Source organism: Setaria viridis, chromosome 3 (assembly GCF_005286985.2).
Source record: "Setaria viridis chromosome 3, Setaria_viridis_v4.0, whole genome shotgun sequence".
In the NCBI taxonomy this organism is placed as follows: domain Eukaryota; kingdom Viridiplantae; phylum Streptophyta; class Magnoliopsida; order Poales; family Poaceae; genus Setaria; species Setaria viridis.
Window position 1 is genome coordinate 21,116,920 of NC_048265.2, and position 54,125 is coordinate 21,171,044.

General features: G+C 47.5%; 5 protein-coding genes across 6 annotated transcripts in view; 3 read left to right on the forward strand and 2 right to left on the reverse strand.

Moving 5' to 3' along the window:
• The first annotated feature begins 2,534 nt into the window (after positions 1 to 2,534).
• LOC117850535 (xylan glycosyltransferase MUCI21) lies at positions 2,535 to 11,792 on the forward strand. The gene is made up of 4 exons (XM_034732381.2): positions 2,535 to 3,232; positions 3,355 to 3,480; positions 3,576 to 4,175; positions 10,662 to 11,792. The coding sequence occupies exons 1-4, from the start codon at positions 3,001 to 3,003 to the stop codon at positions 11,342 to 11,344; spliced, it is 1,641 nt and encodes a 546-aa protein (XP_034588272.1). The 5' UTR covers positions 2,535 to 3,000; the 3' UTR covers positions 11,345 to 11,792.
• A 1,077-nt stretch (positions 11,793 to 12,869) lies between these two features.
• On the reverse strand, positions 12,870 to 19,692 carry LOC117850534 (mannosylglycoprotein endo-beta-mannosidase). Of its 2 annotated transcripts, none has more exons than XM_034732379.2 (11): positions 19,259 to 19,692; positions 18,906 to 19,044; positions 17,977 to 18,204; positions 17,099 to 17,157; positions 16,690 to 16,738; positions 16,247 to 16,477; positions 15,475 to 15,644; positions 15,181 to 15,385; positions 14,204 to 14,872; positions 13,881 to 14,108; positions 12,870 to 13,808 (listed from the first exon to the last, which is right to left on the reverse strand). In XM_034732379.2, exons 1-11 carry the CDS (start codon positions 19,417 to 19,419, stop codon positions 13,008 to 13,010), a joined length of 2,940 nt encoding a protein of 979 aa, XP_034588270.1. In that variant the 5' UTR covers positions 19,420 to 19,692; the 3' UTR covers positions 12,870 to 13,007. The 2 variants fall into 2 exon arrangements, with proteins under 2 accessions (XP_034588270.1, XP_034588271.1); XM_034732380.2 differs by having other exon boundaries at positions 17,977 to 18,200; positions 19,259 to 19,418.
• An 8,765-nt stretch (positions 19,693 to 28,457) lies between these two features.
• Positions 28,458 to 32,709, forward strand: LOC117849453 (probable glycosyltransferase STELLO2). The gene is made up of 3 exons (XM_034731014.2): positions 28,458 to 30,186; positions 31,577 to 31,703; positions 31,796 to 32,709. Exons 1-3 carry the CDS (start codon positions 28,460 to 28,462, stop codon positions 32,270 to 32,272), a joined length of 2,331 nt encoding a protein of 776 aa, XP_034586905.1. The 5' UTR covers positions 28,458 to 28,459; the 3' UTR covers positions 32,273 to 32,709.
• An 11,277-nt stretch (positions 32,710 to 43,986) lies between these two features.
• On the forward strand, positions 43,987 to 46,035 carry LOC117850530 (probable membrane-associated kinase regulator 1). The gene has a single exon (XM_034732374.2). It carries the CDS (start codon positions 44,194 to 44,196, stop codon positions 45,331 to 45,333), a length of 1,140 nt encoding a protein of 379 aa, XP_034588265.1. The 5' UTR covers positions 43,987 to 44,193; the 3' UTR covers positions 45,334 to 46,035.
• Positions 46,036 to 52,016: 5,981 nt separating this feature from the next.
• Positions 52,017 to 54,125, reverse strand: part of LOC117849988 (RNA polymerase II C-terminal domain phosphatase-like 4) — a 5,777-nt gene continuing 3,668 nt past the window's right edge. The window contains exons 5-8 of the mRNA XM_034731750.2: positions 53,952 to 54,125; positions 53,403 to 53,591; positions 53,225 to 53,263; positions 52,017 to 52,900 (exon numbers count right to left, since the gene is read on the reverse strand). The exon at positions 53,952 to 54,125 is cut by the window's right edge and continues 116 nt beyond it. Coding sequence (XP_034587641.1) covers positions 52,379 to 52,900; positions 53,225 to 53,263; positions 53,403 to 53,591; positions 53,952 to 54,125 — 924 coding nt within the window. The 3' untranslated portion in view covers positions 52,017 to 52,378. The remainder of the gene's footprint in view (positions 52,901 to 53,224; positions 53,264 to 53,402; positions 53,592 to 53,951) is intronic.

Consider the following 54,125-nt stretch of genomic DNA (forward strand, 5'->3'; position numbering starts at 1 on the left):
ACAAAACTTGATCTAATATATAATATAATAGGAATAATTAAATGGGTTAAGTTTGGAGATGAAGGTATCAAGTTCTTTCATGCTAATACCACTATCTAATGTAGGAAGAATCGTATAACCTCCCTAACTAATGAGGTTGTGGTTAATTTGACAAGCCATGGTGATAAAGCTGGACTTCTTTGTACTGCATATAAGGAGAGATTAGGGCCTACATAGTTTCAGGAGATACAATTTGATTTGGAATCCTCCTGCATAATGCTTCTAATTTGGGTTGTCTTGATGAACCCTTCTCCAAGTAGGAAATTGATGATGTAGTTAAGCAGCTTCCACTAGGCAAATCTCCTAGTCCTAATGGCTTCACCAATGAATTTCTATAATTGTAAAAACATAATAATTGTGAAGCCAATCACAATAAAATTTATATTATTGGAAGCTCAACATAAATAGAGGAAACATAGGGCTAGTGATGCAATTGACGTTCAATCACATGAGACCTTTACCACAACCTTAAAAATATATGATTCGATAAGGGAAAAAGATGTATCTCAAAAAAAATCTTTCTAGAAATATGAAGGAAAGTAATATGTATAAAATGTCAACAAAATATTATGCACAAAACTATAGTAGTCGATAACTTACCCTATTTCGAAAAGAGGAAAAGAGACTCAATCTATATGCTTGCTAAACTAGTGCAACCTAACCAAACAATGTGGACAATTGGATCATATCATCATCAACAAAATTTGCAAATGAAAATTTGCAATATGTGTGGTTGAGACACTTTGGTTGCGAAAAAAGTTATGGCTTCAACACTTTTGGACAAAGTCTTGTTAACAAGAGGAAGATATCTTACACGATGATCATTATGATAATATGAAAGTGAAGAAAATTATTATGCAAAAACAATGAAGCATAAATCTTACATAGAACACATTTCAAAAAAACATATTTATATTGAAAATTGCTGTATTCTAAACCAAGACAACTATATTTAGATATATGTGTGTTTTTGGGCTACCCGAATCGGTCCAACTCGACTTAATGTGTAAATAATGTTTTCATGGTTTATGCATACATCCATAAATATATAAAAGATGCTATAATTAATATGAACAACAACATTATCAAAAAAATTTGAGCAATGGAGTATCCCGTATATCTTTAAATTAGTTGTGGTCGCTACCATTTATTAGACAAAAGAAACTTTATTAAACATAAAGTTCGATACAAAAGAAAATGAAAATGAAGAAAGGAAAAGGTCACCCAATGAGTGCTAAGCAACATAGAATTTCAAACACAACATATGGCTCAAAACTACTTATCATCCTACATTCCATCTATAGAGAAATAGTTTGACGTGGTTGTTGATGTTCTCTTGTATGACGAAATTCCTAAAACTCCGTTGTCCTTCTACAAAAGAAGCTGATGAATAGTGCATCTAAAATATCTCACGTCTTCAAACAACACTGGTTCTCTACCATCGGCAATTCCAAACGATAACTAATGTAAATGACCTAATGATCGGCATTCCCTTCAACAGTATTTGACCTTCTTTCTTCGTCCAAAACTCCATCAAATTGGAGCAATCTTTCTCCTTTTAAATCATGAAAGCACCAATACATTGGGATGAGGCATGAGTTCCTACAAAACAACGCCTTTAGGAAGGGACACGACACCACTGTTGCCTGGTCATCAAAGATAAGTTTTCACCAATAAAAACTCACAGCACAACTATTGGAGGAGGGGGCTGTAAATTGATGCCACTAGGGAGGGATGCGACGCCCACGGGCATGATCGTAGGACCTATAAAGGGCAAAGGTCTTTTCCCAAGCACATCCCAATCCGCCTAAACACACCGTCATTAAGGTAGTCGATAGATTTGCAATGCTGATCCACGCGCACATGTCATTGACCCCGCCTGTGAACACCATGCCACGCTGCAGGAACAACCACCACCGAATGTAGGAAGCAACATATGTCGCCTCCCACGTAGGCCAATCCCAAAGGTAAGGCATCAAGCTGGCCACCCAAGTTCGGACCGGAGAGGTTCGGTTTGCACACACGGCAACCATGCATCTTAAAGATAGCAATAGAAAGAAATATATCCCTTAGATGGAGACGTTATGATTACATATAAATAAGTGAAGAGAAAATAATATAAAAAAATAAAGAAACAAATATTTACTAAAATACATCTTATTAGATACTAAATCTTAAAGACTTTTCTGGATTCTAAAGAAAAACATTATCATGAAAAAGATGTAAATATGTTTTGGTCATGCTGAATTAGTCCAGACGCAAATAATCTTTTGATACATAAAAATGTTAGATAAAGATTTAAATTGAACAATAAAGGCTTAACATTATGTTAAAGGTATGTTTTACGAGGCTCTTAGTCTCAGGCATGGCTTGGCCCTGGTGATAGACTGATAGGGCTTTTTCAGGCCCAGCCCGAAGCCCCGCTCGGCCCGGAGTAGTCTGTGGGTAACCCATTTCTCGCACCATATGGTTTTGACCGGTCGGAATTGCACAGATTAGCTGCAGACAGCGGGGAGGAAGAAGCTGAAGGGGAATTCCAATTAGCACCCGAGGGCGCACATAATCAACGTCATCAAAACACCCTGTTTTCCCCTTGTCCTCCATGTGAGCCCGGTGTTCTGCATCCTTCTTCTTCATTTCCTCCACCACCGCCCACCTCTTCCCCTCCCCACCTCTCCAACTCCACCCCCCATGAATATGATCGTGAGAAGCTGCTAGCATCATCTCCCGCCTCTACTCCGTCACCTCTCCGCCATTTTATCGCGCCAGCTGTATATAGCCCCCCGCCCAATTCGACCCGTGGGGGTGTGAGGTCAGCTGTTTTAGCTCAGAGCTCGCGGCGTGGCAGCGCGGAAAACAAGCAAAGGAGAACGGCGGCGGCGGCGGCGGCGGCGGCGTAGCATGCGGCGTTGAGAGGGAGGGAGGAGGAGCGAAGGGAACCGATAGAGCGAGAGCCGGAGGATGATGCAGCTGCCGCAGCATCACAAGCTCAGCAAGCCATCGGCGCCCTCCTGCTGTTCGTCGTGGATCCGAAGGTCCCCGCCGTCTTCCCCGCCACATAAGAAGCCTGGCGGCGGCGGGAGGAGCCGATATGCTTGCCGCCTCGTGCCCCTGCTCGTGCTCACAATCTACAGCGTCGTCACCGTGCTCCGCATCCCCAGCTCCTCCCTCGTCGTCACCACCGCCGATTCAGGTAACCCCCGGGGCTCCAGGCCCAAATCCTTCCTGCTCTCGCCGCCATGGATTGCTGGGCTGCTCGCTTCCCCCCTTCCTCCTGTTTGCGGCGCGCTGAAATGGCGACTCGGTCCTCTGCAGAGCGCGTGGAGCGGCGGGAGGACTTGGAGGCGCTCAAGACCCATCTGCCGTCGAACCAGAATAGCCTCGAGGCCCGCGAGGAGACGCGGTCCGTCGCCTCCCTCCCCTGCTCCGCCTTCATCAACGGTGAGTCGCTTGGTTGCAATCTGTGTTCGAGGTGCTCTCTCGCTTCTGCTCCAATGGAATCGAAACCGAATCGAATCGAATTGCTGCGCGCGCAGGTGAGGCCGGGTATGGCGAGGAGGGCGTGATGTGCTGCGACCGGAGCCACTACCGCAGCGATGTGTGCTACCTCCGCGGCGACGTGCGCACGGACCCGTCCACCTCGTCGGTGCTCCTGTACAACGCACCCCGCGGGAGCTCCCCGGAGAAGGTCCGGCCGTACACGCGCAAGTTCGAGGACAGCATCATGAGCACCATCGACGAGGTGACCATCCTGCCCGTGGCCGGCGCCTACAACGCGAGCGCCAGCGCGGGCGACGGCGGCACCCTGCGGCGCCGGTGCGACGTGCGCCACCCGCGCGGCGTGCCCGCGGTGGTGTTCTCGACGGGCGGGTACACGGGGAACGTGTACCACGAGTTCAGCGACGGGCTGATCCCGCTCTTCATCACGGCGCAGCGGTTCGCCGGCGAGGTGGTGTTCGTGGTGCTCGAGTACCACTACTGGTGGCTGGGCCGCTACGGCGCCGTCCTGGAGCGGCTCACCAACTATAAGATTGTGGACTTCCGCTACGACCGCCGCGTCCACTGCTTCGACGAGATGATCGTCGGCCTCCGCATCCACGGCGAGCTCGTCGTCGACCCCAAGCTCATGCCCAACGGTACGCCCAACTGCCCCCAAATTCCTCTCGCAATTTGCATCCCCCTGCAATTCTATCTGCCAATTTCACATCACATCAAGACGCTGATTGCATTGCATTCCTTCGCGTTGCGACGTCAATTTGTTAGTTAAATCTCGTTAGGATTTTGGGATCCAATCCACCGGCTAATTACCGGTCAGGAGCTTAGCTTAGCCTGGCTTTGGCTTGTTGGTGAAGAAGGGGAGCGGCAAAAAGGCGTGTGAAAATCCGTGCGCCTCGGTCGAGATCCGTGCCTGCTAACACCGGTCGGGGAGGAGAAATCATTTGCCCCTACACCTCGAGGCGTCGTGCTTAGCCACTACTCCTCCCCAATTAGCGCCATGTCCTAATCATTCTTGCCTCTCAGTCCTCTCCCTATGGTCTCCTTCGTCAGTGGAGCAGTGGTTGGTGGCTTGCAGCGTTGGTAGTGCCGGTTCGTTAGGGTGGTTAGAGGGGAAGGAGCGGTAGATTGCTGCTGACGCATCCGACGCCTTCTGTCCTGGCCAAACTCCAGTCTGCAATGGTCACCCCACCGGCCACCTCTCCTTCCATGATCCGTCACCTTACCTTCTCGCCCTCTGCTTTCCTTCAGTCCTTCGCAAGCGATGGCGACAGGGCCGAACCACTGTTCCGTCATCGCGACACGCCGCACGGGCGCGCCGCGTGCGGCACCGGTCGGGCTGCCCCTTGCCGCTCCGCGCCGTGCCCGGCGCACGTTTCTGACCCGCGCGTTCGGCACCGTCCCTTAACCAAACGGCATGGGGGCCAGGCCCAAGCACGAACAGAGGAGGAGCATTCGCGGCACGGCGAAAAGGGCATCGTAGGGTGAGGGGAAAAGGAGAGGGAACGGATGGAGAGGCGAACGAAGCACGACGGGGTGGGTGCGCGTCGCGCGGGAATCTTTGCGGCGGCCGATCATGAGCGCGGGGATCATTGCGAAAGGGCGGCTTTCGCAAAAGCGTTTTAGTGCGAAAAGCGAGGGGGGGGGGGGGGGGGGGGGGGGGGGGGGGGGGGGGGAGCAAGGGTCCATGCCGACGCTTCGCCGTGGCCGTGGGATCCGGCAGGCAAAACCCCTCCCGGCGTGCTCCTGCTGCCCCTGCCGTTTTCGTGCGTGGACTCGGCGGCATCGGCCACTAGCGTCTAGCCGCCGTAAGGCCAAGGGCAACGGAAACGGCTGTGCGCGTCGTGCGCCACCACTCGGGCAGTACCATTAACAATAACAAGCTCCTTTTCCGGTTCCCTCCTATAGTGCGCCACCAGTAATTCAATAGGGATGCAGGATGCATTGATTGGTTATGGATTAGCATGGGCTACCGGTTCGGATTTTTGAAACCGGCCGTACTAATTCGGTGGAACCCCAGGGATTTAGTAACGGATCCACCGAAACTTAGGTCATGTTTGCACATCGACCAGTTAAGGCAAAGTCTAAGTGAAAATTTCATCAACACATGAGCATTAAATAGCATGCCACATCAGCAATTTTGCTTACGCGGCAGGGTTATTATGAAGAGAGAGGAAAGAGAATTTCATCATATCTGAGAAAAATTTCATCACCATGAAACTCACTGTGCCATGAAATTATGCATTAAGATTGACTTTATGCACTAAGACTGGTCTCGCTAGTTCTCCGTACTTGGTTAGTAAGGAAATGTAAGACGCTAGGGGGGCTCACGGAAGTGTACCCCAGTCGGTTGCGCAATCCAATTTGCTCCGGCCGACCTGATTTATTACAAGGCGTTCACATCCATTTATGGCCCATTTAAGCCCCCCATTGTACTGGCGGTAGCAGTAAACGAGAGACGCCGATGCTGCATTGCTGCTGCTGCTACGGCTCCGGATCTCGGAGAATGATGCCGCTGCACCAGTAGTAGTAAAGTATTGCTCCTCCGACACGGTGGAGCACGCGCCATTGCATTGCAGCACGTTACCCTTGCAGCACGCAGAGCTCTCGGCTAGTATAATAGCCTAGCGGCAGGCCGGGCAGCGAACCGGAGAGCGCGAGCGAGCAGGAGATGCGGTACGTGCGTGGAATTTGTTTTGAAATCGACCGGGCGTGTAGGGGGGTGCGAGGCCGGACGGAGGCCCTGTCTGTCTTGTGCAAAAGAATCCGTCTCACCGCGCTACATGTCGGGGGCAACCGTACTTCAGCATTGCTGAAAATAACAACTGGTGGGCGTCTAAAATAAACTGGGTGTTGCTCTTAAAACACAGCAACATGGGGTACATCGGCAAGGGCATTCGTGATTCGTGATCCGTGCGAGATTTCTCTCTCTTGTTTATAGTTTTTACGGCAGCGTGCACATGCCCTCTTTAGGTAGCTGTCCAGTTTCAGGGCCCAGCAGTGGTTTATGTTTATGCCTGTCCTTGTTGTGGTGAAGTAGAGCTAGCTAGCTGCACGAAGCATGAGCGCGCCCCCGGTACAGCGATGGCCTCTGTCCTTTTTTATCATCTTCATCACCATCTGGAGCTTCCTGGCTGTTTGTGACCAGGACTGTTCTCTAATCCCTCGGCTTCTCAGGCTTGCTGTCGGCACGGTGCTACAGCATCATGGGTACTAGGCTACTGGACTAGTACGTAGTACACCCATTAATCTGGAACATTAATGCATCTTAGTACATTGCCGGAATAGCTAGCGAGAGCGTGAATGGCTGGCAATGTTGCTCCCTGTCTTTTCTTCCCAAGTGCAGTGGTTCTAAGTAGTCGTGATCAACTTTGTGTTTGTGTCTGAATTGATGGATTCGAGCACCATTAGAGGGGTGGGGACACCATGTAGCGAGGCACCAAGCTTTGTCCGCTCCCGGCATTGTTTGTAGCTGTGGAAGATTCTGTAGGAGATATATGTCGAAATGCTGGGTCCTCCCTCCTGAGGACCAAAATATAAAGCCTCCCATGAGGTGATAAGAGGATATCTGTATGTGTGCGGAGCTCGAATAGGACATGTAAGGACCTCGGCGCCGGCCCGGGTAGCTCCTAGTGTGACCTCACTTGCCGAAATAGCTAAGGCTCGCGTCCTAATCATGCCAGTGGATTTGCTGCTGCCTGTTGATGAGATGAGTGGATGCTCGGATGGGCATTGGCGCCAGGCAGCAGCAGGTTGGTGCCACATTACTGTCAAGCTAGCGAGCGGGGCAGCGAAGAGATCTTAATCCGCCTGTGATGGCGCGATGCGTGCGGGAGAGTGGGCGCTCAGGGAGGGTGACCAAACTTTTTCTCGGACCATGCGACTTGGATGCAGGCTGGAAAAACCAACAGATATGGAGAGACAGAGACGGTTAGTTAACAATTCCTGCACACAACGGCTTTTGTGAGCCGCCATCTTTCCTCACCTTCTCCACGGGGATGGGTGGCGCCCTGTGTCTTTTGGCTGACGCTACGATACGCTTCTCGTGTAGTCACGCAGGCGTGATCTGCCTTTTGTAAGGAGTCACTGAGCTGTGGGGGTGACACCCTGAGTACAGTTACCAGTACAAGCGCCAGATAAAACCATGTCCGGAAGTAGAACCATACATGAGTTCTGTTTCTGGATGTACTGCTACAGTGAGGACTGAGAACATGAATGTGACGTTACACAACGTGCTCAGCTGGGTTTAGTACTCTGCTGGCTGCTCTCGGAGTGAAATCTTAGTGTTTGCAATGAATGAATGCACGCACTTGCTTAATCACGTTTTAAGTAAGCGAAGCGTTTGACAACCTGGCCGACCACCACTCTAAAGAAACAAAATGTACAAGCATCAGAAACACGGTGCTTGCTTATGTTGTGCAACTAATGTGACAGTGGAGTTGTTGAATTGACAGAGTTACTCCATACGATCCTAGGGTTAACAAGAATTATCCGACTTTATCCGTGGAGTAACTGTGAGCCCAAATGGACCAAAGTGAATGCTCCAGATTGACCTAACCCTAGATTTCTTTAGCAATGAAAGTGGCTGTGAACTTGTGATTGCCACAGAAAAAGGCCACCAAACTACCCAAAAACGCTCTGCAAAGCCAAACAGTGCTCTCCACAAAAGGTTAAATAGGACAGGAGAGAGGCGAGCGGCTGATAGAGTAATAATGGCCTCAAAACTTCAGTTACGGCCAGTGTGTCGGTGGGCTTGAGTCGGCAGCCAGTTTGGTGGGCGCTGAGCTGACCAATAATACGAGGTAGCTTTTGCAACGTTCATAGATCATTTCTCTTGCATCTTAGTACTACTGATTGACCATCATGTCTAAGAAGGGCCCCTGCTGATCCGACTTTGAGCATTGCGCCATTGCCGGTTACTAGGATTGTTGCTCTACAAAATGCTCTAGAAATCATAGAGTAGTAAATGGTAGAAGAAAGTATACTCTTGCAGCGAATCTGCAAGATGTGGGTGCGACTATTTGCGTGCATTGCTAAACGAGAAATGAGTACGGACCAGGTGAGCAGCTTTTGGGACTTAGGGCACGTTTGGTGGTCTTTTGGGACTTAGGGCGCGTTTGGTAGGATCCAAATTCTTGAAGAAACGTTTCGGATTCAGATTCGCTTTGAAAACGTTTCTCGTATGAATCAGAATCACTTTCGTAGAATCGTTTGGCTAACTGGCTAGATTCTTAAAAGGCAACTAAAATCAATATATTTACATGAAAAAAAATTGAAATTGATATATTTAAAAAAATATTGATTATTTTGAGTGAAGAACATTTAAAATGCGACCCGTTTTAACTTGTTGCGCTTAAAAAGCACCAATAGAAATGTTTATGGATTAAATGGGAGGTAGGACAATAAGAATCCGAATCACGAGAAGCTACCTGGGTGGTGATTCTAATCTATGGTAGAAAAAGCAGAAACACTAGAAACGTTTCTAGCCGGAATCGATCCCTTCTGTGACCGTTTGGCAGCATTTCTAGTGATTCGAAGAAGAATCAGAACTGATTCAGCCAGCCAAACGGGGCTTTAGTCTCGTCATTGACTTAGCTTGGTGGTGAAAACTAGCGTTGACTTTGGGTAATCGTGCTTGTTACCACTGGAACCTTGGACCATCGATGCTTGCCGACGGAGTCATCGCCCGCTCGGGAAACGTTGCCCTCTGCATTTCTTCATTTGGTACGAAGACGAATTCGGGTCATCTGTTTCTCACCAGATGACTCCCCTCCCGTCCTCCACTCCTTGTCAAATCATCACGTTCCGAACAGGGGCCCTCGTTTGGGGACTTTATGAAACAACCGGACCAATCAGGATCAAATCTAGTCTTGCATTGGTTCTGGTTCCATCGGTTGGTGGCAACAGTGGCATGTAGTGATGTACGTACTAGCAGAGGTTGAGCACGGGCCCCGCCGTGTCCGGGTTGCTGGACGGACGGTTGGATCCAGCCATCGTCCCAGGGACTCCGTGGGCGCACCCGGTTTCCGGAGCCGAGCGTGCGCCAAACCCAGGGGGGACGCCTGCGCCGCGCCACCGTTCGTCGCGGCATAGGTCACGGCGCCACGGGCTCACCGACCGTGTGGCCTGGCCTGGCCTCTCGTCGTGCCGGAGCCTAACAGGGCACGCAAAGGCGGAGGGGGGCCTCGGCGACGCGGAGCCTAGCTATCCGTTGTCGGCATCAATCAGATCAATAATACGAAGCAGGTCAATTGGGGAGGGCAGCACGGCGCGCACGGACGACGCGGGGGCCGGTGCGGTGGCGGACCACGGCACGCGCTGCCGGATCGCGGGGTCGTTGTTGCTCGCTGATCTGACTATGCTGCAGTGCTGGGAGCGGTGTCGTGGACCGGTGGTGATTGATGCGGGGGGAGAGGTGACGGGTTCCGGCCCCGATCATCGGCTGCTGCTGGTGGCAATCAGTGCCGGCCGATCTGGTGGCTCCTGGCTTGGGCTTTGGCTCGTGCCTTTGCTGCTGCTGCTGCTGGTTGTTGTGATGACTTGTTGTGAGCCCGGTGTTGTCCGTGAGGTGGCTGGGAAGGGTGCGCGCTGTCGGTGAACACGTTGGCGATCTGGCGCGTTGCTTTCGTTGTGCTGAAGCAAACCTGCAAGCCTTTTCGAGAAGTCCATGTCCAGAACTCGAAGTAGGATGGTCTAGAGATCATGACGGTCCCTGGCGGCAGCAATAGTAGTAGGGTCTCTGGATATGTGTGCCATGGCGTCGCGGAGCACGGCTCTACTCGAAACGGGTATGTGCTGGTGCTGGTTCGTGTTAGATTGCGTCGCTGCTTGCATGGGATTGGAAAGTTGGAACACGACTCTTAGGGAAGGGTGTGTGTCAGGTACTCAGGTCCCAACGGTCGGGACTCCGAACCAGGAATATCCTTTGCCGTTTCTGCTCACGTTGATATGTGAAACTTGTAAACTTGCCAAATTTTTTTTTGCATTTTCTTCTTATTAATTTGTGTGCAAATATACTTGTTGGTGGGATCAATACAAGCACGGTTGATTGTGTGTGCACGTACTGAACGGGAAATGTTTGCTGAAATTGTGCTGTTAAACTAACGCAAAATGTTGATGATACGCAGGCAAGAGCATCAAGGATTTCCAGGCGCTCCTGCACCAGGGCTACAGCCGGGCGTCGTCGTCGTCGGCATCGCCGCCGGTGCCACTCCCTCTGGCGCCGCCGTCCCGGCCGTGCCCGCGCCCGGCCAAGCCCAAGCTGCTCATCTTCATCCGCAAGCAGAACCGGGTGCTGCTCAACCTCCCGCACGTCGTGACGGCATGCCGCCGGGCCGGGTTCGCGCCGCACGTGATGAACCTGCGGCGCCAGACCCCGCTGCCCGTCATCCACGCCGCGCTGGCCTCGGCAGACGCCATGGTTGCCGTGCACGGCGCGGCGGTCACCCACTTCCTCTTCATGCGCCCGGGGTCCGTGCTCCTCCAGATCGTGCCCGTGGGGCTCGACTGGGCGGCCGACGCCTTCTACGGCAAGCCCGCGCAGCAGCTGGGGCTCGAGTATCTCGAGTACAAGGTGGCGCCCGAGGAGAGCTCGCTGGCCGCCGAGTACGGGCTCAACAGCACCGTGGTGCGGGACCCCTCCGTGATCAGCAGCCGCGGGTGGTGGGAGATGAAGAAGGTGTACATGGACAGGCAGAACGTCACCGTCAACATCAAGCGGTTCGGCGAGCTGCTCAAGGCGGCGCGGACGCACCTCAAGAACGCCACGGCGTGCGCCAAGGGCGCCGGCGCCGCCGCGGCACTGAGGTAGAAGAAGATGCTAATTGAGCTTTTTCTTAGGTGTTAATTACGTAGTCACACTTGTCAATTTCTTTTGTGGTTTTTATTTTTCTTTTTGGTTGGGGGAGAGAGAGGGGGGAGGAGGGATATAAAGGAGATGAGATCCTGTAAATATGATTGGGTTGGTTCTTGGTTGAGAGAGGGTGGTAGGGGATCAGTCGCCTCCGTGCATAGTGCATTCGTTGAGTTCGTCGTGGTGTTGTTAGAGAAGAGGAGGAAATAATTTATGGTAGGGGCAGGCTCTCCTGAAACAGCTTCTTGTTCACAGTAGTTCATAGGAGTATCAGTTCTTTTTACTTCTGTTCTTTTCCCTTTTTTAATTCTTTTTTATTTTCTTCTGATTCTTTGGGTGTCCAGATGATGTATAAGGAACAACATTCTGTAACAAAGAGCAATAGAAATCCAGACTCTCTTTTACAGATCGTTGAGTGCCATCTCACCTCCAGCATGGGTGGAGACAACAGAATGTGAATGTCCACATGGAGAAGATGCTTAAACTAATCAAAAGCCACTAAGCCAGCACGAAACTACAGTGCAGCTCTCGTGGACCCTTTTGATGGAAAAGAGAGAAAGGGAAAGTAGATAGGTCCACATGCCATGGGGAAGATGGCCTAAATCCGATTTGTCCACTTGCGTCTTTCACCGTCGTGAACGCCGAGGCGCTCGCGGGCAGCACGTGGTGGCTCCCTGGGCTACTGCTGCCGCTACTCACCTGCCCACTTCAGGCAATCACGTCCGCTCCCCCGCCCCAGTTGGCCAGCCACCTCACTGCTCCGCTCCCTCTCCTCTCTGCGCAGCTGTCCCTCCAAGGGCACACGCGGCAGCCATGCCGTCGACGGGAGAGGCATGGCGCTGGCGCCACGTGCTCCCCGCGCGGGCCCGCCTCGGTGTCCACGACGACGGGTGAAAGGGAAAGAGAGAGCAGTGCAGCGGAGGGCTCGAGGGGAATGGGAAGATTTGACAGCTCTACCGACCGTTGGCGACCGGAGGCCGGGCCTGCCGGCAAGCTTTTTCCGTTCGGTGCCGCGGACCCCGCGGGCGGCTTGACGCTGGGGCGTCGGTGGTGAGTGCCGTCCGATTTGTGCTGGGAGCCTGGGACTCGTATCATCATCGTATCGCGCGTGTATGGTTATGATGGAACACGTGGACAATGTTGGTCAATCTGTATCCGTGAGGCAGATGATGCTCATCAGATCGTCAGGACCGCAAGGATGTCCATATGTGGAATTCGACACTGTTAGATCTACTCCCTCCGCAACAAGTGCTGTTGAGTTGTATTGTATGTTGTCATATTTCATTTTTTATTATAATACTCTTTCCTACAATTATTTTTCCCTCTAAATTTAGAATGGTTTGACTTGTGACAAACTCAACTGAGGGGAACAGTCCTTCCTCTACGGCTCCACCCCAACCCAGTTCTACATGAACCCGTTCACAGGCCACGTTGCCGACCACGGGAATCATTCAACGCCACCGGCACCATCCAACCCGACACATAGGAACCTCAAATTATCTGTGCTACCATAGCAGTTACACGGGCACGATCTCGTGTCTGTGCTTTATTCGGCACGCACTTATTTTACACGGATCTTCGCTTATGAATCATGATCACAACTCAACAGACGAAATCCGTCTCAGATCATCACGGCATGGTCCAGATGATGGTTCCAGCCTCGGAGAACGACCCTGGGACTGGACCCCGGGGGAGCCTCGAACGAGATGTCAATGGCCGTCTTCTCCCCCGGCGTCAGCGAAAAGTAGTTGTCTGAGTAGTGGACAGGGAGGATCCTTGTGTCGTTGTATTTCTCCTTAGCTGTGGACGATCCAGAACTGTGCACCGAGAAATGGAGGAAGAATGCGACGCCCGAATCGGTCCCGTTCACCTCAAGTGTTCTTAGGTTGTCACTTGATCTTGGGATACTGAGGCCGCTGCGTATTTTCCTCCACGAGCCGCCGCTCTCATTTCTCTGCTGAGTAGTTTCTTTGCTAGCGTTGTGGGAACCACTTGCATCACCTAGATCAATTGTTGATACTGAGGATGTGTTTTCTGCTACTGACTTATTCGACTTGTTTTCCACGGTCATTCTTACTTTGTGCCTGGAGCCGGAGACTGAAACCTCAGTATAAATTTTTAGTGGAATGTTTTTCTGCTGGTACTGCTCTAATAATTTGTAGTCTTTCCCATGAAGATGTAACCAGTAGAAGTTTCTGGAGAGTATTCCATTGTCTGACAGCCTGAAAAGTTTGAGTAGCAGAAAATACACAGGCTTGGCATCCTTCATCTTCGGGTATTTCATCTCCATGATCTGCTTCACTTTCTTTGGTGGTACAACTATTTTCTCGGAAACTTTGTAATAGGGGGATGCACCATCCAGATCCCATACTGAAACTTCGACAGCCACATCTGCGAGTTCATCAGCTGTAGTGTTTACCACCTACAGAGTCACTTTCATGGATTAATTTCTAGGAAGTTCAACTTGTAGAAAACCTTGTAAGTAGTAGAATACCTCTATAAAGTAGCTGGCCAAATTCAGTTGGACATGAATAGGTTCAGCAGCACAACGGCAACCATAAAACCCAGCAGTTTGGTCTTGGAGATGATCATAGAACTGCCCTCTTAGTCCAGTCCATGGATTCTGTGTCTTCCAAATCAGAAGACCTGTAAACTTTGTCCACATGAAGGAAGTCCATCCTTCCAGAAGCGCTCTGTACTGAACGTAGTTAACTAGTTGTGCCTGGAAGTTGTAGGCGCCATTAGAGACAAAACTACAATGCTACAGATGCTGAAGCATAAAGCTCATAGAGAAGAAAGGTTATGGTAATAAACTACCTTTTCACAGAAATCATCCAGGTCTTTTGGGTGTCCATAAAGTTCAATCTGATCATGGACCTTCCCTGGTTTTGAGTAGGGAATGAACTTGTGGTAGTCCCATATTGGATTTGGTACTTCTTCTATGTACCCGTCAATTCTTTTCTTGAAAATTGGAATACTCCATCCCTCTGGAGGCATTGTGGCCCTAATTGTCGCAGCAACTGGAACCCCCACAGACCCAACTTCAGGGTTGAACCCATATTTGTAGAAACTGTCCTTGAAAAAGCTCTCTGGATATTGAATCTCATATGGACCATCAGTGAAATCGCCTTTCCCATTGGCAAAACCATCCCACATTGATCCTTGGACATACACACGCGTACCATCAAGGTATTTACTGGGGTCAGTTGATTCTTCCGATAAACATTTTTCTTGACTGCTTGATGCCTGGCTACTTACAAACATAGGATGTAACTTCAAATCATTCTTCAGTGCTCTGTTGATGTCAACTGGTGGGACTTGCTCATTACCACCAACCCATAAAGCTAGACTAGCATGATTCCTGAGTAATTTGATAGTATCTCTAGCACATAGAAGAAAGAGATGATGGTCCAAAGGGCCATTAGGGTTTGATACAGGAATTCCTCGGCCATCGACATCTCCAGTTATCCAAAATTCCTGCCAAACCTGTACACGTGGTTCCATCCTGTAAGCAATATTGCAGACATGGTAGCGAACTATAGTGAATCAAGAATTCAACTGGAGGATGTGGACCCAGCACTAAACTCATCAGGTTTAGCTAATCCTTACAGGGAAAGAAAATCCCTGGAACCAGCTGATTACCGACATTTTACAGAATCCTAAGGAAGTAACAATTGGTTGACATTTATTTAAAATTTTCCTTTCTTTTTTGCATTTTTCATCATTACCGGATATTCATAATTTGAATAAGAAAACATGATAACCAATTGACAGAGTGATAAACTCAAGCTTACCATCAGACCATAGACATCGCAAAAATGATAAAAATCAGGCCTCTCTGCTAATCCGCCACCCCAACAGCGAAGCATATTGAAGTTCATGTCGGCGTGGAACTTGATGTCAGTCATATATCGCTTCTTTGTTAATCGAAGAAGGCCATCTGACAATATCCAGTTCCCTCCTCGGATAAAAATAGGTTCACCATTTACCTTGAAGATCCTGGAGGTGATCTACATTTGCATCAGCAGGTTTTCAAAAGGCCAAATGTTCAATAGACATCTCTTGGCCGTTCATTAAAAAGTAGTTACCTCCCACCAGTAGAATTATCAATTGTACTCTCGATCTTACGGAATCCAAAATAATGGCTCCAGGAATCAGACTCTCCAAATCCTTTGACATCTACACTAATCTCGACATAGTATAGGGATTGCTTTCCCATGCCATTTGGCCACCACAGGTTTGGCTTATAGAAGAATAACTACAAATGTTCATATTCATACATAGCAATGTCAACCAGCTTGAATATTTGAGCCTCTGAAAAGGATCTGAATAACTAAAACGTTTATGTAGTAAAGTGAACAACTTGTATATTTGAGGCTTTTTTAAAAGGGCCTCCTAATAGGAAGTACAATCACTGAAAGAATAATTAAAGGCAAAATTATTCTTACACCTAGGTTCTTTTGTCTTCTTATGGATGACTAGATGAGAATTGTGCAACCATGATTTGAGTATCATTGGATATTTTAGGATTAATAGGTAGGACATGACGAGGGGAGTTCCTTAGTTAACAGTGAACACAGGTACAAACAATATGGGAAATCCGGTGGCGTAGTGCTGAAAATGTGCATTGCTGATGGGCAACAGGCATAAATGATATAGCTGCATTTGTAGTTTCTGGTGTTTTTACTGTGGATCAAGCGGTGGCAACAAGCACATGGGCAATTATAAATCATTTTGGGCTTTGGGCAATAGAGAAAATACAAATTCATCAACTGGTTGAGTATATGAAAAAAAGTAAGAAAAATAGCTAAGTAGTGCCTCAGTACATGAGTAGTTTGAAAAATAAGAAAACTAACTTACAGGAGGAATGGTGTACTCTAGATCTGACTGAGGAGGGATTGCTATGACATAACTCTGAAGGTGTTCCACCAAGCAAATGTTCCCTTCAAGTTCAGTTGAAACCTGTATTTTCAAGGTACAATCTGCAATCCAGGAACTTTTGTTCTCTAGCTGAAGTGTACAATGTAGGTATGACCTCTTAAAATCATCATGAAAAGTTGAAACCAGATGGGGGTCCGTTATATTCACAGGCTGCAGTGAAAACAAAACCAATTTAAATCCTTGTATCGATTTAAAGGATCTTCCCAGAGAAAAAAATAAAGAAAAAAGGAGTAATTAAAAGATTAAAGTTGAGCAGATTCTTCTTTTGCATATCCTCTTCATATATCCATGGTGATATTGATACCCTAATGACAAAAGATGGATAAAATATGATTAAAAGGGAGCAAGGATTCTTGTCTCACCCCAGTTATCGAAATTGATACCTCATCCCAGATACCCGTGTTTCGATCCCTAGGATGCAAAAAAGAAAGATAGAGAGAAATGCAGGAACCTGTTAATGTTGCAAATAGTGGAACCAGATCAAAAACAGTAAAGGAAAAACTTGCTGCTGCAAAATCAGTAAAAAAAAACTATTGACTGGTTAGCATAGGTGCAAAGCTAGCATCAATTTTTCTTTATTATTTGTCAAAAGTGAACCGAAACCATAGAAAGAAACCCAATATTAGCATGAGCCTTCAGTAGTATATGGTTTCTGATCTTCATTGAAGCCAGTTGGAATAATTTTAAAAACTCAAACCATGCATGGTACATCATAGGTGAGACAGATAAACTATATGCATGCAGCGTTACCATACAGAAATAGACAACTACCTTATTGGGCACATCCAATCCCATCCTTCAACATATTGTGTAGCAACATCTTTCCCAATCTGAAATGAACACATTGAAATGTGTAACCATGCATTAGTAGTCCCTTTAACCAACAATATTCCTTTTAAAAAAAGAGTAGTTGTGATAAAAGGAAATTTTGCTGTGAAGCATGATAGTCACTTGTGCAAGAGGATCATAATGAAAATTCACTTCTATAAGGGAGGAGGGCTTCCCAACAGCTAATCCAACAACTGCCTAGTTATTGCAGCCTGTACAGCTAAATAAGCAAACCACAAAGCATGTCCCAAACTCATCAGCAGTAGCGGATCCAAAATCAAAATAACGAGGGTGCTGAGCCTCTTGTAATTGGGCTAACTTATGATTTTACCAGCTAAATATGTACTACCTCGCAGTGGATCTGCCACTGCTCATCAGAATACCCAACAACGGAACATGGCGGCTGAAAATAGATATGTGCAAGCTATTGTGGTGCTTTTCAGCACTTTTGATGAAGCTAGTGGTTGCACCTATGCTTTCAGCACTTTTCATGAAGCTAGCATCTCAGATAACAAATATTTTAATTCAAGCAAGGTGAATTAGTTATGTGCAAGCCATTGTGTGCTGCACCTATGCTTTCAGCACTTTGACAAACTTAGTTATGCGTATAATTACATAGCTCTTGAACTGTAACACCATGTGGAAAAAGACATAGGCAAATAAGCAATGCAAATCTTATTCAAGCTTCGCTAAGAAAAGGAGCAAAAGGCAATCCAAATCTAGCACGTTACAATAGCATGGGATATTCCATATTCCAGAATATTTCAAATCATGAGCAAAAGATTTAGCTACATAATTAACCTGAAGGACGTGAGACTAACCTGATGGTCACCACCCTGGCCTCCCTGAGGAGGAATTCTGCCAGGGTGATCAGGAGGATGAACAAGGACAGCAAGCATATTGTTACCATCAGGATGGAGAACATCAGTAATATCAATCGTGTGCCTTCGGAACATTCCTTTTGGAAGTACCTCCTTGTGCCCATTTAGGTACATTTCTGCTGAGTAGTTTATTCCCCGGAAGTTTAAAGTAACGTGTTGATTTCCTGACTAAAGATAAAGGTAACAAGAAGATATTGATATGTCAAGTGGTTTAGCAACAAGATTCATTAAGCTGATAACTAGGCAGTGTACAAAAGTACATGTGCTGAAGTGTACAAAATTACGTATCGTAAAAGGCAAGTATCAGTATTTAGGATTCATTAAGCTGATAATTTGAACAAGGGAAAAGGCAAACAACTATGCTACCACGGCTGCGGTATCACTTGCCAAAAAGGGCTTCTGTACAAGCAGAAGTGAGTGAAAAGTTTATCAAATGAACAGGCAGCCTTGGGTTTGGTTTGCATTAAAGTAAGCTACGAACATATTTTATCAAGTAATGCCAGGTTACTAGAGTGCTTTACTCTACATACATGCATAATGCAATAGCCTTCCCTACTCCGAGGAATGTTACTTTGCCAAAATGGGAAATGGACTATAAGGCAATGCAACAAGTGAAGTCTAAATGTCTAATGATAAGCACAGTTTAACTCAGTTCAGCAGGAGACAGCTTAAACTGCTCGCCGAGGGAGCAGCCACCTAGCCACAGTCAGCACTACAGTACAACTATGCTGAACCAAGAACTGCCTACAGTGAAAGTGTGGAACAATTCCTTTTCCAACTTGGGGCAGACAGTCGGATTCATGCTACATTCGTCGTTACAGGACAACATGATCAGTAAATGTTCGGAGAACTGGTGCATTTCTGCATACCGGGACACACTGGAAGGTGGTGAAGAACCAGAACGTGTAGTACTCCCTCCCAGCGTCGGCGATGTCGACGATGGCCTGGTTGTTCAGCCCGTAGAAGGGGTCCGGGATCAGCTGGTTCTTCAGCAGCGTCCCCAGCACACTGGCATCACGAATCATCCAACAATACGTTATTACTAGTAGCCTAATTAATATACAAGTAAGGACCACCGCGCACGCTCAGTATTCTAAGGGTAAAGCTCGCATAAACTACTCCGTGGAAGCACGGATCCCCGAGAAATCAGAGCCGGCAGCTACGGCAGGACTCTCTCGCGTGGGGAGAAACGTCAGAGAGAGGGAAGAGGACGAGGACGCACGTGCCGGGGACGGCGGCCCGGATCCATGGCGCGGCGGGGTGCGGGTCGGCGGCCGGCGGCTGGGTGGTGGTGAGCTGGACGCCGGTGAGCGCGACCTCGGTGGAGCGCGCGGCGAGCCAGCCCGCGTCGAGCACGCGCTTCCCCACGGCCGCCGCGGCCATCCCCGCGGTCTCGCGTGCGCGCACGGCGTGGTTGCGAGGATCCCCCACCGATTCCGGCGGGGGTGCGGAGTGAGGTTAAGTTGAGGGAGCGAGCTCTGAAGCGAGGAGGACCGCCCCGCCGATTGCGTGCCGCCCCCTCGCCGATCCTGGGGGCGCTGAGGACTGAGGTTGCGGAGAACGGGGGACAGGTGGGGCCTCGGCGTCACGGGGGAGGAGGGTGCGTGGCGCAGCCGCGCGGCCCCGCGGTGGTGGCGACGCCGTTACGGGATCGGCGGAGTGCGTGACCGTGTTCGAACTGAAAGGGATAGGATAAACAGATCGACCCTGCCAATTCACTCCAAGAGCGTGCCCGCCAGATACCCGGGCTATCTACTCCAACAAAAAAGTCCATTCAGGGCTGCAAAATTTGTTTTTTAAGGGGGTGTTTGGGAACACCGTGCTAAACTTTAGCACCTATCACATCGGATGTTTGATACTAATTAGGAGTATTAAATATAGTCTAATTACAAAACTAATTGCACAGATGGAGTCTAATTCGCGAGACGAATCTATTAAGCCTAATTAGTCCATGATTTGACAATGTGGTGCTACAGTAACCATTTGCTAATGATGAATTAATTAGCCTTAATAGATTCGTCTCGCGAATTAGACTCCATCTGTGCAATTAGTTTTATAATTAGCTCATGTTTAGTCCTTCTAATTAGCATCCGAATATCCGATGTGACCCTGCTAAAGTTTAGCACTTCGTATCCAAACACCCCCTAAAGCAGAAAAGTTGCTACTATATTAAAAAAAACTCAAACGGCACAAACAATTAATAATTACAACGCCTCACAATGGGGTGGAAAGCGCTTATACTCAAGAATAAAAACTCATCGAAGTGTACCGGTTGTTGTCCTAACTACGCCGCAGGAGAGCCGCAAGGTGTTTTGCCCCTACTGCGATCCACATGGAGGCTTCGTTCTTGATGGTCTGTGTGATTTGCTATGATGTAGATTCATTGCGATCGAAAATACTTGCATTGTGTTCCTTCCAGATAACCCAGCATACAAGGATGATAAGGGATCTGAGTCCGCATTGGTGAGCGCGGAGTATGCTAGGTTTGTTCATTGGCGGATAGAAACCTGCATCTACCAGCTTGCGGGCCGGAGGCCGTCATTGGACACCCACATCGCTATCTCGTTTCAGATTCGCCTGGTGAAGCGGCACTCCATGAATAGGTAGACTCCTGTTCATGTCTGCATATGGGCAACGTCCTGAGTTCGCCCAGCCTCATGCCTATAGTGTGTATGATGTCCAAATCCGATTTTGGATGGCCAACCAAGCAAAGAATTTGCATTTTAGAGGAGCCCAAGTTTTTTAAATGAGAGTCTTCAGGTTTGTCTTCTCGGCTTCGATGAATTGCGCACGGTACGTTGAATCTGAATCTGCTGTGTATTCTCCATTTTTTGTGAATTTCCAAGAGATGGCATCTTGCACATTTTCCCTTATATCGAGCTCTCGTACCATCCTCCACAGTTGGATGAATTCGATGAAGTGCCGGGCTGAAAAATCTAGATGACGCAGGTTTATATCACGGACCCATCTACTGCTCCTTAATGCCTCCTTCAATGATCTTTTTTTCTTCCTTGAGATCTTAAAAATATTTGGTGCTATATCACACGGCCTTCATCCTTGCAGCCAGGCACTCTGCTAGAACAAAGTTCCCGCACTATCGCCCACCGTGATTGAGGATGCTGCCGCGAATAGAGCATGTATGTGGTGTTGCATGGTAGGTCGAGATCATCCCAGTGCTTGCAGTCTTCCACCCAATCCTTCCAGAGCCAACGCAGTCGCATTGCCCGCGCGAATCTACCAAAGTGAAGGATACCCAAGCCCCCCAAGTTGGTCGGACGAGTTGATCTAGTCCAGTTCACTTTGCACTTCGTGCCTGTCAGGGCCTCGAATCCCGCCCAAAGGAATGTCCTCCTCTTACTATCTATTTCCTTTAGAACGCTCTTCGGCACTCGCAAAGCCATGAGGAAGTAGACAGCTTGTGATGTGAGGACCGACTTGATGAGCGTCAATCGTCCTGCATAGCTGATATTCTTCTCGTTCCATGTAGTCATTTTCGCCACCGCCTTATCCACCAGAGGCTGAAAATCAATGCATCGAAGCCATGGTGATAGTGGTGAGAGGTAGACCCAAGTATTTGATTGGGAAGTGAGATCTTTTTTATGGGAGGTTTTGAAGAATGTCATCCATGTTCAATCTTGCGCATCGAATTGGTACTACCGTTGATTTGTGGAAATTGGTGTTGAGGCATGTGGCATCACCAAAACGTGAAAGAATTTCGACCAGATTGGAGATGTTTGCTTGCATGGGATTGACAAAGATGGTCGTGTCGTCCGCATACATCGATACCTGGAGATCGTTTACACATCCTTGTAATTTGGAAAGGAGCCCTCGATCGGTTGCTAGTTTCAAAATCTTCTACAGTGGATCAATGGTAATAACAAACAGCAGGGGGACCGTGGGTCCCCTTGTCTAAGTCCCTTCCCATGTCGGATAGGCTTGTTTGGCACCCCATTGAGTAGAACTCGTGATGATGAAGTAAGCTGGAGTGCGGCCACCCAATTACACCAGCGAACGGGGAAACCTAGTCGTTGCATGAGCGATAAAAGGTATTCCCACCTGATGGAGTTGAAGGCCTTGGCAATGTCGAGTTTGATTAGCAAGGTAGGACATTTACTTCGCTGGAGATGCCTAGCTGTGGAGCGGACAGACATAAAATTGTCATGAATGCTGCGCTTTTTGATGAAAGCGCTCTAGTTTCTAGAGATGATCGTGTCCATGTGAGGTGCAGGTCGCATTGCCAAAGCTTTTGTGATAATTTTGACGAATGAGTGAATCAGACTAATTGGGCGGAAGTCACTGATTGTGTCGGCCTCTTCTTTCTTAGGTAGCAAAATGATGTTCGCTAAGTTTAGAAGGCTCAAGTTGGCAGCCCGGAGAAGGTAAAAAGCATTTGTTGCGTTCATTACGTCGTGCTTGATAATCTCCCAGCACTCTTTGAAAAATATGCCAGTGAATTCGCTGGTCCTGGGGCTTTTTCAGCCAGCAGAAGGTGAATGGCTCTTTTAATTTCCTCTTCTGTGAATTGGACGTCTAGGCCATCGAGGTTGTGACGCTGCAAGTTTAGCGCGTCCCAATTGATGTCATTTCGGCGCAACGGTGGTCGGCGGAGGGCAGCCTTGAAATGTTCCGACTGATGTTTTTTTCATGGGAGACAACCCATCCGAAATCCTTTTGTAGTCTCTGAATGTGATTTCGCCTTTTGCGTGCATTTACTTTGTGATGAAAGAACCGCGTGTTCACGTCTCCTACCTTTTGATTTGTTATGCGCAAGGCTTGTTTCCTTCTCACTCTTTCAATCGCAGCTAGGCACAACACCCTCTTTTTGAGTTGGGCTCTTAGTTGTTGCTCGCCTTGGGTGAGCGGTCGATGCTCTTGGGCAATATCCAGACTTAGGATGACCTCGAGTGCCATATATAGTTGTTGTCTTGCATCGGATATAAGGCCACTGCTTCATGCTCGCAACTCTCGTGAGGTGTGGAGTTTATGATACAGTATGTGGAAAGGCTTGTGATGTTCTATTGGCGCGTTCCATGCGTTCGTGACAACTTCTTTGAATCTCGGCATATTCGTCCAAAAGTTTTCAAATTTGAACGACCGCAACTTCCTTGACCCTGTGGGATTTGATAATAGCAGCAGGCAGTGGTCGGAGTGTAATGTTGATAGTGCCTGCAGTGTGTGTGACCTGAAGGCTATGTCCCAATTAGGGTTGCAAAAAAATTTGTCTAGCTTGACCATTGTTGGTTGTAGTTGTTCGTTGCTCCATGTGAATTTTCGATTTTGTAGAGGAATTTCCTTGAGGTCGCACCTATCAAGCGTGTCCCTGAAGTCTCTCATGAGCCGGTGATTGAGGTTGTTGATGTTTTTGTCCGAGCCTTTATAGATAAGATTGAGCGCTGCCAAATTTGTGTATGTGAAAAAAAGATGTAACAGACAGAAACCACGAGCTTGGTGCTATGCATGTGTTTCAATTGAGAAGCTGTGGTTCCTTTCTAAATTGGGGAACATTTTCATCGCAACGACGTGTAGTGAATTGATGCTGTAATTTAAATGGAACAATGGGATACATTTAGTAGAGAAATTGGTTGCAACCGGGAAATCTATCAAGCAATCTTCAGTCATACACATGCCTGATTTCTTGTGCTTTCCCCAACCTGCATTTGATGTTTTTAAGAGGAAGATTGTTGAAGTTCTAGACAGGGGCCTCAACACGCGTAGCGTCTTTCCTAAAGTTAAAAGGAGGAGAGGTTGTAGCGCACTAGCTAAAAAAGAAAACACTACATCTAAATCAACCGGTTCAGTTTTTATTTTGTTCTGCCGTTATATATATATATATATATATATATATATAACTCAATTTTAGTGTACCCTAAGTCCATGTGAATAGTAAGGCCAATCTTATTGCACTGTTTTATAGCACACTGTTTCATGACACAGTTACTCAGATTGAGAACTTGATACCTATACCTGTTAGATTTCATGGGGATAAAATTCTCCTCTCATCTGATGAAACTCTTCCCTCCTCCCTCCTCATAATTATTTTGCCAAATCAGCAAAATTGTACTATAAAATTTAATATCATGAAACTTCTATAAAATTTTTTATCGATACTAACCTAGCTAGCCGTCTTAAGAAAATTCATGTTTGGCATGTTCTCCAAGAAGTACTTTTGCTACAACCGATGTATCATGCAACAAGTGGTGTTCTTTTGCTGACGACGGCACATGGTTTACATCGGCAGCTTTGCATATTTTTTTCTCCTTCGGCAAATATGGCCAGGATTAGTTTTTTTTTTTCGAGACCAAAGGATAGAGAGCGTCACTACTTGATAAACATGTTTTATCCCGGTTGGTCACAATTCATAATCTTTTCACGTCTAAATTTTTGTCTTTGTATATTTTGCAACAGCCACCTGCTATTAGCGTAACGAATTGTGCATTTGTTAGTACGCAGCTGCAGCATGATCTGCTGAAAAGAAATTAAAAAAGGGTGTGCATTTGTGTACCCACCACAGAAATAATTAAGTACTTCCTCCGTTCCAAATTACTATCCGTTTTAGCTTTTCTAGATACATAGTATTTGACATGCAGCTAGATACATATTATATTTAGATGCATAGTAAAAATTATGCATCCAGAAAAAGTTAAAATAAATAGTAATTTGGAACCGGAGGGGTTACTTATGAACATTTATGGCATTGCGTGCCTTCGATCAGTCCCTTGCTTTAGTTCTTTTCCCTCTTGAGTCTTGACGCAGTTGCTTAAGTTTAAGCTACAAGCACGGTACAGTAGGTACAAAGACCTGACGTGATTTCGTGAACATAAACTTAACCAGTACTTTAGGCCGTTGTCGGTGCAACGAAGCGAGAAGGGGTCAATCTCGAAACAAAGGAAGCTGCAGTTTCATTTAAACCCCACCCCTAAAATCTATGTAGGTTTGTTGTAAGCCAAACATTTTAAAAAAAAATTAACCATTAATATATAAAATCACATGTAGATTGAGAATACAAGATCAATATTACTCCTTGCATTCACCGAGTAAAATGACTAGTATAATTAATATTACACTTGGTCATCTGGTACTCCCTCCGTCTCAAATTACTATTCATTTAGATTTTTCTAGATACATAACTTTAACTATGTATGTAGACATATTATATATCTAGGTGCATATCAAAAACTACGTACCTAGAAAAGTCAAAACGAACAGTAATTTGGGATGGATGGAGTAGTGATGAGTGATGACTTATAAAAAGGTTTCGCTCAGTGCATCCGGCTTTGTCATGCCATTTGGTCATCTAGCAGTGAATAGTGATGACTAGTAAAAATTTTCAGATGAGAAGTGTATAGAAACCGTTTCAATGGATTTATGTAAAATAGATAGGTGAGTGTTAATTAGATGGTTAGCCACTTTTTATGGCAGTGAAATTAAAATCAATCCTTTTTAATCTTAAATGAAGTATTGTGGAAACGTTGTTTTACTAGACGAAGTAAAAAAATAGTCTTTTCAGTAAGGGACTTTGTACATTCTTTTAGATCAAAGACCATTTAGCCCTGCTTGATATTGAAAACAAATAAGTTTCGCTGGGTTGCCGGCTTTAACAAAACACAGGGTACTGTTTTCATGGTCAAGCTTACAACTGGCATACGCTAAATACAAGACACACTCTAGTTGACACCCTCTAACCCCTTTATTTGGATACTAGTGGACTGAAGTAAAATAAGAGGGATTTGAGAGAAAATTAGTTCATTTTAAACTCAATCTCCTTCATTCACATTCAACACTCTTCTATCCAAACAAATTCTAAGTTTAAAAAGCTTTCCAAAAGAGTTAGAAAAAGAGTTAGAAGAGACCATCTCCGCATAAATGAAATTACACGTATAGCTCCACACCAAGTGAGGATACTACAACATTGTTAAAAACAAAATCATTTCTAATGAACCAAAGGCTCTAGGTTGTGCAGCCAAAAAGGAATATAAGAAAACTTCTACTCCCTCCGTTTCAGATTATCAGCTCTCTATGAACCTAAAAAAGCTAAAACGATCTACAATTTAAAATGGAGGGAGAAGTTTCCTTGTCAGCCCTCTCTAACACCCTCTCTTGGAAATCATTCACACTGTCTATGTATTTGTTGCCACCCAAATGTATCTCTAAACACACACCATGTGAACTGAGCCAGCAGACATCTAAATAAACATGATATGATCAGTAGATTCTTTTTGCCCACATATTTTGCATTCTATGTTTCCAGGCCAGTTCTTCTTTACCAGTTGCTCAGCCGATTATATCTCAGTTATCTTGTCATTACATACCTGCCACAAGACTCATTCTCAGTGGAAGTTTGGTTTTCCTATCCATCATCCATCTATTAACAACAACTGAAAAAGTAGTTCTCTGTACAGGAAAATTGTAGTGAAGTCTTCTGATTCTAGGGCCCATGTAGTTTCTTGGTTTTGTGTCAGAGTTATTCCTCCCATCATTTCTGGAAGCTCCTCCTCCTCCCACTCAATTAGCTCACTCTCTCGTCTCTCCAAAGGTCCTTCTGAAAATGAGATCACGCACAACACTTTGCATCACTTGATAAATTGACCAATATAATCCTTAGTGATTACGGATTGCAAAAATTTTAAAAAATGATCTTGAGAGGACATTCACCAACCCGTTTATCTAGTCAGAACCTTGCCTTTCTACCATCCCCTAACACATATTTCAAGCCCCTAAGACAACAATTTTTTATTTCTAGGAGCCATCTCTAAAGTTGGGATCACCCTCTAGAGCAGCTAAAGAAACATTCAAGGTGTGTTTGGTTTGAGCGTCGAAGAGGGTTGGAATGGGTTGAACCCAGATGGACCCATGTTTGGTTTAAAATTTGTGTGGATTGGGATGGACAAGAAGGGAATATACCTCCTCGATGCGGGTTGGTTTCATTCCTCCAAATCGAGCGGATCGAACAAACCCACTTCGTCCTTGTCCACTCGACTTTCCTCCGTCAGGGGCGTGCGAGCACATGCGCGAAGAGAGGATGAGCACCGCAGAGGAGATCGTCGTGGGGCTGCCCAGGGGAGCTCTGCGGTCGGCTGAGCAAGCTTAGACTCCGCTTAAGGATGGACCTATCCTTCTCAACCAAATACGAAATGGGTCAAACCCAACCCACAAAATAGGAACGGAGCTAACCCATTCCACTTAGTCCCTGAAACCAAACACATGCTTATTGACTAGATATTTGTTTCTCCATAGGTTCCAGCAGAAGCTTCCATCACCTCTCTCTATTTTGTTTTTGGCAAGCAAGCATTCATTCATCATTCTAGTATTTGTGAAACTAAGCCCATGAGTTTTCTTTGATAATGTCGGTGCTTGCCAACAAGCCGATCTGTGAAGGACATTATATGTTCTATTGTCCTTTAAGGTTGCTAATCAAGCAATAACATAATTATATGTAGATTCACATAACACACGTACTTCTTCATTTCACTCCACGATATGGCCTGCTAACGTTACGGGTTGTTACGCACGGGCTGAACGGTTTTTGGACCCCAAAACAATACTGCACACTCCAAATACCATCCAAACTATTTGCTCGTAAAACCCAAATCGAGCCAAGCCATCTAATAGACCAGCTAAAAGGAGCGAAACCTACCCATTACATCCAATAAAACCAACCCAACAATCATGGCTACTTCTTCCGATTAAAATATTTTAAAAAAACTAAACAAAGCCTTGGATATCATACTGGACGAGTAACTCGATGAGTTTAAGGCTAGATGCTGGTAAGAGTAAGATCCGCACATCTTGCCTTTGCCTCAGACGATGAGTTGATGACAGTTCTGTCGAGTCGAGGTAGATTAAGATCTGCACTGATCTGTAAACTACCGCTCCATAATCCCCTTGTGCATGGAAGCAAATGGCAGCATAACCATTCTCTAATCAACTAATCATGGATCAGATCATCAGGCTCCAGCCCGTCCTGAATAAACAACCCAAAGCCACACGCCAAACTGCCAAAGAGCTGGTCGGCTCGCCCAGCCACTCCAGAGACAGCGGCCTTCCACGACAGCCGCGGCGGACTCCCCTCCTCCGCTCCTCCGCTCCCACCAACCGCTCCACCCACTGGACTCCTCGCTGGAGTAACCCACACTCCACTCCCCGTCCCCGACCGACACACACCCGCCCGCCCGCCCGCCCGCGCGCCGGCGCCTCAAATCCCCCCTCCTCGCTCCCCCGCGCGGGCCGATCGCGACGCCCCACCCCACCGCGACACCGATCCCCCGCCCTCCCTCCCCCTCCGCGCTGTCTGTCGGCGCCCGCCGCACCCACCGGCCCAACCACCCCAAATCTCGCGCCTTCCCCCCCGAAATCCCCACAGCCGATACGACACCGCGCCGCGCACGCGCTCCCCAGATCCACTCCACTCCGCGCCCAGGCCGAGATGCTCGTCCAGGACCGCGAGTCGCCGCACGCGGCTGCCGGCGGCGGCAAGCCATCCTCCCCGCGCGGGGCGCCGGGGGCGGACCGGCGGCACCCGCGGCCGTTCGCCAAGAACCTCGACTTCGCCACCTGGGCGTCCGAGCACTCCTCCAAGCTGCTCCTCCTCCTCTTCGCGCTCGCCTCCGCCGCCGCCGTCTTCCTCCTCCGCGGCGCGGCGCCCGACGCCGCGGCGCTGCTCTGCCTCGACCGCTCCCGCTCTTCCTCCAGCGCCCCCGCCAAGCTGCCCTACCCGGACGTCGCCTGGTCCAAGGTCCCCCCGCTCGCGATCGCGGCCGGGGCGCCCTTCGCGTCGTTCCGCGCCGAGCGATGGATCGTGGTCGCCGTCTCGACTCCGCCCACCGCGGCGCTGGCCGCGCTCGCGCGCGTCAAGGGGTGGCAGCTCCTCGCCGTCGGCGACTCCCACACGCCGACCGGGTGGGAGCTCAAGGGCGCCATCTTCCTCTCACTCGAGCTGCAGGCGCAGCTCGGGTACCGCTCCGTCGACTTCCTGCCCTACGGCTCCCACGTACGCAAGACGGCGGGCTACCTCTTCGCCATCCAGCACGGGGCCAAGGTGATCTTCGACGCCGACGACCGCGCCGAGGTGCCGGGCAACGATCTGGGGAAGCATTTCGATGTGGATTTGGGATCTGGAGTCACCAACCACCCCGTGCTGCTCCAGTACAGCCACGCGGATCCCAATCGCACGGTGGTGAACCCCTACGTGCACTTTGGCCAGCGATCGGTCTGGCCGCGGGGGCTGCCACTCGATAAGGTTGGAGAGGTGGCACATGAGGTGTTCTACACCGAAGTGTTCAGTGGCCGGCAGTTCATTCAGCAGGGGCTGTCAGATGGGTTGCCGGATGTGGATGCTGTGTTCTACTTCACTCGGAAGCCACCAACTTCGGCATTTGATCTGAGGTTCGACTCAGAGGCCCCAAAGGTCGCGCTACCACAGGGCATGATGGCACCAGTGAACTCGTTCAATACATTGTTCCAGTCGCCAGCTTTCTGGGGACTCATGATGCCGGTGTCTGTGAGCTCAATGGCAGCAGATGTGATCCGTGGGTACTGGGCGCAACGGATCTTGTGGGAGATTGGTGGATATGTGGCTTTCTATCCACCAACTATTTACAGGAAGGATCATATTCAAGCGTACCCATTCGCAGAGGAGAAGGATCTGCACGTGAATGTTGGTCGGCTGATCAAGTTCCTGAATGAGTGGAGGTCGAACAAGAGGATGCTGTTTGAGAAGATTCTTGATTTGAGCTATGCCATGGCTGAGGAAGGGTTCTGGACAGAGCAGGATGTTAGATTAACAGCTGCTTGGCTTCAGGACCTGCTTGCTGTGGGCTATCGGCAGCCTCGGCTCATGTCATTGGAGATTGACAGGCAGCGGGCAACCATTGGAGAGGGTGACATGAAGGAGTTTGTGCCCAAGAAGCTGCCATCTGTGCATCTTGGGGTCGATGAGATTGGTACAGTTAACTATGAGATTGGAAATCTTATTAAGTGGAGAAAGAACTTTGGAAATGTTGTGATGATCATGCATGTTAGTGGGCCTGTGGATCGCACGGCACTTGAATGGAGGCTGCTTTATGGAAGGATTTTCAAGACGGTCATCATTCTTGCTGAGCAGAGCAATGCAGAGCTTGCTGTTGAACGCTCTACACTGTCACACGCTTATAAGTGAGTGTTTACTACGCCCAATAACTCTTTTCTTACTTCTTTATAACTCTTCTTCAAACATGATTTACACTTGATAGAAAATTCAACTGCGTAGATGTTAATAGAATATGCCAGAGCAATGCTGTTTAATTCCTTAATCAATTTGTCAGAAATAGGTTCCTATTAATCACTTAGGGTGGCACATTTTGTGAACCTTAACAAACGATTCTTGAAGCTTTGGCCTATATGGTTGCATCTCATAAACATGTGTATCCACATTCATAAGATCGAACCTGGACATACTTGATGACAGTGTCAGCCCCATTGCTAATAGTGTAGAATTTGTACTCGTGTATCTTCTCTTGATGACAAGCTCAGGCTATCTGCAAATAGAGTTATAAACTTGCTAAACTGATTTGATCTCTGATCCATTTGAACCAATAAACATAGTACTATTATTTCATTGTATTAGCATAGCAATATTTTTTTTTGGGCACATTGAAGCTTTCTGCACTGTTTATGGTCATTGTCTCTGTGATCTTATGTGTGACATTGTGATGTTTAGGCAATGAGAATCCATTTCTTTTTTCCATTTGAGTTATAGATGCCCACAATTCATTGAAAAATGCCTCCATTTCCTTGATCATCCATATGTGTCTTACATCAAGACTTTGCATTTGATTTGTGTGGTGACCTGATTAGACTAATTGTGGCATGGGTGTACCTTTCTACTGTAAGAGCTGAATATAAAGCTCAGGTTAACTTAGTGTTTGTACTTCCTAGTATGGAACCTAACAACAAAATGGTGGAGTTATTAGAAGGTAGCAATCAATTAGATCAATTTTCAATGAGGCTGGATAAACCAAGAGTTCAACCATGAATTCTCATGAAATGGCATCAATTTGTATAGTTGTCCTACCCTGACCATGGGAATTTAACAGATAGACACCACCACATGCCACACTGGAATCCAAAACATGCTTGAAGCCATGGACAGCTTCTGAACCCTTGGATTCAGCATACATGACTTCTTTTTTCTGTAACTTAAATTGCACTGGGTCCTGAAAATTAACCTGTGTTCGAATGTACATCAGCTCTTTTTTTCCCTAAAAAATACATTGTTAACTACTTTTAGTAAAAATTTCTGGGTTTAATGTGTGGGAGATAATCTATGCCAGACTAATTGTTTATAACATTGAAGTTGACTAGTGTAAATTGTGCCATCCATGAGTCCTTTTTTAGTGCTATTCGGGCAATTTTTGACTTATATGTGCTTTAGGGGTGAATCTAATGTATGTTGTTTTTCCTTAAATCGAGTGTAAATCATTTTATGTTCTTTAGAATTCTGTTCACTGGATAGTACAATACTGCCATTTTTGCTAATCGTACTTGAACTCTTATGTTTCATCAGGTATTTGCCCAAGGTCTTCGAAAGATATAGTGGTGCTGATGGATTTCTCTTCCTTCAAGACCACATGATTCTAAACTACTGGAACCTGCTGCAAGCCGACAAGGACAAACTTTGGATCACAAATAAGGTTTGTATACTGTACCTTTGCAGTTCTCGCCACCTATCTCTTATTGATGGCTCATAATACTATAGGATTCACGTTATACTTTATGATTGCAGATTGCACATTCTTGGGTTACTGTCCCACTGGAGAGCAATAAGGAGGAATGGTTTGTAAAACAGGGTGCACTGGTGAAGCAAGTCATTGGCAATTCCCCAGTTCATTTCCAGACGAACTATAAGGAAAACATGGGCGAAGAGAAGATCGCATTTTGTGGCAGTGAACTCTTCTATGTGCCCCGGCGGTTTGTTGAGGACTTTGGTGATCTTGTGGGTCTTGTTGGCAGTTTGGATTTGCATCACAAGATTGCAGTCCCAATGTTCTTCTTGGCGATGGACTCGCCTCAAAATTTTGACTCTGATGCTCTGGCTGGAACAGTGTTCAAGACCCAGTTGCCAGCCAATGCAACATTCTCAACTATTTATACAGCTCAAGCACCTGCTGTTTTCCCTGTGAAAGTTATGAATGAGATTGATTTCATAAAGGTGATTCGGCTGATGTCCAAAGGAGACCCTCTTCTGATGGAGTTGGTATAAGGATACAATCTGTAGTTGAAGTGCACGTTTATCCTTGAGGCCACGAGGACAGAGTATACAAAGCATAGTTTTGTGTTTTCTGGGGGTTTCTCCATTACTGTTGTAATTTCATTTATTCTGTTCATTCTGTAGCTGTTCATTTCTCTGCTGTTGTATATTGGTGTATCATTAGTGACAAGGTTACTGAGGATCAGCTCGGTCCAGCTGTCCTGCTGAAAGAAAGGACAGCCCCAGCTACGAGTTCACGCAGAAGAGCTTCAACCTGGCCAGCTGCTATTTTGCAAGATTTTTGGGGTTGCCAATAGTAAAGATCCACACTCGAGCAATTTGCTGTACCATTCAAATTTGACAAATGAAACTGATACAAACTCTTAAAGAGGGGCATCTCGTGTTCATTACAGATAGTATGATATAATGGAAGTTGGCTATTGTTGCAAGTTGGAAGAGAAGATTTTGTGAGTAATTTTTTTTGTCAAAAGATAAAAGATACGGAATTACTAACCAACACTCGAGTGTTTTTCTTTTCCCTGTTCACTCGATTGTTTCTTCAAGCAGATGTTTGATGTGGGCTGTATTTGTTCGTTCTCAATTTTGATTTCTGTAATACGGCCCACTCCATGTTGGCTCCTCAACGAATTTTTTTTATTTTTATATTTTTTTTCGATTTTGCAGAAATATATAGTTGAATAAAAAATTTGTAAAAATAGGCTTATACCGCCGGCTGAAACGGTGGTATGGTCCTTACCGTCGGTTGAAACGCCGGTTGAAATAGCGGTAAGGGCCTGACTCCCCCTACGCCGGTCCCTGCCGCCGTTTCAGCAGGCGGGAGAGCCTTAGCGCTGCCGCCGAAGTAGTGCGCACGCGGATCGAGGAACCTCCGCCGGTTGAAACGGCGGTAAGGACCCTTACCGCCGGATGAACCGACGGGGGTTCTCCCTATAAAACCGACGCCGCAACAGCCCAAACAAAGAGGGGAAGGGGAACCGGAGAGGGAAAGAAAAAGAGGAAAGAAGAGGGAAAGAAAGAGAGGAAAGAAGAGAAAGAAGGAGGAAAAAAAGAAAAAAGAGAGGAAAGAAGGGGAAGAAACTATCGTCATCATATATATTTTTCAATCTCGTAGTAAGATTTAGAAATATCTTGTGGTTTTAGATGTACAAAAATCTAGATTAGTTAGTACTGTAGATTCAGTATTTAGTTCATAGTAAATCTAGCGCAGTATAGTTTGATGCAATTTTAATATTTATATTATACAACCGTAGGATGTCAAGGCGTGGAAAAGCTAGGAAACCAAGGTAATTTCAGTGCACGTTATCACGTTAACTGTTAGTCGTATGGTTTAATGTTAGTTGCTTTCGGTTCTTACAACGAAAATGGTAAAGGTGGAGTGGTGTTCCGTTGACCGAAAATGCCTTCGACCTTTTGCCTCTATCTAGTGGTGTTCCAGTACCCATGTGCTTTTGCGGCGATCCTTGCAAGGTAGCCAAGTCCGATGCAGAGGACACGTACAGGCAGAGGTATTGGATGTGTTCAAACTTTCAGTTTGAGCCTACGCTTCGTGAGCACCGCGTTAACAAGATGGTGAGGAATTGATGTTATGTAATAATTATTTTGTGTCATATGACATCTTGCATGATTTTTTTATTTTGTAAAAAATGCATTTGTTGCAGACCTCTCCACCGCTTTGTGATTTTGAGCAGTGGATTGGCATTGAGATCAAGCCTGAAGATAAGGAGGAGATGCAGTACTTGTTGCGGTGGGCGGCAGAGAACAAGGAGAGGATGGAGAAGAGACTTAGAGAGGAGGCTGCAAAGAAGGAGCATAAGGAAGAGGAGGAAAGAAGGCGTGTTGCTGCAGAGAGGGAGCAGAGGGAGAGGAATCTTGAGCATGCACGCCGAGCGAAAGTAGCGATCGAGGAGAATACCAATACCCTAAGGAAGGGAAAGTTGCCTTGTTGTACTCAGTAGTCTCTATTATTGGCTAGTTTCATGGTTTATTCATGGAGAATATTGTGTACTGTTGGACTTTTGATTGTGTTGTCCTTAGGTTATGTACTCCGTTATTTTCTGCATATTTGTCCTTCCTTTTGATCGATTATTTCAATTATAAAGTTTTAATAATTATTTCGATTATTTCAATTATGTAGAATATGCCAGGTAGGCGGGATGTCCATCGCGGCTACAGCGGGCCCTGCAAGTGGAAGGCCGAGTAGCATGGAGACGTCCTCCAGTGTGAGGGTCATCTCACCAACCGGGAGGTGGAAGGTGTGCGTCTCCAGCTGCTACTGGTCCAGCAGAGCTCCTAGAAGCGACATGTCAAACTGGAACCGTGTGGACCTCTCACCGCGTCGCGCAGTGCTGTCAACCATGTCACCCTCCACTAACCTAGCTACAGGGAGAAGGCCCGCCGCACGTAACCTGTATCATGCAAAAAAATTAATTAGTTTAAACAAATTAATTATTGAACTTAACACACAAGTTCTACTAAGTACGATATACCTGCGGATCCAACGTGCGTCGATCGGCATGGTCGAGAGCGGCTTATGTGCTCGAAACGTGCCGAGAGTCGAACCTCGTATGGTTGACATGTACGACCTGTGTTGTCCGTCTAAGGTAGGGTCAAGCAACTCAAGGGCTGGTACCCCTGTAGAACTGGGTGCGCCATACCTGTAACACAAGTAATAAAAAAATAAAGACTCGAAGACGTAAGAGAAATAAAATACACAGCACATGAGTTATTACAAATAAAAGTGTCCATGATAAATATTACATTACATTATAGTTCGACCACAACAACAAATAAACATTACATTAGGGTCACAACTTAAGTTACAATAACACAACTTAAGATAAATATTACATTGCATTACAAGTTATTAGATGCAGCTTTGGTGCTCGCACTTTCATACGTCGTTGCTGGGCAGTTCTTGTAGGTGTGACCAGCTTCGTGGCACTTGGAGCAGAGTCGGGCATCAGGACCTGCTTCAGATTGATCCATGTCATTACGGATACGTCTGTTCCCGCGTCGCCCGACCCCTTGGAACATTTCTGGATCAGGGTCAGGAATGTAGCGGGCGGCATTCCCAAGATTGTTGACAAAGTCTCCTAGTAAACGATATCCATAAATCTCGTTCCTCCAAGTTTGCCATATGGTTTCTTTTAGGAAATAGTGTGGCACGAAACGACGGGGTTGAAGCTTCCCGCCTCAATGCATGCAGCAATGACATGGGTGCAAGACCTGTGAAGCAACCTTAGCTTGTGGCAAGAGAAAACACAACCTTCATTGATGATGATGCACTCATGTGTGTGTCTCTCGCGCCTTCCACCCATTTGAACTTTGTCCCTGCAAACAACTTCGAACCGGCGTTCCACGGCTGCCACTTCTTTCGCACAATGCAAATGAGCTTTCTTAATCGCACCCTCCATGTACTCTATCATCTTGTACCCATAGATTATGTGATTGTCGCGCATTGAGTTATCAGCCAACTGGTACCTTTCCTTGAAATACTTCATGGTGCGGAATAGGTAAAATTCCACAATACCAACAAGGGGCAGACCCTGAACACCATGCAGGATCCAGTTGTAAACCTCAGCTAGGTTTGTCGTTATTATACCCCACCGTGCACCTCCATCATCAAAGAGTAATGACCACTTTTTCTTCGGTTCATTCTCAATCCACTGTGAGAAGCTCTTGATGGATCTTCCCCGTCTGCGCCTGACATTTGGACTGTCGAGCCCGACGTCCTCCAGAGACACAGGGTGGTCGGCCTCAATATTGACTGACATCTTCGCTAGTTCCTCGCATTGCTTCTTTGTGAAGTCCTCAAGTTTCTTCCATAGCAAGTTGAACTTCTTCTCCTGATTCTGGCTGCACAGACGCTTGAACAATTTCATAAGGGTCTTGTTCTTGAATTGCCTATGAAAGTTCGCACCCATATGCCTCATGCACCACCTACTCTTCAATTCCGGCCATATTGATGCCCTGAAATGCTCCTAACTTTCATTCTGTAGATCTTCGATTGCTTGCACAATGCCTTTGTGCCGATCATGAACGAGACAAACCCCCTCGACGTCCATCACAATCATGTTCTTCACCCTCTCGAGGAACCAATACCAACTATCTCCAGACTCCTTCTCCACGAATACGATCCCAAGCGGTAACACATGATTGTTGCCATCGATCCCAACAACTGTTAATATTTTTCCCTTGTACCTTCCAGTCAGAAATGTGCCATCAATGCAAATGACTGGTCGACATAGCCGGAAAGCCTGAATGCAAGGACCCAACGCGAGGAATGACCGCTGTAGGACCTGTTTCCCTGGAAACTGAACACATGGATAGGTTTTCAAGTCGTAGAAGCTTCCAGGATTTCTCTGGCAAATGGTGTGCAACAGAACAGGGAGGTTGTCATAGGATGCTTCGAACGTACCCCACTTCATCTCCAGCGCCTTCTGCTTCGCCCGGTAAGCTTTGCTGTAGCTAATCTTGTACTTGAACTTATCCTCTATGGCACAAACAATGGACTTGGACTCGAAGCTAGGATTCTGCACTATCTGAGGATACATGTATTGAGCAAGAAAATCAGCAGTGAGGTTGCGGTGTGTTCCTTCCAATTGAGCCAGCAAGCATTCGTGCTCAACCACTCTAGTCACCTCCCAGTAATCCTTCCATTTCCCCTTGTATGCATGCACCCTGAATGGGCAATCATTTCGCACACAGCGGACATCATATACTTTCGGGCTACTCTTTTCCACCCTGAACTGACGCTGCAAAGACAAAGTGGATCATCTCTTAATAGCCACCTTCACTTCATCCCACTTTGGTACAAAGCCCCGACGCATACCTCATTCTCCCCGCAATCCCAAGGAATATTTTCCCAAATATTGACCTGTAGGGTGGAATGGTCATAATTTGACCAATTTCGCGGTACAGGAAAAGCATCTTTCTCATCGGACGAGTCATCATCCACGGCACCATTGGTCTCCTCTCCTTCCATCTCTAGCTGCTCTACTAACTCAAGAATTTCTTCCCCCTCATCAGCCTCCCCATTTGGTCCGAGGGAGGCAACATCATTCTTTGTATCTTCCCCTTCTTGTTCATTGTAATCAAGTTCTTCGTTTCCACCCTCAGTACTCTGCACATCTTCTTCCGCTTCAACTTCATCACCTTCTACTTCTTCTTCAATATGACTGCTAGATCCACCCTTCATGAACAGTTGAACATACCATATGATTGGTGAACCTTTTCTCGTGCAACCATTTATGTAAGTCTGGTAACTCGAAGTTCCTTCAAGTGGAAGCAACTACCAAAAATTTATGTCAGGTCGTCTTTTGACTATAACCCTCACAGACACATCCACTTGATCTCTATCAACACCAAGGTCCATACAAAGCCACCTGCAAATGTCCCCCCAAGTTCTCTCTTGCTCTTGGAACACACTTGGTGAAACAGGGAAATTCACTCAAATCTACCCCTTCTGGACCATATCTAACCTCCCCCGACCCATAGAACACTTGAAAATATAAACTATCCGACATGGCTGCCAACATACATGAAATGGGCAGTCCAAATTAATCTCAGCAATATACATCAGTTAACTACAATAACGACTTCAATTCAATAAACAAACAACTATGCAACACTAAACCAAACTTACTAACTAAATTTATCATAGCCTTGTACCAGAACTAATATACACGACAAATAAATCTCAGATCCACTAGATATTTCTAAATCTCAGATCCACTAAAATTTCTTAAATTTACTATGATCTAAAATAAAGCTATTGTACTACCTAAAGGTAAATCTACTATACCACCTGAGCTAAATCTATTTTACTATCTAAGTTAAATCTATTGTACTAACTAAACTACATTTACTATATCTAAATTCAGCTAAATGTTTCTAAGTCTCAGATTCACTAGCTATTTCTAAATCTCAGATCCACCAATATTTCTAAATCTAGACTACAATATACTATCTAAACTACGAGATTAAAAATATCTACCTGGGAACAACGGAAGAATTTTCTTCCCCCCTCTTCTCTCCTCCTCCTCTCCTCTCCTTTTTTTTCTTCCCTCTTTCCTTTCCTCTCTTTCTCTGGCTTTCCTCTCTTTCTCTAGCGCGCTCTCTCTCTAGCGCGGTCTGGTGCGGGGGAGGGGAGGGGCGCGGGTGCAGCTTATATGGTGAGCGAGCCCCGCCATTTGAACCGGCGGTAAGGGCCTTATCGCCGTTTCAACCGGCGGTAAGGGCCTTACCGCCAGTTCAAACGGCGGAGCTTCCTCGGGTGCCGCGCGGATCTTATCCGCTGGGTGACCGTTGAGCGCCAGGTCCTTACCGACGGTAAGGCCATACCGCCGTTTCAGCCAGCGCTATAAGCCCATTTTTACAAATTTTTAATTTAAGTATATATTTCTGCAAAATCGAAAAAAATATAAAAATAAAAAAATTCCTCCTCAACATATGTGGCCGTAGCTGTGCCTACCGGTGCCGCAGTGGGCCCGTGCTTGGCTCGTCCCAGGCAGCAGCCATGGACACCACTGGAATGAGGACTTCTCGAGCCGCTTCACACCAACCCTGCAAGCCTCGCCCTTTTGCGCCGGCGAGCTCTTTGCCGGCGCCCGCCGGCTGCCGACGCCTCTTGCTGCCGGTCTAGTATTCGAGGCTCCGGCGCTCCGCGCAATGCAAAGCGTGCTCGCCGCCCTCAGGGGCGACGCCTTCCTCCTTTACGACCCCGTGGTGTAGTCCTGTAGGAGTTACGCCAGTGCCTACTGCCCACTGCAATTGCCGCGTTCGAAAAGGTTCTCGCTCCTCGGCTACCTGTTCCTCGATCTGGTTCATATGAAATTCATGTGATATGTTCAATCTCTAGAACTTTTGATTTTCATCTGAAGAGCAACTGATTTCAGATTCAGAACATTTGATTTTCATCTCCAGAACAATTGTTCGGGCTCTGAAACATTGATTTGTTCTCTTTTGTTGTTTTTTGTGCTGTTAGTTCTTGTCTGTAATATCTTCGATTTTTCTGTATGTTTGTCTTAGTATTTTTTATTGTTGTCATCAATATTTTCAGTTGTTTCAGTTCCTTTTTCGGTCATGTTTCGGTATTGTTTTCAGTTTTTTGCTGTTTTGTCAGCAATTTTTTCGGTTGTTTCAATTCCCCTTTTCAGTCGTTTGTTATGGTGCTCGAGCTTAGAATCGAGTGAATTAGGCTTTCGCGTCACCCGTTTTTCTCTCCTAATTACTACTACGTGGTTTGATTGTGTTGGTTGAAAAATCGAGTGAAGCCAGAATAAAAATCACTCGATTGTTACTGCTGGGGTCTGCATTTCCTGCTAGCATATTATCTGCTCGGCCGGCCCTGTGGATTCTCTTGTTTTGCACCAGCAGCAGACCAAGAGCCCAATAAGATGTTGCAGCTGGAGGAAAGTTATGGTCATGTGTTTGGGCCAATTTGTAGTGACTTGAAATTATTCCGAATATTGTGGCCCAACATTGATGTCTGTCTTTCTGAAGGAACCCAAGGCCCAAATGTGGAGTTCCGGAATATATCCTAGTTATTTGTTCGGCAAATTTTGCTCCTGAACACTCCTCATCAACACTGATCCTCTGAAGTTTTGCTAGATGCAGAGAGGAAACAAGGGGAACGCTGCATGAAGTATCACTACTACAGCGCATTCTGTCGTAGCAAAGGCACTGCAAATGATGAAGCACGTTTCACGACGCACTAGGCTGGTGATCCTTCCGTCGTTGGTCGACAACTCCTACCAAAAGCACGGGAAAACATGATTGGGAAAAATAAACTACTCCAACCTGTGACTTGTGTGCCGTGTTGACAGCTTCCCAAGTAGTACGGAGAGTAGTAAGCAAGTACAGTACCAGTGCCAACGACTGAAAAACATGATACAAAAGGAAGGAGCTGGCAGGAACCCTCCTGTTTCTCAAGTTTACGAACCAATGGCTCTCCAGGAAGCTGCCTGCAGGCTTCTGCCGCTAGCTGTTACTGGCAGATAAGGGCATTTTCCCCGTCCTGATCCTGAACAAGAACAATCCAGCCGCGTACCATCACGATCTTCCAGGATACCCCGGTGCTGGATGGTGCCCCCGCAGCGATCCGGCAGCAAATTCTTGGAGCTGCATCGACGACGTTCCATTCCACTGGAGCTCGCTCGGCCGCGCCACACGCCGCGGTCTCTCCGTGCAGGTCAGCTGTCCCGTCCCTGCCGGGGAACAAGCCCGCCAGCGATGGGAGGCTCGCCGGGCGCCCACGTCACCACGTGTCGCCGCGCCGCGCGGCGCACCGACATGTGGAGTCAAAGGGAGAGGGGCGTCGTCGGCTCAGATCGATCCACACAAACCACACATCACCGTCACGTAAGTAGCATGTGTGGTAACGTGCACTGTGCAGGTTTTGGCGTTTTCCCCCGCGGGGCCTGGGACCACACGGCCGGGCCACGTCAGCGAACTGGCCGGCCGGCGGCATCCTAGGACGGGAGGCCGGAGGTGGCCACGCCGCCCGGCCAGCTCCATCATTTGATCATAATACAGAGTCAAACAACTCAGTTCACTTCTTAAGCGGATTTTTGATATCAGAACTGAAAAGGATGCACGCATGACAAAAATTAAAATTAAGAAGCCAAGGACAACGCAGCCCCATTTCCGAAAGACGACCACGCAACAACCCTTAGGACGAATTAAATTGCAGCACCATCCATTATTTCCGGACAATTCTCTCGAGTTATTGGACCTTGCTTGAATCACTTGCCAATCATTATGCAGAATGAAATCATTGCTCTTTGATTCCAGTTTTGTTGGTACCTAGCCCTCAAAAGGAACTGGCAATACTTTAATAGCATTGGCCTCTCATGCATCTGCAGTGCACAGCACGAGCTCGATTACGACCTCCCAACACCACATCAAGGAGCACTTAATTTCAGAAAAACAAAACATAGAATTTGAGTTAGCCAATCAGACAAAGTATGAACTCACCGTACACTTTCGTCTAGCAACTCAATAAATAATTCATGCAAGCACGACAAGAGTGATACACTCACTCAATCCCATAATATAAGGGGCACATGCGAATCAAGATTCAAAGTTTAAAATTCTACACATTTAATGGAAATTTTGTCTTTACAAAAATAAAAGTATTGGATTTATGTTTAAAATTACTTTCATGTGGCTATAATTTTATTGCTACAAACGTTATAATATGAGATATTAAGAGTTAAATCTTAGTATTAGAGACCGTTTTAGATTTAACAGCATCTTATATTTAGAAAAGAGGGAGTAACACAATATTCTAGGACAAGATTTCTGTATTACTCCACTTGCTGTCTACTGCCACAACAACACTTGAAAGATTGTTTCACAAAGGCTGAGTGGAATCGCCATCGTAAACATGTTAAATTCTACATGTTTGTTTTCACATGGCCAAAATTGTGCTAGAGATTCAGAATTAGTAAAACTTATTTGGGGTGTTAGCTAGGTCCCTGAACTATTAATTTTTAGTTTTATGCCCCTCAATTAGTCAAGTGGTTTCTCAAAGTATAAACTCGTGGTACACCCTTCACCTGCTGCTTTTTTTTGACTGAAGTGAGTAGGGAAACCCCAACCTATTTTTTAATATTTTTTTATTTCAGATCCATTTAATTCGCTCCCACGAGGAGTTAAACTTGGACTTGCTTTGATGCTACTCAAGTGCTCTAACCACTAGGCTAGAGGTCCTATCACTTCACCTGCTACTTTGGACCTTTGGGTAAACCACTCTATCAAGTTTAAGCATATGGAAATGGAATTTTTTTTTAGAGAATGTGCCTCGACATGTATTTCATCAAGAGGAGGAAGAGAGATTACAACATGTGCCAAGGCCCAGCCGAAGCAAAGGCCGAGGGCGATCAAAGTCAAACTGCCGAATAAAATGAAAATTAATATCTAGCCAAACCCGTGTCTAGTTACTCCACAAGTAAAGGGGCAAAAAAGGCACAATGCTTTCATGTTCATCAGCCGAAGTTCGTATTAGTTAACTAAATATAATAGAAATTGGTGCCACTTATAAACAAATGGTGAGAAAAAATAACTATTTTATAGTGGAAGCAGCTAGCGGACCTTAGAGCCCCTTTGCCAGGGCTCCGACTTCTCCATGTTGCAGCAGCTGGTGAAGTCAGAAAAATGACTTCACCGATTTTTTAGAGTTCATTTGCAGGAGCTGTTATTGTAAGAAATATTCTTTAGAATCCAACTCTTACTCGATGCCCCGTAACAAGACACCACTGTAGTACTGATTAGAAGGGAGGGAGATCGGAGTTGGAATTGTTAAAGCAAGATAGACGTCTTTTGTCTCTCAAATATCACATGAGTATCAATACCATCTCTCAACCTTCAATTGGACCCATTTATTTCAATTAGACAAATTTATTAGTCCTTCAACTTCTACTTTCGGATTTAATCTTGTCTCTCATCCTAATTGGATGTCCACGCTGGTATGCAACGTCACCTACGTCAACTATAATACTGATCGAGACGATTACACGTCAAATGCAACGCAAATTCTTATAAAAAATACATTGCCGAGTATACAGTAGTCAGGTAGGACCGTAGGATATACCGATATACAGCAAACACGATTATTTTGCTGAAGCCACCGCATTATGAGTCGTGCATGGAAGCATGCATGCATCTGTACGCCGCTTGCGTGTCACGGACGGCACGTACGTAGCCATGCAATCCACACAACCCCTGTACCGTGCAGAGGGCGTCGTACGCCGGTACGCCCCCCGGATAGCAACATGTCACTTGCACAGGTCGGCACTCGGTCCAGCATCCTCACGAGGGGTTGGCTGACCGTCACAAACAGTACACCACGTACCACCGCACCTCACTTCACTTGGTGGTCTTGGTCGTCACGTACAGCCCAATCACTTCGGCGTACGTACACGTACCTCAAGTCTTGCCTCAAGATCTCTTGATAGGATCTCGCTGCATCATGCATTGAGCCTCTGTGAATGAAGCTCCGCCCCAAATCTACGTGTGCTGTAAAGTCAATTGCATCGTCTAATTACTCCTAAAAAAATGCATTGCCAAATTCGTGACACAGAAAGCAATGCGATTTCTGTAGAAGAAGTGTGATCGGAAGCCGAAACCTCACCAGAAAAACCAAAAAAGAAAAGAAAAGAACAGCAATGACGACCACAGAGCATGAGAGCAAGCCGTGGATGGATCCGAAGCGAGGTCGCAGCTACAGCGCGCGAGTCAAGGAGACAGGCAACATGGACGGCGACCCCTCCACATGTTGGCTGTTGCTGCCCTCCGCAGCGCAGGAGATGGAAATGGGAAACTACTATGTGTGAGCCAACAATATTCACTGCAAAAATATATGGGCACAATGTGCAAAGAGTTTATGGAGGGGCGCAGATGCACCTACCGTGACTCAAAGAAATGAAAAAGAAAACAAAAAATACTTGTCTAAAAAACAAAATGAAGAAAAATGCACAGAAATTCCTATCCGCACCACATGCACTGTGAGATCCAGTCAGCCGGTCAGTTAACTGCCTGTTTATTGACCGAGAAAAACAACTGTTTCTGGAAACATTGAGCGCCCGCCAAGCCACCCGATCGTGATCCCGACGCGATCCGACGGCCGCGGAGGCCGCCCTCACATGCGATCGCGGCGTCATGGGCACCGTCCCCGCCGGCATCTCCTCGGGCGCAGCTGCGAACGCTCTGCGATGCGAGCTCGCGACCCGGCCCGGCCGGCTCCTCCCCCCTCATAAAGGCGTCGGGCTCGTCACCCCCGAAAAGTTTTCACCTTTCCTCCCTCCCCACCCCGCCTCCATTCGCTATGCTGGCCGCCCCCACCGCGCCTCTCCATCACTCCCCCGACGCCATGAGCCTGTAGCCCAGCAGCGGTCGCCAAAGAAGCCGCCATGGGCAGGTCCAGAGGCGGCAAGGGCGCCGGCGACTCGAAGTCGTTCCCGTCGCCGGCGTCGTCCTCGGCGTCGTCGTCGGAGTTCGAGTTCACGGTCACGCTGTCGCCGGCGTCCAAGCAGCGGTCGGCGGCGCAGCTGTGCCCCGCCGACGAGCTCTTCTACAAGGGCCAGCTCCTGCCGCTGCAGCTGTCGCCGCGCATCTCCATGGTGCGCACGCTGCTTCTGTCCTCGGCGTCCACGTCCTCCGCCTCCGACTCCACATCCACGTCCAACTCGTCCCGCGACTCCAACGGCAGCACCTCCTCGTCCTTCTCCGCCGACTGCGCCGCGCTCCTGCTCCCGGACTCCGCGGCATCATCGTCCCGCCCCAGCTCCGCCACCGAGGACGACCGGCACCTGCACCCGCTCTCCGCCGCCGCCTCGTTCGCCGGCCTGCCGCCGGCCAAGCGCACCGGGAAGCAGTACCTCTCGTCCTTCGCCACCCGCTTCTCCTCCGTCTTCCACCGCGGCGGCGCTCCGGCCGCCAAGAAGCAGCCGTCCAAGTCGCTCGCCAAGGAGGTGATCAAGAAGTACGCCAAGAAGGTGAAGCCGCTGTACGAGAAGCTCTCCCAGATCCCCAAGAACCAGAACAACGTCAACGTCAACGTCAACGGCGCCAGCGCCGGCGCCAACAACCAGCCGCAGCAGGGGTTCAAGAAGCCGTTCACCTTCTCCATCCGCAAGAAGCGGGCCGACGACGACCACGCCGTCGTCGCGGCCGCGGCAGCGGTGGACGCCGACGTCGTTAGCGGCAAGTACGCGCACTCCAACTCCTTCTCCGGGAACCTCCGGTTCCCGCGACAGAAGCGGTGCGCGGCGAGCTGCCCGTCGTCGATGCGGTCGTCGCCGAGCCACTCGGGCCTGCTCACCTTCGGCGGGGCCGGCGGCGCAGGCTTCCCCGACGTGCCGGCCGCCGCGGCCGCGGCCGTGGCGGGCGGCATTGGCGTCGGACCGGTGTCACTGTCCACGGCGTCGTCGATGGAGGAGCTCCAGAGCGCCATCGAGGGCGCCATCGCGCACTGCAAGAACACGATGGGTGGCGCCGTTTCGGTGTGCCCGCGCAAGGCGGCGACCGGCGACGAGATCTGCGCGTTCTGAGCGCGGGCGCGCTAGGATTCGGGCAGGGAGCTAAGTAATGCCGTTTAATCGTTAGCAGTACTTATCTGTTAATTTTCATTTCATTCGTCTCCTTCTGGTAAGACTCTATGATAATGGTGGTAAATAAGAGTAGTTCGAAGGGTTAAAATGATAATCGGAGCCTTTGAATCTCTCCTTTTCCTGGGTTCGGAATTTGCATTGGTGCCCTCCAAATTTAAGCTCTAACTGCATCTACCCCACCCAGCATGAGAAGATATTTAATTTCTATGGTCAACCTTAATTGATAATAATGCTATATAAATTCACAGAAGACCCTCAAACTTGAAGGGTTGATATGCATGAAAACTTCTGCTATGAAATGAGTGCATCTGAAAGATTGTGGATGGGGTTGTGGCCTGCAATTTCCTAGTTTCATTTGCCTCCTTAGAAACCACAAAAGCAGTTGGTGTGAGGATATTTCACTCTAAATATTTTAGGGCAAAAGTGGAGTATAAAGTTCCCAACTTGATGGAGGGTGTTGATGCAAATTTCTGTTCCTGGAGAAGGGTTGCCAAAGCTCCCTAGTTCATTAGGTTGAGATTTTTGGACTCTGATGTGGCCGTACGTCTGAGCTAGTGGTGTCAAATTTCTGTTGTGATTTTGTCCCGAGACAAGTGTTTAATATTAAGCTAATCCTAATATAGTTTGGCTTTTTAATCTGTACTTGCATGATTGCTTCAAAAAGTTCTCGTTGTCTGCTCCCCGGCCGCTCAATGTATTCGTTTTGTTTTATTGTCATTTGTCAACAGCATCTTTATTCTTACTGTCATGATGGAAGACTTGGTTTCGGCAGCTGTAGCTGATGTAGAAAATAGGATGTTAAATAATTATGTATCAGTTCTTGGAGCTCTTCATAACTTCAAATTTTGCAAGAAGTCGCATCTCTTTTCCATGAACTTTTATTCCATTTCAGAGCAAACAAAGTTTAGGGCATTTCTAGGAAAAAAAAAGGATTTTATCGAAATGTGGCATTGTGAATTCCAATAGGAATCAGAAAGAAAGAAAAATTGTCACATTCTGAATGTGGCCTTGTGATTCCTCCTCAAAAGTGGTTCAACCCCGCTGCATGCAAACACGCACAAGGAGTTAAAAGTGGTTGCAACGGATGGCCTCTGCTAGATCTGGCTCACGCAAGCATAGATGCTCATTTGCCCCTTTGAAAAGTTGTACATTTCACCTAGTGATCTTTTTTTTTCCCTAAGATAAGATTAGACACACCGATTGAGTGGCTGTTTTACCGGAGGCAAATGCCGTCGAGTAGGTGGCATCTCTAGGGCTCATTCAACGCCCATAAGTTCCTCACCTACGTCGCCACCCGCCCATGATTTGCATACGCTATCCTATCCTATACAGGAGAAACCGAGATGTGATCCACACGACATCAAGGACAATGCAGCTACTGCCGTGCAAGGATTCACATTCATGTTCACGGATGGTTGCGCGCACACAGAGGTCATGTGCAAACTGCAGGCCGGGCAATGTGCAATCCAATCGCCCAATCGCCCAATCCCCTGTGCGTGACCCTGACGAGACGTTGCACCTGTAGATTAGCTGGACCGGTCGTCGCTCTCGGTGCCCGTTGGGAGTCATGTGGGGTGTGGTTAGGCGTCTGTTAACGGGGGATTAAACTAAGGCCTAAGGGGGATTACTGGTAAACAAGGAGCCCGAGATTCCCGCGGACGGAGACGACGGGGGCGCGCGCGGCTGCCGAGGCGAGCCCGGCCACATGCTGCCGGGTGGCCGTTTCCAGGCAGCGGCGTGGAGGAGTAAGGAAAGGCCCAAACAGTTAATGAGACTGTTCGCGTGGGTGCTGACGCTGCAATAGTTTATGGAGGCAACAGCCGGTTGAGAACGACCGCTCGGCATTGAAGAATCGCCATGGAAAGGCCGGTAGAAGATGCTGGGACTGAACCGGAAATTGCTCTCCTCACGACCTCACCCTCCCCGACCGCAAGTTGGAGTCGCCGGCGTCGACAGCTGCAATTGTGGCAGGACCATGCATGGCCATGGGCCCATGGTGGCAGTGAGCAGTGCGCAGGCTAGGCTAGTGGCCGATCGATTCACTTGGCCCTGGCAGCACCAGCATGCATGCTGCATGCAGGAACGTGTTGCTGCTCTTGGATGACTTGTCCGCCTTTCCATGGGTGGAAGTCAGGAGCTGTTCAGTGGCAGTGCATGCCAGCTTCGTAAAAAGGCGCAGCTGCTTTGCTTGCTACGCTGGCCATTAGAGGTTCTCGAAACCAGGATCCTTTCGCGAAAGGTGTGGCAGCCCCGTTTTCTACTCGATCCATCTCAACAAAAGTTTGCGAGGAAAAGACACACTTTTTTTCTTTTTGTCTTTTTAGGAGTATTTACTCCTACTCTGAAAGCGAAGCTCGTGGGTAACAACATTGCTTGATCTCGCATTTGAGTAAACAACTGATCGAATTAATAAAGTCGATGCCCATGCATGGAAGTGATCGATTGCCACTGGCTGAGGGCAAAAGCTCAGTGCTTTTTACTACAGCATTTTCAAGCGTGGCCGAGATCAAGGTGATCGAGGTCATATGCGATCTCTGTTCTTTGTCTCGTTGTTGTCAGAAGACACGGTTCTTCGGAGCCCGATGAACGTTCACGAAACACTGAGCCGGCCGGAAACAACTCCGAAAGCTGGCAAAACCTGTCCAGATCTCTGCGTCGCCACTGGCTCACTGCGCTCGCTGCAACTTGGGGTTAAAAACAGCACCACCTTGCTTCTGCACGCATTTCGCACTGCCTCTGTTCTGCTCTACTACAGTATCATATACTAGTACACAACATGGCGCCTGTGACAGAACAGTGACATCGGGAGCTGCCTGCCTGCTTTCCTGGCTGGCGCCTACCGGGCCCCTAGCAATGCAACCAGTGCCTCGTAATCCTGACACGATTATTTTTATACTAGTGCTAATCACGGAATGCTCCGCTATTCTCAGGTCAGCCTCTCCTAGTGACCCTAGTCTGAGGGCATTTTGCTTTTTGTCATCTCTACCCGGCGCGTCGTTAGCAAGGAATGCTGCCTCCTCCTGGCTCCGCTAAACAAATCGGTTCTAGGCTTTGACGGTGGTGAGCGCGAGGCTTGGACCGACACCGAGTTGCGGGCGGCACGGAGATCGTTGGGGCGCCCGTCCGTCGGGCTTGTTTGTGAGAGGGAGTTGCCGTGGTTTGGAAGCTGGTTGCCTGGTTGGGAGGAGAGGATAACCTCGTAGCGCATTGTTCGTTTGCTCGATCGTGTTTCGGGACTTGTACGCGGGATGTGCATGGGCACTCAATGGTGCTTAGTTTGTTGGATGGCCATTCCTATTTCCTATTGTTTTCGTACCACCGTGTACGGGGAGTTTGAGCGCGCGTATTCGTTCTACTCTGAGTACTGAATAAACTACTAGTACACTCCTACTCCTTCGGTCCCGTAAAAAATATCCATTTACACTCTAAATTTTATCCCACAAAGAATATCCTTTTACCTCGTAATAAATCTTATCTAATTAAAGCAATACTCACAACAATAAAAAAAACATATATAGAAGCGCATAGAGCTAATTAAATGATCAATTGATGTTATTTCTTTGATCCCAATATACATGCATTTATTTAGGATAAAGAAAATTAAACAAACAGCACAAGTTTCAATCATAATAAGTATTAGTTATTGGTGGCAATATAGACATTTCTCATCACTACTTATGTTTGTGAAATTTTCTGAACGAAACACTCTTTGCGGGATGGCGGATGGAGTATGTGTTATGTTGTTTTTGCAGGTGCAAGTACGTGCATATTACTCGTCTCGCTCAACCGAGAGACATCGTAGCGCGCCGTGGCGGCATCTCTTGGAATCCTTCGGTTTTTGTTTGTGCGCATGCCGCATGGGCTTTACATGCGATCGGAGCAGCAAACGCCACGGCTGGGTGCTTTTCTATTGAAATCTCGGACGGTCGCCCATGCCTGCCTGCCTGCCGCTGCCGGAGCCGGAGCCCGGAGGTAGCGATAACAGAGAGCGGCGTGCCGGGCTGGTTTTGGCGCGAGAGATACGAGTGATAAAATTTAGCAGTGTCACATCGGATATTCGGATGCTAATTAGGAGGACTAAACATGAGCTAATTATAAAACTAATTGCAGAATCCTGTGCTAATTCGCGAGACGAATCTATTAAGCCTAATTAATCCATCATTAGCAAATGGTTACTGCAGTACCACATTGTCAAATCAAGGACTAATTAGGCTTAATAGATTCGTCTCGCGAATTAGACTCCATCTGTGCAATTAGTTTTGTAATTAGCCTATATTTAATACTCCTAATTAGCATCCAAACATCCGATGTGATAGGTGCTAAACTTTAGCGGGTGTATCCAAACACCCCCTAAAGCGCGTGCGTGCCGTGGGATGGAGCGAGCAAGGCCACTGGGGGTAGGGCCGCGAGCACGTCGCGCCGTGGGCGGCCTCGTGCGCCACGCGGTCTAGTAGTAGCAGTACACGGCCAGGTGTGATCAAGCTGCCGCGCAGGCCGTGCCGGTCGAGTGGAGGCCGAGAGCTTCCGCGTTGTGCCGCTAGCGGGCGGCTCGTCGCGGTCTCGCGGGAACGATCAAATAAACGCGCCTGGAGAGCGTCGGCGGGGGTGGAGCCGCGGAAAAGGCCCGAGCAAACGTGCCCGCCTAGGGAGCCGCCGAACCGGCCGGCAGCTCCGGTGGAGGTGGTGCGCCGTGGAGAGCGCCGCAACCGCGCGGCGACGGAACGGCTGTTCGTCCAGGCGCTTGCGTGCGTGCCGGCTGCTGGATAGTCTCAGAAGTCACTGGGACGGTCATCGGATCGCCAAACACGGCGCCGTACGTCTCGGTCTCGATTGGGTGATCCAGTACGAGCATGATGAGATGCTTCCGACGACGGAACCTATGCGACGCGTTCCATCTTTTTTTTTTGTGCGCGCGCTAATACATAGGAGTATATTATAAATAGGGCCTACCTGTAGGTGACGTACTCTACAAACGCAGGGGATTCGCGCGCCGCTCGCCTGCCTAGTGCGTGCGACGATTTTATCACTGGAGATGGCGCCGATAGCATGAGGACGTGAGGCCAAAAGGGCAGCCACAAACTCCCAGGATTTTCCTCCATAAAACAACACTACTCCCGCCGATACCCAATTGACAATTGCAGCAGCAAGTCCATTTTCAATCTCAAAACAAAACAGCTGAAAAACGAAACAGAGGTTCCCCGCTCCCCCATGAACGCCAAGGTCGCTTGACCTGCCCTGTCCCAACTCACCCGGCATGTGCAGCCATGCCGTGCATTCTACGCCCGCGCGGCGGCTCCCCCGACCTCCATCTGTCAACGCGCAGCATGGTCCAAGGATCCAAGGCAACGCCGCCGACCACCATCGTGGACGTACGGACCTAGCATCTCCCCGGATAACTCATCAACTCCGCCGCGGCATGGTCACATCCCAGCTCCGAAGAGAACAAAAAGGAGGACCCGGGTAACGTGGACATCAACCGAAATCCGCCTCGGATCCCCTGCGCCAGCGCCATCCGATCGAGCCGACTAGGTTCGCCGTCCTCCCGCCGAACGGCCCGCAAGGCTCTACCTCTACGCCAACCCGCACGCGGCAGCCACGTGAGCCCTCTCTGGCCGTCCGTCAAGCACCCCCAACGAACGCGGGCGCGGCCGCCAAGATGCGCGGCAGAGGCAGCCGCATGTGCCGGCCGGGCACATGACATCTGCATGTGTGTGTGGTGTGCGGGTGCGGCGGGAGGGGGGCGTCGTCCGGAGCCCGGGGGGAGCGGACGCAGCAGCTGCGCCTGGATGCCGATGCCGATGGATGGATATGGCCACAAGGACTGGAGATCCATGTGCAATCATTTTGACCTTTCCTGTCCAAGAAAGGCCATTGCGGAGGACGACTCGGGTTTGGACGGACTGCCGTTGTGCATGTGGACGACTCTTCTTTGCTTCCCTGCACGGACCGAGGGCAACCGCCGTCTGTCCATCAGGTACCAGGGTAGTTTCGTTGTCTTGTCGTGGCCTTGTACACACGGGACTTGATATCAAGTGGCCTGACCCGTGGCCTGATTGCGGAGGACGTATCGATCCGAAACGTTCAAAGGCGATATATCATGATAATGAGCAATGGCTTGTGCTTTAAGATCTCTGTTTCGTATGCAAGTGAAAGTCACCATTCAAGTGCTCAGACGCTTTCTAGCCCCTGCTTGGCACGACAATTGTACGTGAAAGTTCCATAACTTTGGCATTGCTCTTTATCCTTTAATGAGAACAGAATTATATTAACAGGAGCAAATTCGTAGGTTACCTTGAGGCTTTAATGATGGGACGTCAGGTCTAGAAAAGGCTTCAGGATAAGATAGTGCATGTGTGACGTCAGCATCACACAAAAATCACGGGAAAGCAGAAGAGAGATTCTTTCTCTCGCACCTTTGACGACAAGACGAAGTGCCTGAATTTCTCATCATCGCTATAAAGCCTATAACTAAAGGACCTACTGGTCTATCGGATAGCGTTTCACATCATATGCTTTTTTTTTTAGCATCGTTTCACATCATATCCAGTGTATGACCATATAATAGCAATCTGCACCTGTATCCTTTCCAGTTCAGAAATCAGAATAATCATTCATCTGGAGCATTTCAACCTTGAAATCACGGAGTCCATTTGCCATTACTAAAAGTAAATGAAGTTCAATTCCGATTCCGGAGCAAATACCTGCAGAAGCAGGTAAAGCTACAATAGTTTGCATACACAATCGCATAACTTAATCCTAGAATTGTGCCATAACCACATCAATTTGCTTAAACTTCTGAAATGTTATCGTACCCTAATTTAGATGGTCGGAGGCCCAATCAGCATCTCAGGTCAGCAGCAAAATTTCACGTGGACCAGATCCAACATCCTGGCCCTGCACGAACGGGTAACAAAAGCTAAATTTCCGTCCCCCCAATCCTGCACGCCTACACTACATGTCAGACACCTTTCGAGCCCTACATAGCTTATGAGTCAGCAGGGCCTGTAGCAGTAGTGGCCACAGCGTTTTCTTTGGCGCCATCCTTCTCCTTCTGGCCGGCTACATCATTGTCCTCTTGATCGTTGCTCGTTTCCTTCTGACCAGCTACAGCATTTTCTTCTTTTTTATCGTTGCTCGTTTCCTTCTGGCCTGCTACAGCATTTTCTTCTTTATCTTTGCTCGGTTCCTTATCTGTGCTCTTTTCCTTCGGTGGAATGACAGGAAAATCTTCCTCCGGTTGCCGGTGCCACCGGAAATTGGCGGCTTCGATCCAGCGTGGGTGGACCAAAAACTTCTTGTTCTTTACAGCCCAGCGGGCCTTTTCTGTTCCCAGATCCACAGCCACAACGTGGGTCACTGTGGAATCTACATCTGTGGAGCAAACAGCGCCCAGATGCTCGGCCATCTTCCACATCATCTGCTCCTGTGGGCGAGAGGTATTTGGGAACACCCGACTGAAGACAAGTTTGCAGCCTTCCAGGACTTCCTTTCGTACTGTCTTGATCACCTGCATAGGGGACACACAAACACGAGAAGCAGCCCACGGCAAATGAAATCTGTAGGCCATACCATGGTAAACAAGTCGTAGTTGAGTCATTTTAAAACTGACAAACGCAACTGTATTTGCTACTAAGAATAGTTCTAATTATTTTCATTACGCATAAACACTATCCGTCACGATTAGTTTTGCATGTGATAGTGATATGTCCACATTCCACAAAATGATGACAATTAGTGCAAGCTAAAAAACAATGCTTTGTTTGTAAATATCATAATAACTCTTAAAGTATAACAGACAGCATGAAGGGTAACTGTAGGTCTAGTGGCCTACCTGTCTTACATCCCGTGAAGAAAGAGCAGTTTCAACAGCCTACAGACGAGAAGTACAAGAACAGATGGTTACATATGAAAAACTTTTGTGCTCACAAGATTCAGGTCTACTGTGAGGAATAGACTGTAGAAATAAAGAGCCATAAGATGTAATAAAACTATATACTGAAGCAACAAACCGTGTCAAAGAAAATTGTGTGTATGCGCTTCAATACATCTAAAACGGTGGCCAAAGCACCATCACTCTCCCTTTCATCCTGCATCGACTCTGACAAAGATTTAACACCAAAACCAAATTGGCGGCAGCTTGAAGCAAAGTAATGATATCTCTCCATCAGAATCAGGTTCTCTTTATGCTTCTGCCAGACCTGGAAAAAAAATCATTTCAGGCTGGCCAAACATGAATGATAAATTACAATAAAAGAAGAAATTATCACTCTGATCGAGAAATAAAAAGCTCCAACCAGCTTCTATGCTTTGATAAATGTGTGTGGTTGTTTCTACTGTTAAGTTTATATGTTGGAAGAAAACAGGAAAATACAGCAGAGCGACCTAAGAAAACTAAACAGCAACCAGAGTATTCTACAACAAGACATTGGGACCTAGCTTGACCAATGTACTCATGGCAAATAATGTGACTTCTGTTTACATGAATTAAAATTGTTTCAGATTGGGCTGTCCTGTTGGGTAAAAAATGACACAGTTGCTGAAAACAATCAAGCACTTACATATTCAGTGTCATCAAGAATCACTGCAACACTTTCAGCCCCAAGAATCACATCAAGACCTTTCTGGTGGCGCTGGGTGCAATCTGAGTTCGAAATCACTTTTGAAGGAAAATAGACATTACTAGGGTCAAGAAGCTTCGCTATTTCAATTGCATAAGCTTTGTCACCCATGGT

Bases quoted from the DNA above. Each gene is read 5' to 3' on its own strand.
- LOC117850535 (XM_034732381.2), top strand. From the start codon at position 3,001: ATGATGCAGCTGCCGCAGCATCACAAGCTCAGCAAGCCATCGGCGCCC. The intron at 3,233-3,354 runs GTAACCCCCGGG...GGTCCTCTGCAG, and splicing joins CGTCACCACCGCCGATTCAG to AGCGCGTGGAGCGGCGGGAG. The intron at 3,481-3,575 runs GTGAGTCGCTTG...CTGCGCGCGCAG, and splicing joins CTGCTCCGCCTTCATCAACG to GTGAGGCCGGGTATGGCGAG.
- LOC117850534 (XM_034732379.2), bottom strand. From the start codon at position 19,419: ATGGCCGCGGCGGCCGTGGGGAAGCGCGTGCTCGACGCGGGCTGGCTC. The intron at 18,205-18,905 runs GTATGCAGAAAT...CTTTATCTTTAG, and splicing joins CCACCTTCCAGTGTGTCCCG to TCAGGAAATCAACACGTTAC. The intron at 15,386-15,474 runs GTAACTACTTTT...GATCACCTCCAG, and splicing joins GATAATTCTACTGGTGGGAG to GATCTTCAAGGTAAATGGTG.
- LOC117849453 (XM_034731014.2), top strand. From the start codon at position 28,460: ATGCTCGTCCAGGACCGCGAGTCGCCGCACGCGGCTGCCGGCGGCGGC. The intron at 30,187-31,576 runs GTGAGTGTTTAC...ATGTTTCATCAG, and splicing joins ACACTGTCACACGCTTATAA to GTATTTGCCCAAGGTCTTCG. The intron at 31,704-31,795 runs GTTTGTATACTG...TTATGATTGCAG, and splicing joins AACTTTGGATCACAAATAAG to ATTGCACATTCTTGGGTTAC.
- LOC117850530 (XM_034732374.2), top strand. From the start codon at position 44,194: ATGGGCAGGTCCAGAGGCGGCAAGGGCGCCGGCGACTCGAAGTCGTTC.